Source organism: Kogia breviceps, chromosome 11, assembly GCF_026419965.1.
Source record: "Kogia breviceps isolate mKogBre1 chromosome 11, mKogBre1 haplotype 1, whole genome shotgun sequence".
Taxonomy (NCBI): Eukaryota; Metazoa; Chordata; class Mammalia; order Artiodactyla; family Physeteridae; genus Kogia; species Kogia breviceps.
In genome coordinates, this window is record NC_081320.1 from 93,273,081 (window position 1) to 93,345,169 (window position 72,089).

Genomic DNA, 72,089 nt, shown 5'->3' on the forward strand with positions numbered 1-72,089 from the left:
CTGTGGCAACAAAGCTGTACATGATTATCTTTTCTTCCTTTTTTTAGATCAGTTTTATTTTCCCCCTATGCCCAGTTCTTTGTTGTTTACAAAGAGAAATTTGAGAACCCTTTTGTTGCCCCATATTTAGGATTACCTTCCTTCAATACATAGAGAACTCTTCTTTCAAAGGAAGGGTTCTGTTTTCTGGCTACTCCTCCTTTTATTATTCCTTGTGGAATAATAAAATTCTATTAATAGATTGTCAGAGCCAGAGATTATCCTGAAGAATCAAACCCCCCCCTTCCTAGAGGTGAGGAGACCAAAGCCTAATTGCCCAAGATCATACAACCAGTTAGTGGTTGCATATCCTGCCTTTTTTCCTGTGTTGTACACATACTACAAGGGACCATTTCTCAGTATCATGAAGAATGTTATTAATCCATCTGTATATTTAATGTGAACTTGAGTTTTTTTATAAATATTTATCTGTGTCTCTGATAACACATTTTGACATTGATCCTGCTGTACTTTGTGGCCTTTCATCAAATCTTAAATGAGAGGACAACTTAAGTTCTATGCCTGAACATCTCACGTAATGCAGGAACTCCCTTTATAACATTTCTGATGAGTAAACATCTAGTTTTCTTTAACAGTTCCAGTGACAAAGAGCCCGTGCTGACTAAATCATTCTGCCTTTCATTAATCACATTTAACACAATACCCTCAGCTCAAGTCAGCCTAGCCCTTCTTCATATTTTTTATCTTATTTGAAAACTTAAATCCTTTATTCTTAGGCCAGAAACACTTTTCTCAAAAAAAAAAAAAATTCTGGGTTTCTCCTCATTTTTGACCCTGTTCTATTGTGTTTGTTTGTGCCATCAACTGTTCAAGTGTTCTAAAAATTGGAGCTTATTGAAGGGCTTGGCAAACAACTTGTAAAAATGAACACTCACCTATTTTGCCTTCATTTTGATGATTAGCAATTGCATATTCTCTTTGTTTCAGTGTCACAACAATGTCATGGAAGAGGCAGTGTGGAGATATTGCTATGGATGATGTTGAGTGAAGGTTGAAGGAGGCTACTTCATTCACAGACGTCCACTCACCTGGTAAGAGATTTCAGACTTGCACGTTGATCAGTATCACTCAAGGTCAGTTTTGTTTTCTACAGTACTATGTGTGCTGTCTTCATGAAAGCAATGTCTTGCACCTGTGATTACATTTGGGGATGGACATCTTGGGGGAATGTAGGATGGTTCCTTGCATCCCTAAAATCAACCCAAGACTATAATCTCCTCCCCCATGACTTGTTGATAACAGCAACCTTGAAGTGCATGATTTTTTATTTTATACATTGTATCTATCGTGAGTAGCTAACTCCCTTCCTCTCTCCTGGTTTCATATCTAGCCTAGATCTCTTAGGATGGGAACATAGTCTTTTCCAGTTTGTACATAGCTTCCCAAATTCATGACAGCCATTCATGTTTGATTTCCAAACTGGAATCTTGCCTATGAAATGTGTCCCACTGTTCCTAGGTAGTTTCTCAGTTTTAGGCTGATTCTAATCATATTGAAACAAAATAGACTTATGAGACATAAGCTCAGTTTTTCGATTCTGAGAACTGGCATGTTTTCCTTCAGTTATATTATGAGAAACGAGTTGGGAAGGGATGGATGAGAGTCAGCAGCTCTTGGCAGCTGGCACAGTGGAGGGCAGTGAATGGGGAGGAAGAGCAGGTACATCTCTCTACTCTCTGGCCCTCAGCATCATCATCAGTAAGATGGGCATCCTGACATTGACCTGCTAGTCCTTCTGCACATCCGTCAGGTAGCACATGTAAAGTGCCCCTCGTGGTGGTGGAAATATGGGAATCCCTCAGCAAATGGTGATTTCTTCTTTTACGAAAAATGAGATCAGGCATGAAATGTGCTGTATAAACTTCAAAGGTCTCACTATTATTGTTCATTAGTTCTTTCTTGGGTGCTTAGAGTTTCACTCCTTAATTAAAGGCCACTCTCTTAACTTTTTTGGAACAGTATTAAATCCCAAAGGCTGCCTTTGATCTGGGCTGACTAGGTCACACCCAGGTTTTTAAATACAGTTATAATCTCCAGCTAATCATAGTATACATGCTGACAGCTTACTGCCTAGCAGGGGGTGAGTATAAACCAATAGTCTTATCCACCACTTCAGTCTCTCCATTGTTGGATTAACCAGATAAGAAGTGTGAGAAAGAGCTCTGACTTTCCCCTTTTGGGAGACTTCCTGCAAAATAAGTCATTCTGGTCTAGGAAGGTCTGCTGTCCTACCTAATCCCTCGGGGGGCAGGCAGAGAACAGACAACAGGAATCACCACAAAAGCATAAGCCTTGGAATCAGACAGATGGGTTGATTCAAGTCTAAGATTATCCATTCCACTGCTGTAACATAAGTGGTAGTTTATTTCATCATTCTAAGTCCATTTCCCTGTCTATTAAAGGGAGACCATGTTGCCTACTCATTGCATTGCTGTGTGATGCACTTGTCACACAGTAAATGCGAAATTCATACTAGTGTTTCTTTCCAGACTTTCTGCATGTGGACTAATGTCTGCCTCATCAGAGTTCTTTTCCTTCCTGTGCAGAGGAGTCTGCTTCTTCCCAGTCCCCAAAAGGGACCATTTCCACTTAAATGGTTTCACAGCCTGCCTAAAAGGCCAAAAAGAACATATTCCTCATACACTTATTCATTCATTTATTCAACCTATTGACTCCCATCAAGGTCCTGTGCTATGAGATGCAGGTTAATTGGAAATTATATTTCATGTTAAAATACTAATGAATCTCTCATATTGTACTAGAAAATAATCATTTAAGGAATACATTAATTCAATAGTAGCACTTCTGAGATGTTTTGTATTTTAGAAACTATATAAATCCTTCAGATGCTTTGATGAGACATGTTTGAATAATTAATTTATATGCTCATATATCTAAGAAGCTTGCAAAACTATTTTATTTGAATGCAATATATATATATATATATGTATATGTGTCTATATCTAATCTCTCATTACCTTGTGAATTATATAGTCATGTCATGTTTCCATTATTTAGACAGATCTCTGGAAATAAAGGGTGGTCTGTTATTTACTAACAAAATAATTCCAGATTTATTTAAGGATTTCAGCTTTTCTCATCCAAAGCGAAACACAATTAACTCACTCTGGCATTCTTTTGTTTAACATTTATGAAATAACTACTGCAAGCCGAGACTGCCTTATTCCTCAAGTTTGCCTTCTTGTTCCCATTGAGCCTTTTCCAAAACAGTCTCCTCAGGCAAAGCCAGAGATTGAATATTGTTGGTATGCTGTAGAGGGAATGTCATCGTCAATATGCAGATATTAAATCCAAAAGTAGTTGTTGGCCTAAGGAGGCAGCAAAGCTCCTGATTGGAATTGTGAAGTCAAGTGGAGGATGAGAAAGGGAGAAGGGGGTGGGGGGTATGAAAGGCATGTTTCCTGCTTGTGTCTCTTCCACATTCCTGTGTTGAAACTCTAACCTCCCCTCCACCACCCCTGCCCCATGAGGGTAATTAGGTCATGAAGGTGGAGCCCTCATGATGACATTAGTGCCCTTATAAATAAGAGAAATTAGAAAACTTACTCTGCCCACCCCACACGCCCTGCCATGTGAAGACAGAGCAAGAAGGTGGCTGTCTGCAAACCCAGAAGGGAGCTCTCACCAGACCTGGCCATGCTAGCACCCTGATCTCAGACTTCCAGGCTGCAGAACTGTGAGAAGTTTCTGTATAAGTTAGTCAGTCCATGGTGTTTTGTCACAGCAGCCTGGACTGACTGAGATAAAGCAGAAGAAGCATTTTGGGGAGCAGTGTGTATGATTTAAGATGGTGTAGATTAAGTGGTACAGATGGATTCAAAGCATGGATGGCCAATGCCTAAGACATAGTTTTTCATTCCAACAATCAACCAGGTCTTACTGAGTATTACTGTATAGAAGACTGGAGATACAATGTGAAAATATTCCCCTCAAGCAAGTTTGTCCACTGGCTCTGCCTATCCCAGCACTTCCCAAGACACAGGTCAAGGGTTCATGTTGTCTGGCATGTCTCTAATGTAGCCTAAGATGTACCAGGCAGTCATAGTTTAATGCTATTTGATGCTTAGCTTTGACACTTACCTCCTCTCTCTCTGATTCTTCATGAGAAATAAATACCTGGCTAAAATTTGATTTACCATGTAATTCTTCTACAGGGACAAAAAGTATTTGTCATAAGACACAGAACAGCTGCTCTCCCTGCTGATTGCAGTTTTCATTGTAAATTAATTAAATGACATGCTGTGGGTTCCACCTTGACAGACTGACTTTCTTTGCATCCTGGGTTAAAAAAAAAAAAAAATCAGGGGCTGACCCTGGACTGGTGAAGTAAATGCATATTATGGGTATACAAGACCAAATATATACTTTTTAACCCCTTGGCTGTTCTTCTCTGAGTAATGGCAGACTTGAGCTTGAGTAGGAGAGAGTGGCAAGAAATATGGTGGGCACTGTGGAAAGGAGTGAAATGAGGTCTGGTCAGGACTCAGGAGGTGCCCTAGCTCCTGTTCTGACACAAACTCACAGTGTGATTCTTGGCAAATGGCTTAGAAACACTGTAACTTTTTCTGATCTACTGAAAAACAATAATGTCTAGTCAGTCCAGAGTCTTCTAAGGATAGAAGACTAACTCATAAAAAATAAGTAAAGAATAGTATGAATAATGTAAAAAAAGAATCACATGTGTGATGATTATCCCTGGCAGTGTGTGTCAGAATCACCTGTTTTGAATTTCAAAAATCACAAATAACCAGGTTCTAGCTCAGACTTATTAAGTTATCTCTCCCTCACCTTCACTACCACCCCTACCCCCCCCCCACACACACAGAAAATGGATAAAAGTGATATGAAAAAGAGGTAGAGTTGGAGGAGACCATCCTGGGTTTCACATGAAGCACATTTTCACATGGAGGCTGCTGAATTATGAGTCTCTGGAAGGCAGGAAGTGGGGTTGCTTTGTTTCTAGTTGTGTGCCCTTCAGCTTGAAACAGTGCGTTAGCCACAGTTAGCCCCTGAGCACAGTGACTGACTGGAGGTTGGAGGTGGGGTCGGGATATTAGGGTTTTAGTCTCTGACCTTCATAGCTGTGTGACCTTGGGCAAGTCAGTTTCTCTCTCTAATCTTTGCTTTCTTGACCTGCAAAATAAGGTGATATGATATGGTGACCCTTAGTGTTTTCCAAAGTACGGATTCTTGGGAGGCAGATTTGGGCTTGAATTCTGGCCCCAATATTATTTTTGGTCTCGTGCAAATTAACTGGCACCTAGTCTGTTAATTTCCTTCTGCTTTCTTCTCCTCTTCTCCAAATTGTAATGTTCAGTGCATCTAACAGGAACATTTACTTCTGGTCTACGTCCTGCTTGTTTTGTTTTCAATTAATTATATGGAGCGATGATGAGTAAATATGTAATGAAAGGGCAGAAAGCCTAAGCTGTGATCAGACACTTCTGGCTCTAAAAGGTCTGAAAAATTCAACTTCTTAAGACAGTGCCTCTGAGGAGATATTGGCACATTAACCACTCTGTCAAACTCATTATAGTTCGCAAAGTACTTTCTAAAACATTTGAGCTTTCCAGCCATCCTGAGAATCACGCAGGCACAGATTGTTTTTCACTTTTGCTGAGGGTGTATCTCAGGCTCAGAGATTTTAAATGACTAAGTCTACCTTCCTGCTTATTCATAACAGCACTGATCGTTATTAGTAGTACAAAGTATATGGTCTTCTTCAGTGTTCAAAATGCTCTCCGTATAATGTTATAGCGTCTATAAGTAGCACCGGGAAGTAAAATTCAACTTTGCCAGCCCATTTTACAGCTGAAGAGACCTCATCTCTGAGAGATTAAATTGTTTGTCCAAGTTCATAAAAATAGTAAGTAGCAGATTCAAGAATTTAATTCTCTCAAGTCTTTCTTTCAGCACTTTGGAAACTGTATGAATAGTTTCTTTAATTACTTCTGTATTTCGTCGATTCATCATCTTTTCTGAGTTAATTATTTCACAGAATTGATCGAAATTAGACAACAAAGCAGAGGGGTGATCCTATTTGTACTTATTTCATTCTTCTTGGAATTATCAAGACATACCAAGGGAAAGATCATCTCATCAACCCCAAAGATTCTTAAAATCAATGTCATTCAGTGACAGAGGATAGTTCCCAAAGCCAGATGTCACTCACTGAATTCTTTAGATACAGGTCATTTCTGAGCTGCATACCAGTATAGCCCCACATGGAGTGTCAAGTTACTTCAATCTGATATTTTGACTTGTATATGAATGCTATGCATTGAGAAAGTTATTGATCTGAATTATGTGATGGCTGCTAAATTCCGGTGAGAGTTACAAAAATAAACCAAACATGCTAATTAGAAATCTCCATCCCAGATTCAACCACATATTCCCCTTATCTCTAATGGAGGTAAGCTGGTTCATCTTAACATTTTCAGTTCTTGTTTTGTTGTATTTCCTTCCAACCTTTCCCAAAATATGTTATGAAATTTGAGTTTCTCTACTAATTTGGTAGGTAACACCAAAATGTGTTAATGATTGATCATATTTGTATTATACCTTGTCATAAAAATATCCATGTGCATCACTTTATTTAACTCCTCTATATCTTATGATATAGGAATAAAATATAGTATGTTTTTCCTGTTACACATGAGAAAAAGTAAATTTAAGATTGTTGCTAATAGTAATTTGAGAAATTGTGAATTCAGTTCTGCTAACTACAGCGTTTATCTTTTTTTTTTTTCCTCTACATATATGATAACTACTTTAAGATACCACTTTTGGGGCTGCTTTTTATAATCAGTGGACATATCTTATAACCATTTGAGAGTTATTAGGTATGTAGCATTCACCCAGAATGCTCAGTGACATAGAATAACTGTAGCTTTTGGTACGACTAAAAGATACAATAAGAGGGGCTTCCCTGGTGGCGCAGTGGTTGAGAGTCCGCCTGCCGATGCAGGGGACACAGGTTCGTGCCCCAGTCCAGGAGGATCCCACATGCCGCGGAGCGGCTGGGCCCGTAAGCCATGGCCGCTGAGCCTGTGCATCCGGAGCCTGCAGTCTGCAACGAGAAAGGCCACAACAGTGAGAGGCTGGTGTACCGCAAAACAAACAAACAAACAAAGATACAATAAGAAAGCTTTTTAAATGGTTTAGCAGCTCTGAAAAGAAAAAACATCTCAGTTCAACAGTGTTCCCTCATGTTTGTACATTTAATCCAGTTCCTTTTTATGAGTTTCTGCTCTTCCTCAGAGAATTTTCTTCTGCTCTTTGTTCTGTTTATAGATGTATTTTGTTGAGCCTCCAAATGAGAAAAAAAAATACGAAGAAGAAAAAACCATTTACATGTTATGATCTATTGTCGAAATGGTTATGGTGGTGAGTGGGGATTCACTCTAGTTTATGAATAATATATTTACACTATTATGTCTCCCAGTAAAATTATAAGACTGATGTTCAACAGAGAGACTCTAAGCATGATGAATTGCTACCACATAAAGGTAGTCAATCTTTATCAGCTTCCATTCAAAATGAGCTGGAATTGTTGCAGGAATGCTGTGAGAGCTTTCCAACTGGTGCTTTCTGCTGTATTCTTTCAGTTCTTTTGGAAAAGAGATATTGAGCATCAGACCCACATTTTGTGATAAGTTGGGCGGGCTCAGCAGCAGTGGATGCTGGGACTTAATACAGAAGGAGAGGCAAAATCTACAATTCAGTTAGAATTGGGGCTTTTGGAGTGACTGAAAGGTTGTAATGTCAGCAGTTGAACATGCATTGTATTCAAATAGGCAGTGAATTTCATCTAGATTCAAGCTGGTGTTAAGGAAATGGATGCAGGTGGAGCCAGGCAGCATCGATTTCCTATACAATGACTTTTTCAAGCTAGAAGTAGTATAGCATTCTGGTTTCTTCAATCAACTTATGTTCCTTTAGTGCCTACTGCAACCCAAGCATTGCCACAGGCATTTGGATACATCAGAGAACAAAATGAATAAGTCTTTGCCCTTAGGAAACTTACTTGCTACTCGGAGACAGAAATAAACAATAGTTAGGAAGTCAGATGATGAAAATAACAATGCTGAGAAGTAAAGCAGGGTAAGAGGGATGGAGGGGGTGAGGGTGGCTAGAGGAAGATTTGCTTTTTTCATTTTAATATTTGGGAAGACCTTGCTGACAAAGGGATATTTGAGGAAAAACATGAAGGAAGTGAAGGAGCAAGCCATGTGGATACCTGCTAGGAGCATTCCAGGTAATGGAGCAAGAACCACAAAGGTGCTGTGAAAAAAGTAAGCTCAGCATGTGTTTAGATGATTGGAATGGAAGCAGGATCAGTAAGGGATGCAAAGATGCACAGCAGTGCCTGCATCTGTGGGGGGCACAGGTGGAGTATGGAAGGAAGCACAGAGAGTAGGAAGGAACTGAGGATATCCATGTACTGAACGTACCAGAGCAAATGCTGAAGACCTTCTACATGATGGACTTTGTGGGGATTCAGAGCAAACAGATCCTTATGTATCTCTTAAATATCTGTCTTGCTCCTACTCTGTCTGAGCTAAGTATCTCAGAAACATCAAAGAAATACCACCAAATGTCCATTTTTTATATTCAGATCCTGGGCCATCTGGCCTTACCAACCACACAGCTCACTCCAGGTCAGTCTTTCTAGGTTCCTAGGACTGTCCTTCTGCTAAAAAGTGATGGTTAAACCTTTGAGCCTTCCTGCAGCTGAAACAAGATCTGCTCTTTTTCAGATTCTCACTTGGTTCCAACTTTTTTTTCTTTGCTCTGGATAGGAGAGAATTTTTTAAAAATTTTATTGGAGTAGAATTGCTTTACAATGTTGTATTAGTTTCTGCTGTACAGTGAACTGAATCAGCTCTATGTATACATATACTCCCTCCCTCCTGCACCTCCCTCCCTCCCCCATCCCACCCATCTAGGTCATCACAGAGGACTGAGCTGAGCTCCCTGTGCTGTACAGAAGGTTCCCACTAGCTGTCTGTTTTACACATGGTAGTATATTTATGTCAAATCTAATCTCCCAATTCATCCCACCCTCCCCTTCCCCCCACTCTATCCACACTCCCATTCTCTACATCTGCCTTTCTATTCCTGCCCTGAAGATAGGTTCATCTGTGCCATTTTTCTAGATTCCACATATATGCGTTAATATACAATAATTGTTTTCCTCTTTCTGACTGACTTCACTCTGTACGACAGACTCTAGGTCCATCCACATCTCTATATATGACCCAATTACATCTCTTTTTATGGCTGAATAATATTCCATTATATATATATATGTACCACATCTTCTTTATCCATTCATCTGTCAATGGACATTTAGGTTGTTTGCATGTCCTGGCTATTGTAAATAGTGCTGCAATGAACATTGGGGGACATGTATCTTTTTGAATTATGGTTTTCTCAGGATATATGCCCAGTAGTGGGATTGCTGGGTCATATGGTAGTTGTATGTTTAGTTTTCTAAGGAAACTCCATATTGTTCTCTACAGTGGCTATATCAATTTACATTCCCACCAACAGTGCAAGAGGGTTCCCTTTTCTCTGCACCCTCTCCAGCATTTATTGTTTGGAGATTTTTTGATGATGGCCATTCTGACCAATATGAGGTGACACCTCATTGTAGTTTTGATTTTCATTTCTCCAGTAATTAGTGCTTTTGAGCATCTTTTTGTGTACCTCTTGGCCATCTCTATGACTTCTTTGCTGAAATGACTATTAAGATCTTCCATCCATTTTTTGATTGGGTTGTTTGTTTTTTCGATATTGAGCTGCATGAGCTGTTTTTATATTTTGGAGATTAATCCTTTGTCTGTTGCTTCATTTGCAAATATTTTCTCCCATTCTGTGGGTTTTCTTTTCGTCTTGTTTATGGTTTCCTTTGCTGTGCAAAAGCTTTTAATTTTAATTAGGTCCCATTCGCTTATTTTTGTTTTTATTTTCATTACTCTAGGAGGTGGGCCATAAAAGATCTTGCTGTGATTTATGTCTAAGAGTGTTTTTCCTATGTTTTCCTCTAAGAGTTTTATAGTGTCCAGTCTTACATTTAGCTCTTTAATCCATTTTGAGTTTATTTTTGTGTATGGTGTTAGGGAGTGTTCTAATTTCATTCTTTTACATGTAGTTGTCCAGTTTTCCCAGCACCATTGATTGAAGAGGCTGTCTTGTCTCCATTGTATATTCTTGCTTCTTTTGTCATAGATTAGGTGACCATAGGTGCGTGGGTTTATCTCTGGAGTTTCTATCCTGTTCCATTGATCTATATTTCTGTTTTTGTGTCAGTACCCTATTATCTTGATTACTGTAGCTTTGTAGTATAGTCTGAAGTCAGGGAGCCTGATTCCTCCAGTTCCATTTTTCTTTCTCAGGTTGCTTTGGCTATTTGGGGTCTTTTGTGTTTGCATAATTTTTTGTTCTAATTCTGTAAAAAGTGCCATTGGTAATTTGATAGAGATTTCATTGAACCTGTGGATTGCATTGGGTAGTATGATCATTTTCACAATATTGATTCTTCCAGTTCAGGAACATGGTATATCTCTCCACCTGTTTGTGTCATCTTTGATTCCTTTCATCAGTGTTTTATAGTTTTCTGAGTACAGGTCTTTTGCCTCCTTATGTATGTTAATTCATAGTTATTTTATTCTTTTTGTTGTGATGGTAAATGGGATTGATTCCTTAATTTCTCTTTCCGATCTTTCGTGTTAGTTTGTAGGAACGCAAGAGATTTCTGTGCATTAATTTTGTATCCTGCAACCTTACCAAATTCAATGATTAGTTCTAGTAGTTTTCTAGTGACATCTTTAAGATCATCTATGTATAGTATCATGTCATCTGAAAACAGTGATAGTTTTACTTCTTCTTTTCCAATTCGTATTCCTTTTATTTCTTTTTATTCTCTGATTGCCATGGCTAGGACTTCCAAAACTATGTTGAATTTTCAAGAGTGGTGAGAGTGGACATCCTTGTCTTGTTCCTGATCTTAGAGAAAATGCTTTCAGTTTTTCTCCATTGAGAATGATGTTTGCTGTGGGTTTGTCGTATATGGCCTTTATTGCATTGAGGTAGGTTCCCTCTATGTGCACTTTCTGGAGAGTTTTTATCATAAATGGGTGTTAATTTTGTCAAAAGCTTTTTCTGCCTTATTGAGATGATCATATCATTTTTATTCTTTAATTTGTTAATATGGTGTATCACATTGATTGTTTTGTGTATATTGAAGAATCCTTGCATCCCTGGGATAAATCCCACTTGATCATGGTGTATGATCTTTTTAATGTGTTGTTGGATTCTGTTTGCTAGTATTTTGTTGAGGATTTTTGCATCTATATTCATGAGTGATATTGGTCTGTAATGTTCTTTTTTTGTGATATCTTTGTGTGGCTTTGGTATCAGGGTAATGATGACCTCATAGAACGAGTTTGGGAGTGTTCCTCCCTCTGAAATTTTTTGGAAGAGTTTGAGAAGGATAGGTATTAGCTCTTCTATAAATATTTGATAGAAATCACCTGTGAAGCCATCTGGTCTTGGGCTTTGGTTGGAAGATTTTTATTTACAGTTTCAATTCTATCCTCTTTCTTCAGCTTGGTCAGTTGATCAAAGATTTTCTTTTTAATACCCCTTCTGCTCCACCACATCTTCCGAGACTTCTCCTTTCCACCACCTCCAGGCTCATCTCTTATTCTGTCTCCTCCTGACCTTGCATTCTATCACAGGATATGAGTAACACAGAGTCTCTGTCCTTAAGAATTTTTCAGAAAGAGAACACCTGCCCAACTCATTGATAACAGTTGAGTGAGACCGAGATGCAAGTTCTTTTGTTGGAGCAAATAAAGTGTGTTTGGAGAAGAACTTCCTTCTGCCAAAGGAAGGTAATAGAGGCTCATGAAAAAAGTGACCTATGGTTTGGGACTTGAAGGATAAGTGATATTGTGGTAGGCAGAAGGGGTGAGGTTGGGAAAATACATTCCATGCAGAAGGAGTCACTTGTACAAGTATATTCTCATGTATTCCCATTCCTGCCATTCCCCTCTTATGACACTGTGCTATGGCCCAGTTTACCTACATGTCTAGCCCTGAATGATATTTATTGATGGTTTTATATGATAACTTAAACACATGCCATCTTCTACTTCTTTGTGTGTACTTCCATTTGCTTGCTTGGTTGATGCGCACTTGCTTCTGAGCCTGTTATTTTCAAGAATCCTTCCTGAACCTACCCCAGCCAGCTCGAACCACAGCTTTATACTGTGATTTCTTCAGTTTGGCCCTGGGTGATACAGTTGCTGTAACTCTCTGCAGACCTTTCCATCTGTGTATGCTGCTAAGGAAAGCAAAGGGAGGTCACAGAAACCTGGATTCTGGTTCTAGTTCACCATTCACTGACCTATGACAACTGCCAGGCTCCTCTTTGGTAAGGTTGCTCACCTGCCAAGATATGGGATATTGGATCAAATGTCCCTTCCAAATCTGAAAAGCAAGAGCCTATGGTTTTGAGAGATTGCAATCACCTTGAAGTAGAAGAATGAGTTCACTCTTTCTCTTGGAATCTGTGCCCTTCCACTAAATTAGAGGCAAATGGCACTCTTGTCAGGGGTTCCTGTACAGGTTTTGGATCTACTGTTAACTTTCTGCATGACCTTGGTTAAGTCTTTTCCACATGCTTAGCTTTGGTTTCCTCACCTACAAATTAGTTATAAGAATAGCTATGTCATATACAGTGGGGAGGATTAAATGAGATAAAGTATAAAGATGCAACACATGTGATAACTTTGAAAAATGTTTGAGTTACAACCACACAAAGGAGATGTTCAGCACTTGTTGTTACAATTGAGTTTTTATCTGGTTGGATTGGACATAATTGTAACTATCAGCTGACTCTCCATTTTCTGAAATGAGGGATTTTTTCTGTTGCAGAGATAAGTTATAACACATTTTAACTCAGTGGCAAGGCTGCTGCTGAGCTTGCAAGCTTAAGGACATCCTGGAGAATCCATAGTTAACTCAGTGTTTAGTAGAATATCATTCATACTTAGGAATATTTAGCACAAGTACATGAATAGCTAGACTTGAAGTTGCAACATTTAAAAAAATCAATGACTTCATACACTTATCTATAATCATTAGAAAATGTTTTCAATAAGCCTTAATGAAATTTATTGTTATTTCACCTATAAAACTAAATAGATTTGCAGATGGATAAGGATCAGCTCAGCTCAGCTCCTCCTGTGAAATTGCCCATTCAGATCTGCCTACTGCAATATATTCAGGAGTGATTTGCAGCAAATTAGGTCAAGTGACTTCACATTACAATCTTCTGCTAAAGACACTTTCCTAATGGATCCTATTTCTTCCTGGGTTTTCAAAGTCGTCTTTTTTTTTTTTTTTTTTTCCGAATTTCGAAAGCACTTAGGACAGTTTAATGTAGTCCGATAAAATGTAATACAATTGATTAAGGAATGTAAATAAAATGAATTTCAAGGCCAGAAAATTTAAAATTGAGTAGCTTATAGCCAGGCAGAAAAAAGCAGTGAAGAACGTGGTGAAAGACGTATTCATTCAACATACATTTACCTACATTTATTTACTGAGTATTTATTGTGTTTTAGGGATCAGAATATGAGTAAAATCTGGCACTTGCCTTTAAGATATTCCTGGTCCAGCCAGAGTGACAGGAGTTAGGTTTGTGCAGGGAATGTATATGAAGAATTTGAAACTTGGAAAGTGTATTAACTGCTGTAACAAATTACCACTATCTTAGTGACTTAAAACCATACAGATTTACTATCATGAAGGTATGTAAGTCAGAAGTCCAACACAGGTCTCACTGGGCTAAAATTAAGGTGCAGGGAGGGCTACATTGCTTTCTGGAGGCTCCAGGGGAGAATCCAGTGTCTAGAGGTGGTCCTCATTCCTTGACTCATGGCCCCTTTCCTCCATCTTCAAAGTTCAGCTTGTCTTTCTCCCTCTGTTTCACTCTTACCTCTTCCCCTCCCTCTCTCTCTCTTAAGAACCTGTATTCATTTGCTAGGGCTGCAGAAAGAAAGTGCAAAGCTAGAAGCAACAGAAATTTATTGTCTTCCAATTCTGGAGGCTAGAAGTCCAAGTTCAAGGTGTTGGCAGTGTTGGTTTCTCCTAAGGGCTATGAGGAAGAACCTGTTCCAGGTGTCTCACCTGGCTTCAGGTGATTTGTTGGCAATATTTGGCATTCCTTGCCTTGTAGAATCATGACTCCGATCTCTGCCTTCAATTTCTTATGGCCTTCTCTCTATATATGTTTGTGTCCAAATTTCCCCCTCTTATAAGAGTACCAGTAATACTGGGTTAGGGGGCTATCATACTCAAGTATGACCTCATCAATTACAGCTGCAATCACCCTATTTCCAAATAAGATCATAGGCTGAGGTCCTTGGGATTAGGATTTCAACATGTGAATTCTGAGGGACACAATTCAACCTCTTCCAGGACCCCTGTGATTACACAGGGCCCATCCAGGTAGTCCAGAATAATCTCCCTATCACAAGATCCTTAATTCAGGTAAGATATTTACAGGTTACATGGATTAGGATGCAGAACTCTTTGGGGGGGTGGGGTGGGCTGTTATTCTGTCTACTGCAGAAGCTTCTGGGGTCAGGTATTATTGAAGACCTAAAGATGAAAAAAATGGGCTATTATATGAAATCATGTGTGTGAAACTTTTGAAAATTGTAAAGCACTGTAGAATTTAAAGAATCATTCAATTTTTTAAAAAGTTAAAATAAAAAAGAGCGAAGGGGAATTCATCAAATGGAGATTCAGGGTGGAGGACACTGCAGGCAGAAGGAGCCGCATCCCGGGATACTGGGGGAAATAGCAGTGCGTTCAGCAAACCACATAGACTGTGCAGCTGAAAGCTTTCATGTTCAGCCTTCATGTTTCTCAATTTCACTTGACAGACTATTCTTTCCATCTTAAAGCATCTTCTCCAAGTTTCTGTGACACCACAGTTGGCTTGTTTTCCTTTAACCACTGTTTCTATTCCTTCTTATCAACTCCAGAGGGGGCAAATCACAGCTGCTGGCCAAATTCTGCTTGTTGCCTCCTTTTGTAAATAAAATTTTCTTGGAACACAGCCATGCCTGTTTGTGTTTGTCTGTGGCTGCTTCAGTGATATAATAGCAGAGTTGAGGAGGCACAGGCAAGACAGTATGGCCTTCAAAGGTGGAAGTTTCTATTGCCTGGCCTTTTACGAAAATAAGTTTCCCAATCCCTGATCTACTTGGCTGGATTCTTCTCTCCTCGCTTTAGAGGGCCCAGAATTCAATCTTATTCATCTTCCCTCTTCTACCTACATTCTTTAAGTGATCTCAGACAGTCTCCTATCTTTAACTACAACCTTACTGCTGATGACATTCAAATTTGTATGGCAAATTCTGACCCCTCCCCTGTGAGTTCCAGATACAAATATCAGCCTTCTCGGCATCTCCACTTGGATAATTAATAGGTATCCAAAAGTTAACCTTTCCAAAAAGAACTCTTGAAATTGTTATCAAACACAAGTCCATGTGCCTGATGCACAGTGAGGCCAAAATTTGGAGCAGAGAAAGGTTTATTGCAGGGCCAGGCAAGGAGAATGGGTGGCTCGTGCTCAAAAACCTCTAACTCCCCAATGGTTTGGGGGGGAAAGTTCTATAGGCAAAATTTGGAGTGAGGGCTGTGGGGTGAGTGACTTTCTTCTGATTGGTTGGTGGTAACAGGGTGGTGCTCCAGGAATCTTGTGCTCAGCCTGAAGTTGCCATCCTCTGCCTTGGTGGTGGCCTTGGTTCTGTAGAAGAGCTCAAAGATAATGTTTTGTATATTCTTTGAGGAACCAGGACCCTGCCCCAAGGCTGCACTATTGTTTCTTGACTGCTTCTCCCTTGTTTCTTCATCCCCTTCCTTCCCTGATCAGCAACTGTTTGAATCTGCCCTTTGGAACTCAGGGAAGGTTAAGGAAGCTGAATGAAGCCCATTTCCTACAAACAAGAAATGGGGAACACAAGAAGGATTTGTACCCGTGAGGGTCCCACAGGGTCCTGCTCAGTTTTAGATACTCCCAAACACCCTAACATGCTCCTCCCCTGGTCAGTGACATTATTGTTCACAGTTGTGCAAGTCAAATATCTAGCAGAAAACCTTGATATTTCTGATTCCTTCAACCCCACCTCCAATCCACCAGCTGTCTGGTGAGCACTACTTCTAAAATGCCCCCAAATCTGACCACTTCTCACTACCTGATCACATCTACAGCTGCCATCCCTGTGCATATCAGCATTCCTTGCCTGTGCCACTGCAATGACACCTGCTGTCCTCCTAGCTTCTACTCTGCAGTAAATTCACTGACCAGCAGCCTAGTAATCTTTTTTAAAGTAAACAATATTTTTTTTCTCTGCCATAGATTACCATCTCACTTAAAATAATAATCAAGTTTCTATGCCATGGCTGACAAAACCCACATGGGTCCATGTGATCTGGTCTCAATCTGCCTTTCCAGCCAGCTCTCCCTGGCTCATTGCCCCCCCTACTCCCCTGGCCTTATTCTGTGGCTTGAGCACACCAACCACACTTCTATCTCTGGATCTTTGTGTAGTTTATTGTTCATTCTGCAGGAACTCTTTGCTCCATATTTTTACAAACCTGGTTCGCTCTCATCACTGTGATCTCAGTTTAAATGTCACCTCCTCAGAGAGTTCTCCTCTGACCATCCTTGCTAAATATCACCCCCCACCCCAGTCCACCCAAAGCCCTTCCTCTCATATCTCACTTTTGTTTTATTCATCAAACTTTTCATTTTTCTGAATTTATCATATTTTATTATTGCTTACCGTTTCCCCAAACTCACTCTTCCTCCTCTTCCCAAAACATTGGGATACAAGCTACATGATGGCAGGGACTTGGACTTAATTAGCAAATACTTCATGGAAGAGGTGTCACTGGCACCTTCCAGGTGATATTTCTTTATTCGTGCACACAAGCGTATGTGAATGAATACTTTCACATTTTTGTAATTTTACTATCAATGTTAAGTAAGTTTTTTCATTCAAGATTGCAGAGACTTCTGCATGTTAACAGTGTATATTTTCAAATCATGTGTAATGGCCACAGGCTAGCGTATTTTCTAGATGTACCACAATTTTCGTAACCAGTCCCCTAAAGATGAGCACTATTCTTCTGATATTATAAACATCCCATGATGATGTCCACTGCATGCATTTTCAACACTTGTATTTTTATAGGGCCAACTTTTGGTAAGACAAGAGTAATTGTTGAAATATAGAAAATCTGTACCAAATTGTATACAACTAACCAGGATCACTATGTGCCTCAAGTCTCAGCCCCCTTGTCTGTCCCAGCCTCTGTCTCAAGACCCTTCACACCTTCCTCACAGCCTGGAACCAAAGGTCAATCCCTGCCTCAGCAGTGTCCCTTCTGGACAGATGCTGTTGGGAAGTCACTTCCATGCCAAGCACTGCAGGAACAGTTTTGAATGTTTGATTATAAAACCTGTGCTACTAAGGCCTTAAAATTAGATAAAAATTATGCACATTACTCACTTGGAAATGTATTACAAAAGTTCTTTCTACAAAATTTGTTTCAGTTGAGCATTTATGAGTCCTGAGGGTGGGAAGATTAATTATAACTTTACCAACACTGGTTATTGCCAATCTCTGATTTTTGTGAATCTTATTGGGAAAAATCGATCTCATTTTTGTTTTATTTGCATTAGTTTGACTATTGATAAATTGAGCATCATTTTATATGGTATTGGTTATTTATATTCCTTTCTAAGAGAAACTTGCTGCTTGTGTGTTTTGCCCTCTTTTCTTTCGACCTTGGAAGTTTAAATTTGTTTCTCTTTTGAGCCAGGTTTGTTGAGGTATAATTATTTTAACAGATTTATTGATTATATAAGTCATATACCATACAACTCACCATTTAAAGTGTGCAGTTGAATTGGCTTTAGGATCAGTACATTCACAGATTCATACAATTATCACCACAATCCAATTTTAGCACATTTTCATCACTCCAAAAAGAAACTCTGTACTGGCAATCACTCCGTATTAATTTTTCCGCACCCCATTCCCTGGCAAGCATTAATCTGCGTTCTGTCTCTATAAGTTTGCCAACTATGAATATTTTATATGAATGAATTATACAATATGTTGTCTTTCGTGGCTGGCTAATTTAACTTGGCCCTATGTTTTCAAGGTTTATCTATGTAGTAGCATGTAGGAGTAATTTCTTCTTAGTGTGGAGTAATATTCTATTGCATGGATATGACATATTTTATTTATCTATTTATCAGTTGATGAACATTTGGATTGTTCCCACTTTTGGCTAGTATGAATAACACTGCCATGAACACTCATGTACATGATCCAGTAATTCCACTGCTGAATATATACCCCAAAGAATTAACAGCAGGGTTCTATAGAGATATTTGTACACCCATGTTCTTAGCAAAATTATTCACAGTATCTAAAATGTGAAAGCAGCAACCCAAGTGCCCACTGAGGGATGAACGGCTAAGCAAAATGTGGCATACACACACAATGGAATATTATTTGGCCTTAAAAAAGGAGGAAATTCTGACATATGCTAAAACATGAATAAACACTAAGGACATTATGCTAAGTGAAATTAGTCACAAAAAGACAAATACCATATGATTCTATTTATATGAGCTAACCTACCAGAGTCAAAACCATAGACACAAAAAGTAGAATGGTGGTTGCCAGGGGCTAGGGAGAAGAGGAAATGGGGAAGTAGTATTTAATAGGTACAGAATTTTAGTGGTACAAGGTTACAAAGAGTTCTGGAAATGGATGGTGGTGATGGTCACACAACATTATGAATGTATTTTATACTACTGAACTGTACACTTACAAATGGTTAAGATAGTAAATTTTATGTTCTATTTATTTTACGTCAGTACAAAAAAGCTAGGAAAAATTCATGTACAGTTTTTGTGTATACATATACTTCTGCTTCTCTGTATATAACCTCGAGTGGGATTGCTGAGTCATATAAAAAATCTGTGTTTAACATTTTGAGGAATTGCCAAACTTTTTAAAAGTAGCATTTACACCATTTTATATTCCTACCAGCCATGTATGAAGGTTACAATTTCTCTGTATCCTCATCAACATGTTATTTTCTCTTTTTTTGAATGTAGGCATACTAGTGGGTATGAAGTGCTGTCTCATTGTGGTTTTGATACTAACGATGGTAGTCATCTTTTTACGTGCTTATTAGCCATTTGTGTATCTTTGGAGAAATGTCTGGTCATGTACTTTCTCTATTTCTTGGCTTTTTAATCTTATTAAGTTGTAAGTACCCTTTACATAATTCCAGGATACAGTCCGTTATCAGACAAATGATTTACAAATATTTTCTTCACTTTATGGAATGGTGTCATTTCCAATACAAAAGTTTTAATTTTTATAAAATCAATATTATATATTTTTTGCAAACAAAATTATATCATCTGAGTATAATTTACCTGCAATAAAATTCACCTTTTTTTCTTAAAGTTCTATACATTTTGACACATACACATTGTCATATACCAACAGCCATAAGCAAGATGGATAGAACAGTTTCATTACCCCAATAAATTCACCTGGGGTACTGCCAATCTATCTTTTGTCCCTAAATTTTTGCTTTCTCAAGAATATCATGTAAATAAAATCATAGCAAATAAAATGTCAGATGTGTTTTTGTTTTTTAGTGAAAAGGAATTCTATCGAGTGGTTCTTTATATTCAAACCTACATCTTTTTTTTTTTTTTTTAAACTCTGTTCATGGTTTTAATTTCAAGATTTCTCTATCACAATTTTTGGTGTGACTCTTTCATTGTACATATACAGCACATCAAAATCTTTGCATTCTAATCAGGTATGAAAATTTCCTGGCCTTAAAGTCTTGAGTCAAGTTTGCAAAAAGGTTATTCAAATTAGATATATTACAGATGGACTAGGGTGATGTTTTTCTAACTTTTTTAAAACAAATAGAACTTTCGTAAAATAAAACTTTGCATAGAAACTCAATATGTATACACATCAAAGCAGAGTTTCTCCTTTGAATTCTGAATAGACAACCTGCCCATGAACTCCCTCTTTTCTTCAGAGCATAGTTTGAATATCCGTGGTCTCACTCTTGAGTTATCCTGAGTTGACTGAATTTCTAGGAGCCGCATTAAGATATTGGTCATCAGGATCAGTCTCAGAATGAAGAAGAGGGAGAAACCTGAGAAACAATTAGCCTAATTACAGGGTTCTTATCTCAGGCAATGGCTTTCCTACTCTGCTGTTCATTGCGCTGAGCCCCCAAGAGGAAATGAGAATACTCAGGGACAATGACAACTGTCTTTACACATCGGAAGGGCTGCCATGTGGAGGCTGATGAGAATAGTTCAAAATCATTCCAGAAGATAGATCTAGAATGACAGTGATTAAACAAATAAGAAGGAAGAACATTTTAAAAACAAGGTCAATGCTGATTTTGAAAGTGAGATAGATTTCCTGCCCCATATATAAAAATTGGAGTAGAGAGCACAAAAGCCCTCCCAGCATTGAATTCTGTGTCTGTGGGCAACTGCACACACCTGGCCCTTCTGTGATAGATACATACCACTGACTAGCATTCATTTTCTATCTTGCCACTTTCTACTATCTGTCCTAGAGGCACAGAGGGGAGCATCACAGTGACCAGTGACAGGGATCCCTAAAGTAAATGTGTCGTTAAACTAAGTTTTTAATTACAACCTTAATAAAAATGAAGAGACCCCAAACTCAGAGTTTCTAATGTACCATATTTATTAAAGTACCATACATTTGCTTAATTTCAGTCCCCTTTCTGTGGTATGAGAGATCTTCGCAAAAGAATAGAAAGGAACTCTGTAGGTTCCTCTGTAGACATTGTGATCTGTGATTGTATTTTTCAGTGTGTGCAGAGGCAAAGAGGGCTTTTCAGTGATAGTTCTCCATTGTCTCTGCCTTTCTACAAGCATTCATTTCTTGATTCCACTTAGGAGTATAGGGCTGCCTGGCTCTCCTGATCACCACCATGGGATGGTGTCCATTTATCCTTTGTACTCTTATGAATCCTATTAGATTCTCACATGTCCACTGTTTTACATCCTGTCTGCTTGTCAATGCAGGGATGCTCTAACTTGTTTCTTTAATAAGACTGCACATAGTCATGCATTTTGAGAAGGAATTTGGGGACTAACTCAAAATAGTAAATGTGCCAAACCTCAAGTTAAATTTAGTATGATTTTATTGAACTGGCCATTCTACATTTGGTCTGGGTTTTTTCTTTTTTAATGTTGTCCCCCCTAAGGCTTATCACCCTGGTTGTTTCAACTTGGTGTAATTTTATAGTTTTTCTAAACAACTGTGATGTTGCTGATCAGCTGCTCTGACTGTGGCCTTTATTGTGGGTTGGGAGATCAGGCAGGACTTAGCTGAATCCTTGGCTCAGGTTGTCACAAGGCTTCAGTCAAGAATCAAGGTGTGGGCTGTGTTCTCATCTGAATGCTAAACTGGAGAAGAATACTTTTCCAAGTTCATTTAGGTTGTTGGCAGAACTAATTGCCTGTGGCTCTGTGAGGGCCCCAGCGTTGTGCTGGCTGAAGGCAGCCATCTTAGAGCTTAGAGGCCACCCACAGCTCCTTGCCATGTGGGCTTCTTCAAGCCAGGAAAGATAAGCTCTCCTTAAGGAGGACCCAGTCCTTCTTGTAAGGGCTTTCACCAAAGTCAGGCCACCCCAGGATATACTCCCTTTTGGCTAATTCAAAATCAACCCATTTGAGGTCTTTTTTACATCTGCAAAATCCCTTCACTTTCGCCATATTCTGTTGGCTAGAAGCAAATCACAGGTCCCTCCCATACTCGAGGGAAGTTTTTACACAAGGCATGACCACTAGGGTGTGGTGATCTTCGGGGGTCACGTTTGGTCTACCCACCACAGGTGTAAACAAAATTCACATTGTGGGAGCAAGAGGAGGATCTCAAGTTGAGATATTTGTGATGTGAGAAGTCAAAGAGGTATTGTAGAAGTGGGGATCTAAGGAAGCCAATGTCCAGTCTGAGAATGTTCCAAAATGGAGGCTGTTGAGTTGAAAGAGTCAGAAAAGCAAGAACTGAATCAGCAGTGGAGAAAGTTATAGACTTAAAGTTACCAGCAAGAGTACCATGGGCTAAAGGAATTAGCAAAAGTGCAAAAAGCGATAGCCAGTTTTTAATATGATGCTTGAACCTCATTTCGGGAGCATATCAGCTACTTTTAGAGGGTCCACATCTGGTAAAATTGTACTCAGTGCTATGTTAGTCATCCAAATATTCTGCTCTTTCATTGTTTCAGTGAGGACAAAATGAGAGAATCTAGTACTTTGTGAAATAATAAGCTCTGAAAAATGACAAAGGCGAATTGCTCCTTTGACAGTGTCTTTAGGCAGCTTTCTTAGCTTTCTCTTGTCTTTTGCTCCAGACCTTCACCTGTGATCTGTCTGTGCAGACCTGTCACTGTGTCCTTACTCCTAGGGGATTTCTTATAGGACAATGAGGGAATAGATGCCTTTAGGACCCAATGGGTTGGGCCTATAGCACCAGGTAAGGATGCATTCTCTTGTTGGAAAGCCCTAGTGTCTATACCTGAACAGGTGTCAAAATGAAGTTTGTTCAGGGGAGGTTCAGGCCAAGCTAGGGCCCTGCAGGGCTTAAAGACTATGAAATAGTAGCTAGGTATTATTTAAAGATGCACTTGATGGTATGGGGCCCTCAGGTAGGGAAGCATGTAGTTAACCAAAGGAAGTAGAAGAAAGTAGGTCAGAAAACCAGAATTCAGTGGCTGGTGAGGCATCCAGGATGGTAGGTTATCAGTACCAGGGCCATTCGGCATGAGTGTGGGCGTATGACAGACCTAAAAGAAGTACAGCCCTCATTTTTGAGTGCTTACTATGAGTCAGGCATTGTTCCAAATGCTTTATACAAATTAATTCATTTGTTCCTCATAACTAACTTATAAATTATTTTTAAGCTCATTTTACAGATGAAAACTCATAGCCATAGATGGTAAATAACTTGGCCAGGTCCAGACAGGTAGAAAGCAGCACATCTGTTATCTCCCTTCTTGAACAAGGCACCCCGTGTGTGTCTGCTCAGCCCAGAGTCTCAACCTCTGTATCTACCACCTCCTGCATAAGTGATGGCATCATCTAGCAGCAGAATGGGCAGAGGTAGAGGCGGGCAGGTGACTGACACCCAGAGGACCCCGGGGGCTAAATTCAGGGAAAGAACGCCAATCTCCAGAGAAACAGAAAGATCAGTTCAGGGCCCCTTTTCGTGAACTAGAGGCTCAGAATCAGGGAGACAAGTTACCACGAGCAGAGGATGGGATGTGCCTCTAGGCTGACTTGATGCTGAGCTACAGGATTTCTGTCTTGAGGTTGCTTCACTGGATCCTAAATATAGGGGCAGGGCTGTGGGAACATTCCAGCTATGAGTCCTGGAGGGCAGCATGCCAAGCAAGTCATGGCAATTAACTAGCAAGCACTTACCCGTCATATGTTAGGACTGTTTGGGGTGCGAGGAATTCACAGGGGAGCGAGATCATTCCTGCCCTGGGACTGTTCCCCAATGAGTGGTACTGTCTACTATTTTGCCTACATTTTGTCCACACCTTATATTGCCTCTTTTTTATCACAAGAATAGAAATGATCATTGATATCATTTCCTGAGACAAACTTTCCCATGGTAATTTCCACAGCAATTTAAATAAAGCCCCAGTGGAAATTCAATTTATTAAAAACACATCTTTTCATTTTCTCATTTTCTGTTTAAATGAACATTAACATGAGTCAGAGAATAGAAAAATTAGCAGCTTAAAACAAAATCTCTGGGCTTCCCTGGTGGTGCAGTGGTTGAGAATCCGCCTGCCGATGCAGGGGACGTGGGTTCGTGCCCCGGTCCGGGAAGATTCCCACATGCCGCGGAGCGGCTGGGCCCGTGAGCCATGGCCGCTGAGCCTGCGCGTCCGGAGCCTGTGCTCCGCAACGGGAGAGGCCACTGCAGTGAGAGGCCTGCGTACCGCAAAAAAAAAAAAAAAATCTCTTAAATGCCAATAAAATTGTGCAAAGTGTTACATGCTATGTATTTCCCATCCCTGGTCCATGGGGAGCTGATCCGAGCAGCGCATGGTACCTCTGGGGAACTCACCCAGAACCATGAGAGCTAAGCTTTCATGCTGGCCAGAATCAGACTCCATTGTATGTGGACCCTTTTAAAGGTAAATGTTTTCACAGACCCTGCAATATGGAACTAGACTATTTTATCCTCATGTTGTTTAAATATGCATACACACAAAACTAGGTCTAAACTCCTTATGCTTTTAATTCATACTACTTTGAAGTCAGAACAAATTAACAAGCTAAAACCAAGTTACAAAAGCAAAAATAATTCAAATCGCCGAGAGTAATTAATTGTGCTGAAACTAAACTGCCGTTTGCACTAGGGCTACGTTGTGGGCTATTCCTTTAATTTGCGTATGCCTTTCCCAGTCTGTCAGACTGCAGTCGATTGTTTTCACCACTTCTTGCACTGCTACAGAACCTTCATCCCCGCAGTTCACAGTGATGTCATTTAGAGTTCACATGGCAGGAGTTCATCATTTGCCTACTAAATCTGCCTTTGCTCTTTACTCATTAGCCTGGGACAGTTAAAGTAGCCCTATTTGGTGACAACTCATTTATAAATATAAGTGCAAACTTGGACACTGGAAATATGAGAAAGGATTTAGAAATGAAGCAATTGTGCCAAAAATTCAGAATATGGTATTTTATTTTATTTATTTATTTTTTATTTATTTATTTTTTTTGCGGTACACAGGCCTCTCACTGCTGTGGCCTCTCCCGTTGCGGGGCACAGGCTCCGGACACACAGGCTCAGCAGCCATGGCTCATGGGCCCAGCCGCTCCGCGGCATGTGGGATCCTCCTGGACCGGGGCACGAACCCGTGTCCCTTGCATCGGCAGGCGGACTCCCAACCACTGCGCCACCAGGGAAGCCCTGGAATATGGTATTTTAAATTGTTAAATGAGTCTTCTAGGGAATTTCAAGACCTCTGAAAACTTGTCCTTGGACTTCTGTTTATCAAAATCTATCCTAAAATAACTATAATAGAGAGCTATTTCTCACTCTACATTGTTTCCATCCTCTTTGTTTTACTTTGGAGGAGACCGCAGATAAATGCTGGGCTGGACATCAGGTACTCCTGTGAGAAGTTAGATTGGGATGACATGGATGGACATGTCCTATGAAATATTAGCATCTGGAGAGTCAGTCAACAGAATCAAGGGGAACCAACCCTGAAGCAAAACTATGTGTTATGGCCCCATATTTTCCTGAAAATAGCCCTTTGGGCTGCTACACAAAAGTCAGTGTTCTACGGGATCCCACATCTGGCATCATGCATAAGTTCAGGTTACTTGTGTGATTGATGGCAGATTCACACCTTAAGGTCAGCTGTCTTGATCTATAATGAATTTTTTGTTGAGTTATGAGTAGAGATTAAGAAATAGTCAGTGGACAAACCTTGGTGACTCCTCCCTCAGCCAAAGAAGGGCTGCCTGTCAGGTTAGAGACGGAGTGTAGCCTAGTCTGTAAGAACTCCGGGTTTTAGTTTGGACTTTGCCTCTTGAGAACTACTTGGCTTTGAGCAAGGTGTTTCTCTTGGATAGGAATCGGGTTGCTCTGCTGTAAGATGGGAATAATAGCAGAACTTACTTTAGAAGGTTGCAGCAAGGACCTGGGTGGAATAAAGCAGGAAAGCGCTTGATGCAATAGCCTGAACAGAGAACGTACTCCATCAACTGAGCCATTATTATTTACATGAATACAAAACTCAATATTGTCCTCTAGAACATGAGTTCTCAAACTTTTCTGCTGAGTAGTTACAAGAAGTAGTAATGCCTGGGTCCCACCCCCAGAGATTCTGATTCACTTGGTATGCAGTGTAGCTGGGGCACTGGAATTTTTAAAAGTCCCCAGGTGCTTCTAATATACAGCCAAAATGGAGAATCAGCTTCTGTTCTAGAGGAGCTCACATTAGGTGAAGTCTGGCGTCATGAATACTGGAGACTGGAATCCTTGTCCCAATCTGATAGTCGATCATCGTCTCCCTGGGCAAGTCCCCTTCCCACTCAGTTCCCCGTTTATGTAAAATGAAGGCCAGCTTTCAGATGCTACGGTCTCCAGGCTCAGCACAGAGGGAAAAACCAATCTCAGGTTATAGCTCTATCTCCAAGCTGCTTTGAAAAAAAAAAAAAAAAAAAATTAAATCCATGCAAAAGATTTCAAACTGTTCATTTAACATAAAAATACATAAAGAAATTCATTCTTTATTTTTTTACTTTTTTTACTGGTTGGTATTTATAAACATACCAAGAAGGCTGGTATTTGGAGACACAAAATCTAGAAGTTGAACTACGTAGCAGAGAAAAGGTAGAAGGGCAGGGCATGTTTTACTATAATTTACTATCAGTCACTTTCCTTCTACCACTTTACTAAGAAAACCAAGGATTTGACAATATCTTCTACAGCACCCCTGGCTCTTGTTACACCCCTGGTAGGAAGGTTTGGGACAGGACAGGTTGAAGGTCACACCTGTGCTGGCATTTAACCCCACGGCCGGCCTCAGATTTGTGAGGATTCACCCCAGTTTCTTAGCTGTCCATTCACAACCAACTCTTAATAACTGTGCTTTAGAAAGAAGTAGACTGAAGGAAAACATCACTGCATGTTATGTGATCTGCAAGTAGTGTGATAGTGGTCACGTGCAAAACAAGGTATGGCTCACAAAGGGTGTTCATGTACATTTCTTAGTGTTCATAGTAAGACTGTGAATGCATCTTTTATTTGAATTTTGTGGTAGAGAAAACTGATGCATAGAGAAGGTGATTCACTCAACGGTATTCCTCCAGTAAGTGGCTGAGCAAGGACTCCCTCTCCCGTGACAAATTCCACATATCCCCACTGTACCGGGCTCACATCTGGGGCGCGAAGTATGAGTCCCATAGGACTGAGTGACTCATAATCTTGTAGTGTCTGCTGTGAGAGTATTTGAATTTCGAAGATCTGTTCGGTCCCCTCCCTAACATCTTCCTTTCCTTCCTTCATCCACTTTCTTGTGTTCTTTCTTTGGCTTTCTTTATAGCCTACTCTCTTTCCCGCTTTCTGTAACCAATCTGACATTTCACACAGGTAGAGCCTCTCTTGTCCCTGGTGCACCTGTCATTCTCCTTGAGCACTACTCTGTTTTTCCCAAGGGAAGCCTCTTCTTGTCCTGACTGAGATGAGTTTGACTCTGGTCCCAGTGCTGCTTGATTAGAGGCCAAACACCCTTCTGAGTTCAAGCTGACTTCCTCTCGCAAAGCACCGGATCCAAATCTCCAGCTGCCACTGGACCTGAGGAAAAGGAAATAATTCACAACCTCGAGACTCTACCCATTTCCTCCAGTTGCCCTTTGGCACTTAGGTTCTCGTATGGAATATTGACCTTGATCATCATCTGAATTTATGCTTGAAGTCTTCATGTGGTTTGCACACCCGGCTTTGGACGTGGTGCCAACCAAAGGCTGCCCTTCCTCCGGCTCCATCCTCCCATGCATCCAGCTCCCCATAACTGAGGCACAGACCCTTCTTAAGGTGGGATATACTTTCCCTCTCCTTCAGGAGTTGTCTGTCCTACTCAAGAAAGCTTTCATGAGGAAGAGAAAACAGCCAACTTCTTGTATGGATCAGTCATAAAATCTGGCATATTTTAACTCATGCCACGAGGTCACTTATTTTAAGACTGATTATTTCTTCATCAGAATGTTATGAAATATTATGCTGTTGATCTCAACTTTCAGACTAAGAAAGTAACTACTGGGTTTTCTATAGAACTGCCAATTTCATGATAAAATTTTTTTTAGAGAACGTGGGTTTCCAGATGGTAAGATTGTGATAATAATCATTTGAATTAGACCAGAATTTAATTTTGATATTTTTCATGTAGAGGATTATTTTAGCTTCTGAATAATTTAAACAAGTTTTTGGTTTGCTGTATTCAGTGAAGAAAACCAGCTGAGTTTAGATTTCTTCCCCTTTCTTAGTCACTGTGTATTTTTTTTCTCATTTAAATCAGTGGATTATGTATTAGAAGATGTGCTTCATAGAAAATGCCTATCTTATATGGAAATTGAAGGTTACAATTTTATAATTTGAGCTTGATAATATCAGACCTGCATTTGAAATTACATCTATTCCCTGTTCCTGAGTTCTGGCATATTTTCTATCAGCTACTGCTGCATAGCTTAAAGACTTAAAGAGAGTCACTCCTTTACCTGGCCTCATTTTTCTCATCTGTAACAAACTGGATTTGAAGTAGTTCACGGCCAGTGGCCTTTTCAGGTCTAACAGTCTCTTTTATATTAGCTCCAAATTGCCAATCTAAAAATGTCGGGTATTAAACTTGCAAGAACACAACGATTTAGTGTAAATATCTTGTATAGCTCCTCTTTTTTGTGGTTACCAAAAAGAACCACAATTTAAAGTTATTTCCCTGGGACGTCACTGGTGGCACAGTGGTTAAGAATCCACCTGCCAATGCAGGGGACACGGGTTTGAGCCCTGGTCCGGGAAGATCCTATATGCCCCAGAGCAACTACGCCCATGCGCCACAACTACTGAAGCCCACGCACCTAGAGCCCGTGCTCTGCAACAAGAGAAGCCACTGCAATGAGACGCCCGCACACTGCAACGAAGAGTAGCTCCTACTCGCCGCAGCTAGAGAAAGGCTGCGCACAGCAACCAAGACCCAATGCAGCCAAAAATAAAATAAATTTTAAAAAAGAAAAACGAAAAAAAAAATAAATAAAGCTATTTCCCTAACTAGGTAAATAATGGTTTCTTAGTCCAGACAAAACCATGGTTTTTCACTTTATTTTTAAAATTAAATTAAGTTTGTTTAATAATGGCTCATATGATTAAAATATATACATTGGCACAGGCCACATGTGATTTTAGATTAACTCCTTTTAAAGCTTAGCTGTGTTTTTAAGGTAGATTCTCAGTCATCCCAATATATAAGAATGTTGCCCTACCGAATATGAGCCCAAGAAACTTTGAAACGGGATCCAAACCCATTCACATTTGAAAGGTTCTCCAGAAACTGTTACTTTATTTTTACCAGATAGCTCTGTGATTCTTCAAAGCCTGTAATTGCATTAAGTGGAGGGCAGCTCAGTGGGAAATGCTTGCTATCTCTGGTTGTCTCTCTCTCACCACATGTTACCTTGACTGTGGATACCTGCATTTCATTAAACCAATCAGCCATGCCCTTATGTATTCCTTGTGTTTGAACGTACAGGGGGTTAGATGCCTGATCACTCAGCAAGAACATACAATCTTTTGAGTAATGGGGGTTACTCAGAACCTTTAATAATTCTCAAAAGTCCTTAATTTGAAGAGACAGTTCACTAAGGCTTTAAACAAGTTCCCATGACCTCACCATCTGCTTGCATTAAAACAAGGTAAATCGCTCACTCTGATTCTACTTTCCTTTTTATATTGAATTTTATTTATTTTTTTATACAGCAGGTTCTTATTCGTCATCAATTTTATACACATCAGTGTATACATGTCAATCCCAATCTCCCAGTTCATCCCACCCCCACCCCACCGCCACTTTACTCCCTTGGTGTCCATACGCTTGTTCTCTACAACTGTGTCTCAATTTCTGCCCTGCAAACCAGTTCATCTGTACCATGTTTCTAGGTTCCACATATATACATTAATATACGATATTTGTTTTTCTCTTTCTGACTTACTTCACTCTGTATGACAGTCTCCAGATTCATCCACGTCTCTACAAGTGACCCAATTTCATTCCTTTTTATGGCTGAGTAATATTCCATTGTATATATGTACCATTTCTTCTCTATCCATTTGTCTGTCGATGGGCATTTAGGTTGATTCCATGTACTGGCTATTGTAAATAGTGCTACAATGAACACTGAGGTGCATGTGTCTTTTTGAATTATGGTTTTCTCTGGGTATATGCCCAGGAGTGGGATTGCTGGGTCATATGGAAGTTCTATTTTTAGTTTTTTAAGGAACTTCCATACTCTTCTCCATAGTGGCTGTATCAATTTACATTCCCACCAACAGTGCAAGAGGTTTCCCTTTTCTCCACACCCTCTCCAGCATTTGCTGTTTGTAGATTTTCTGATGATGCCCATTCTAACTGGTGTGAGCTGATACCTCATTGTAGTTTTGATTTGCATTTCTCTGATGTTGAGCAGCTTTTCATTTGCTTCTTGGCCATCTGTATGTCTTCTTTGGAGAAATGTCTACTTAGGGCTTCTGCCCATTTTTGTATTGAGTTGTTTGTTTTTTAATATTGAGCTGCATGAGCTGTTTATATATTTTGGAGATTAATCCTTTGTCCGTTGATTTGTTTGCAAATATTTTCTCCCATTCTGAGTGTTGTCTTTTCATCTTGTTTGTAGTTTTGTTTGCTGTGCAAAAGCTTTTAAGTTTCATTAGGTCCCATTTGTTTATTTTTGTTTTTATTTCCATTTCTCTAGGAGGTGGACCAAAAAGATCTTGCTGTGATTTATGTCAGAGTGTTCTTCCTATGTTTTCCTCTAAGAGTTTTATAGTGTCCGGTCTTACATTTAGGTCTCTAATCCATTTTGAGTTATTTTTGTGTATGGTGTTAGGGAGTGTTCTAATTTCATTCTTTTACACGTAGCTGTCCAGTTTTCCCAGCACCACTTATTGAAGAGACTGTCCTTTCTCCATTGTATATCCTTGCCTCCTTTGTCATAGATTACTCGACCATAGGTGCGTGGGTTTATCTCTGGGCTTTCTATCCTGTTCCATTGATCTATATCTATATTTCTGTTTCTGTGCCAATACCATATTGTCTTGATTACTGTAGCTTTGTAGTATAGTCTGAAGTCAGGGAGTCTGATTCCTCCAGCTCTGTTTTTTCCCCTCAAGGCTCCTTTGGCTACTCGGGGTCTTTTGTGTCTCCATACAAATTTTAAGATTTTTTTTACTCTAGTTCTGTAAAAGAATGCCATTGGTAATTTGATAGGGATTGCACTAAATCTGTAAATTGCTTTGGGTAGTATAGTCATTTTCACAATATTGATTCTTCCAATCCAGCAACATGGTATATCTCTCCATTTGTTGGTATCACCTTTAATTTATTTCATCAGTGTCTTATAGTTTTCTTCATACAGGTCTTTTGTCTCCCTAGGTAGGTTTATTCCTAGGTATTTTATTCTTTTTGTTGCAGTGGTAAATGGGACTGTTTCCTTAATTTCTCTTTCAGATTTTTCATCATTAGTGTACAGGAATACAAGAGATTTCTGTGCATTAATTTTGTATCTTGCAACTTTACCAAATTCATTGATTGATTAGCTCTAGAAGTTTTCTGGTGGCATCTTTAGGATTCTCTATGTATAGTATCATGTCATCTGCAAACAGTGACAGTTTTACTTCTTTTCCAATTTGGATTTCTTTTATTTCTTTTTCTTTTCTGATTGCTATAGCTAGGACTTCCAAAACTATGTTGAATAATAGTGGTGAGAGTGGACATCCTTGTCTTGTTCCTGATCTTCGTGAAAAACTGAAAGCATTTCCTCTATTGAGAATGATGTTTGCTGTGGGTTTGTCATATATGGCCTTTATTACATTGAGGTAGGTTCCCTCTATGCCTACTTTCTGGTGAGTTTTTATCATACCTGGGTGTTGAATTTTGTTGAAAGCTTTTTCTGCATCTATTGAGATGATCATATGGTTTTTATTCTTCACTTTGTTAATATGGTGTATCGTATTGATTGATTTGCATATATTGAAGAATGCTTGCATCCCTGGGATAAATCCCACTTGATCATGGGGTATGATCCTTTTAATGTGTTGTTGGATTCTGTTTGCTAGTATTTTGTTGGGGATTTTTGCATCTATATTCATCAGTGATATTGGTCTGTAATTTTCTTTTTTTGTAGTATCTTTGTCTGATTTTGGTATCAGAGTGATGGTGGCCTTGTAGAAAGAGTTTGGGAGTGTTCCTTCCTCTGCAGTTTTTTGGAAGAGTTTCAGAAGGATGGGTGTTAGCCCTTCTCTAAATGTTTGATAGAATTCGCCTGTGAAGCTGTTTTGGTCCTGGACTTCTGTTTCTTGGAAGATTTTTAATCACAGTTTCAATTTCATTACTTGTGATTGGTCTGTTCATATTTTCTCTTTCTTCCTGGTTCAGTCATGGAAGGTTATAAAGAATTTGTCCATTTCTTCCAAGTTGTCCACTTTTTTTGGCATAGAGTTGGATGTTAGGATGCTTTGTATTTCTGTGGTGTCTGTTGTAGCTTCTCCTTTTCAATTTCTAATTTTACTGATTTGAGTCCTCTCCCTCTTTTTCTTGATGAGTCTGGTTAATGGTTTATCAAATTTTGTTTATCTTCTCAAAGAACAAGCTTTTAGTTTTACTGATCTTTGCTACTGTTTTCTTTGTTTCTATTTCATTATTTTCTGCTCTGATCTTCATGATTTCTTTCCTGCTACTAACTTTGGGTTTTGCTTGTTCTTTCTCTAGTTCCTTTAGGTGTAAGGTTAGATTGTTTATTTGAGATTTTTCTTGTTTCTTGAGGTAGGCTTGTATTGCTATAAACTTCCCTCTTAGAACTGCTTTTGCTGCATCCCACAGGTTTTGGATCAATGTGTTTTCATTGTCATTTGTCTCTAGGTGTTTGTTGATTTCCTCTTTGATTTCTTCAGTGATCTCTTGGTTATTTAGTAGTGTATTGTTTAGCCTCCATGTGTTTTTTACGTTTTTTTCCTTGTAACTGATTTCTAATCTCTTAGCGTTGTGGTCAGAAAAGATGCTTGATATGATTTCAATTTTCCTAAATTTACTGAGGCTTGATATGTGACCCAAGATGTGATCTATCCTGGAGAATGTTCTGTGTGCACTTGAGAAGAAAGTGTAATCTGCTCTGTTTGGATGGAATGTCCTATAAATATCAATTAAATCTATCTGGTCTATTGTGTCATTTAAAGCTGTGTTTCCTTAGTAATTTTCTGTTTGGATGATCTGTCCATTGGTGTGAGGTGTTAAAGTCCCCCACTATTATTGTGTTACTGTATATTTCCTCTTTTATAGCTGCTAGCAGCTGCCTTATGTATTGAGGTGCTCCTATGTTGGGAGCATATATGTTTATAATTGTTATATCTTCTTCTTGGATTGATCCCATGATCTTTATGTAGTGTCCTTCCTTGTCTCTTGTAACATTCTTTATTTTAAAGTTTATTTCATCTGATATGAGTATTGCTACTCCAGCTTTCTTTTGATTTCCATTTGCATGGACTATCTTTTTCCATCCCCTCACTTTCAGTCTGTATGTGTCCCTAGGTCTGAAGTGGGTCTCTTGTAGACAGCATATATAAGGGTCTTGTTTTTGTATCCATTCAGCCAGTCTATGTCTTATGCTTGGAGCATTTAATCCATTCACGTTTAAGGTAATTATCAATATGTATGTTCCATTACCATTTTCTTAATTGTTTTGGGTTTGTTTTTGTCGGTCCTTTTCTTCTCTTGTAGTTCCCACTTAGAGAAGTTCCTTTAGCATTTGTTGTAGAGCTGGTTGGGTGGTGCTGAATTCTCTTAGCTTTTGCTTGTCTGTAAAGCTTTTGATTTCTCCATTGAATCTGTATGAGATCCTTGCTGGGTAGAGCAATCTTGGTTGTAGTTTCTTCCCTATCATCACTTTAAATATGTCATTCCACTCCCTTCTGGCTTGTAGAGTTTCTGCTGAGAAATCAGCTGTTAACCTTATGGGAGTTCCCTTGTATGTTATTTGTCATTTTTCCCTGGCTGCTTTCAATAATTTTTCTTTGTCTGTTATTTTTGCCAGTTTGATCACTATGTGTCTTGGCATGTTTCTCCTTGAGTTTATCCTGTATGGGACTTGCTGCACTTCCTGGACTTCGGTGGCTATTTCCTTTCCCATGTTAGGGAAGTTTTCCACTATAATCACTTCAAATTATTTTCTCGGGTCCTTTCTCTCTCTTCTCTTTCTGGGACCCCTATAATGTGAATGTTGTTATGTTTAATGTTGTCCCAGAGGTCTCTTAGGCTGTCTTCATTTCTTTTCATTCCTTTTTTCATTATTCTGTTCCACAGCAGTGAATCCCACCATTCTGTCTTTCAGGTCACTTATCTATTCTTCTGCCTCAGTTATTCTGCTATTGATTCCTTCTAGTGTATTTTTTCATGTCAGTAATTGTATTGTTCATCTCTGTTTGTTTGTTCTTTAATTATTCTAGGTCTTTGTTAAACATTTCTTGCATCTTCTCAATCTTTGCCTCCATTCTTTTTCCAAGGTCCTGGATCATCTTCACTATCATCTTTCTGAATTCTTTTTCTGGAAGGTTGCCTATCTCCACTTCATTTAGTTTATCTGGGATTTTATCTTGTTCCTTCACCTGGTACATAGCCCTCTGCCTTTTCATCTTGTCTGTCTTTCTGTGAATGTGGTTTTTGTTCCATAGGCTGCAGGATTGTAGTTCTTCTTGCTTCTGCTGTCTCTCCACTTTCTCCAAATGGGAAGTGAACCTGATTTCTGTCTCCACCTCTTCCTTCAGAATCCACAGCACACCACCTTCTAGGAATGATGCAGGGCCAGTGGGGCCATGCTGACTTGCTACAGTGAGGTGAAAGAGTTTTTCCTGCATGTTTGTCTTTGTCTTTCTCCTACTGCAGGCATTCAGTCTATGGCAAGTGAACTCAGACTTTCCATGTCTATCCAAACATTCCTTACTAGCAGGTGTGTGGATCTGTCTTATTAGTAAGATAAATATTATTGCTGAAAATAACTGCAGTGTATTTTGTACTCCCAGAGTATGGTGTACCCAGGACTCAATGGTATTACTGTTAGTTTAATTGTCTCTCCTAGGAGACTGATCTTTCTGAGAACAGTAGCTTTGTCACATTCATTTTTATGTCCTGCAGCTCCTTGTATATTTCCTAAGGTTGACTGACTCATTGACTGGTGGTGATGAGACTCATTAAGAGATAGTCTTTAGCCCCATTTTATATGAGGGAGGCCAAGTGTTCTGACCAAGGACTCTAAACTAGTAAATTGCCCAAATGGAATGAAATCCCAGATATTCTGGTAACCCAGTTATTCATACCACAACATTTATTTATACTATACCATACAATCCATGAAAGAACAGCATATGTGGGAGAAAATGAACTTGAAACTGGGACTTAAGAAATTGATAAAATTTCTATCAGTACAGGGAAGATGGAAGAAAATATCAGAGAGTAGAAAGTGAAGTGACGGGGTACAGGGGCAGGACTTGGATATGGAATTGGTCCATGTAGGCTTTAATGACTCATTTTGCTTACGTGGAGTTAAAGTCTAAGCTGGAGAAGAGTGGAAACAAAAATAGTTGGGTAGATTTGGGTCTGATTTTGAAGGGTCTTGAATGTGAGCTGGTGGTACCTAAAACTGCTATAGGACAACTATAAATTAGAATATTTTGTGAAAGTCTTTTACATTTGGCTTGTCCTCACATTTAAAATGCTCTTGTAGATATTATGTTTTCATCTTTTTAAACTACCTTATGAGGTAGGAAAATGCTAGATGACTTTAAGAGCCTGAAGCTGGAGCCTCAAGGTGGTATCAAGTTGCACAATGCTGCAGGGCACTTCTCCTTTACCTGGTTGTAGAAAGAACTAGAATCTCCTGGAACAGGTTGTGTGGTTCTGAATGTTTTTCCCCTAAATTTTATATAACTTTTCCAAGGTGTCCATGGCAGAAAAAGAATCTACAGTACACATTCATACACTATAATATTGTGTTCGTGTTTACTTTTTCATCCCAAAGCTAACTGTTAAGCAAAGCTTTGTGCCATTATAACTCATCAGGAACCCATGCCTGGATTTTGCAATCTTTGTCCTTTTATTGGATGCCAAGTGCAGCTTTGCTGGGCTCTCCTTCACTCATGTAGTGTCTGCTAGTCACTCAGCAGGCATGGAGACTCTACTCAGGTCATAGTGAAGTGTCAGACACAATTTTTGCATTCAAGAAACTGACAATTGATGAAAGAAGACAACATTTTTGTGTAATTTCTAGTAAAAGGTAATAAGTTATTCAAATAAATAGTCTTGGGCAGAGAAATTTTAAACAAACAATACGAGAGTTTGTTACTTTAGGTTTTCTGCTCAAATATGTATGCTGTGTATATATTTCTTAGATATATATTATTTCTTAAATATATATTAGATTTGTACACACAACTTACAAATACCACACCACACAAATATGTGTTTCAAAACGTAGAATAGCTGTGCAGAACATTCTTGAACTCAATGAACTCCACTCTTGCCAAAGAGCAAAATGTTTGCCTTGACAACTAATATACATAATGCACACCCATACATACATATATTAATACTTAGGCTATAGAAATTCCCATCTTACATAATAATAAAACACTGAAATAGTTAGAACCTTCTATCAACTGGGTAGATATGAGAACTATAAATAAAAATTTATACTTTTAGGAAAGAGGAAAAATAACCAGATACTTTTTATGAATAGCTACTCAAAAAACTATTAAAATAATTGACATTTCTTTGTCTGACCTGAATTTGCTTTTTGAGAGGAGTAATATATATTCCACTCTTCCTGATCATTAGGGTTAATAAAACATGCATCTTTTACTTTTCCCCCTCTTCTGGAGAAGCAACTGACTGATAGCTGAGATTAGATAAGAGAAGTATGTAGTACTTCTGGTACCAATATTAGTACCAGTCAACATTAATGGAACTCAGCAGTCATTAATTCATCCATTTGTATTTACTGAGCTCAAGTCCAGGCAAATAGAACCAATGGGAATAAGGATACAAAATATGCAGAATACAGATTGCACATTCTAAACATAGCCACAGCAATATTTCCTATCCCACATGCTCTTCAAGAACTTTCCCTCTCCCCCTCAAGAGGTAGAATGTGTACCTTCCTCCCTTGAATTAGACTTTTGTGACTGAATTAACTAATAGAATGCAGCAGCCCTGACTTCTGAGACTAAGGTCATAAAAGCAATACAGCTTCTGGTTGTCTCAGGACACTTGCCTTGCCTTGCTACTTGTTGACCTGCCAGTTAAGAAGTCGGAGGCTGCTATCTTGTGAGGAAGCCCAAACTAATTCATGTGGAGAAAACACATCGAGAACTGAGAGTACATGAAGAGAAGAGATGCCCAGTTAGCCCTCAGCCGTTTTAGCCCTCCACTATTATAGCTCCAGCCACTGTCTGCCTATGACTGCATAAGAAATGCCAATCCAACACTGCCCAACTAAGCAATTCCCAAATTCCTGACCCCCAGCAATCATAGAGATAAATGATTTTTGTTGTTTTAAGCAATTTTGGGGGTTGTTACACAGTAATAGATATCCAGAACAGAGCACACAGAATACTGCCCTTGGTAAGTTCTAATTTAGTGAGAAATATCACTTTTAATAATTTACATAAATTACAGAATAAATTACAATAACAATTACATTATGAAAGGAGATCGGTATAAGTGCTACAAGAGAAAAGCTATTAAAGTACAGGAACTCAGAGAAAGGTGAGATAAGGTCTTCCAGAAACTACCATCAAAAACCTCAAAGAGGAGCTGCTGGGTGAGCTTAAATTAAGAATGAAATTTGGATATGTAGAGGTGAGAAAATTCCAGGTAAAAGGAACAAGTTACCCACAAATGTACAACTGTTCAATACATAAATTTGCACGTTTCTCAATTATAGTGGCCAGTTCAAACCCTATGGCCAGTGCAAATGCTTCAGGATTAGCATTTCTGTGACATCTTTTGTCAGTCCGTCTTACAGCAAAATTAACACTATATTTTCGCATCCAATTTGGAATTCATATGTTATATTTGATATATATTATTTTGAGAGTTGCTGGGATTTCTGGCATCCCCTGTAGTCAAAAAGCACATTGCCAAGAGCCTGCACCTCTGGCAGACTTCGGTAAAAAAGGGAAGAATGAGACATAGTCCTGGTCCTAACCTCACAATGGCAGTGCAGGGTACCGGGCATTATAAGAAAGGTGAATTAGGAGATGCTGAAGGCAGAAAGGAGGGAGTTAGCAACCATGCCTGAGGGGATCTGAGAAAGCAGCCTTTTAACTGAATCATTAAGGACTCAGTTGTGCCAGGCAGAAAAAGACTTCTGTGCACAGGAGACAGAAAGAAAAATGGCCCCCAAACATAAAACATAGTGTGTTTTGGGAACAGCAAATAGTTCAGTAGATCCACAGAGCAATGTTTAAGGGGGGAAGATAAGACTGGAGAAGGAAGCAGGAACCAGCTTGCTGAGGAGTTTGGACTCCATCCCAAAGGTTACAGGGAGAATCTTTGAAAGGTCACCAATTATTCAGTCTACACGTTCAAATTGTAATTATTTCCGCCACAGCCATTTTCTCTATGTATGGTTTCTGGGACTAGAATGCAATCTTTGATGAAAAGCCATCTCACTTTTGCCTACTTTAAAATTCTGTCATCCATCTCCCCAATGGATAGTATTCACCCTAATGATTGGACCTAATGTAGCTGAAAGAAATGCCACCTTACAGAAGCAATCTATTCCAAAGTGTTTTCCACTGACTGTTCTTTCTGGAAATGTGGTTTCTCATGCCATGAAACTTGCATGACGCCATAAAGACACTAATTGTAGTAATTTATGGACTGTGGCTCTGTCAGACCCATTTGAGTTCCTAGAGGTGGATTAATTACAATTTGAGGACCCCCAAGCCCTATACAAAAAACACCTTATTAGCCTGTTCCCACCGTTAGGAAATCTGGTGGTAAATAATTCAAGATAAATATGATCCCAGTGGGGAATTGCAAGTGCCTACATTTCATGACCCGTGACATCCCTTGTGACATATGATGCTGTGCTGAGGGGACCATGGGCTCCTTAATGAGCCCTCACATATTGGCACTGCTTCCTTTGGTTCAGCTTATCTGATCTGCCTGAAGCCTTTTCATTCATCATCCTCGGCAATGAAGGACAATTCTTCCAGAAAACCCATTCCCATATTCTTTTCTGTAAGGCTGATGGTGCTCTAAATGCTTTATGATTTCTTTTTTTCCATTCAGGTCTTTTAGAGTGCCAGGAGGATAAGTTAAATTCAGCCACCATTGTTAAGATCTTTGGTTTTTAGTTTTATTCAATTAGAAAAAAAAATCCTTCCAGGATAGTTAAAAAATTCTGGCTGTCTATTGAACGGTGAACAGTGCAGATATGGGTCTAGTCTCAAGGAGTTTACTGTATAGCTCTGTATTTGGGGGAAAAGAGCAACGTTAAAAATTACAGTATTGTATAACATGACATTGTAAAGAAACTATACTCCAATAAAGAAGAAAATTAAAGTATTGTAGAGCTGACAAAACACTTTCACACACATGTCCTTTGAACACTTTTGGATGTTAGTGTTACTTGGGCACACCAGCTGGCCTGGGGTATAATCTGTTCTGAGGGTAGATAATTAGGTTTTCTCAGATTTCTGTACCAGACTTTGCCCTGTGTCCTTCTCTAGGGTGAGTACCTTCAATATATATGACTCTGAAGTAAGTAATTTACATCTTATGTCATCTAACTCCTAAAATAACCCTGGAGAGAAGAACTGGTAACCTAATTTTAACCAATGAGGAAATCAAAGTTTCAAGATGTTCCGTGACTTGCCTCAGTTACAGGGCTAGTCCATGGAATTGATTAGTTCGCAGTCCTGGGCTGTCTGACTTGAAAGGTCTTTGTCTTATTCACTGCTCTAAGTTACCTTAGATACCTGTGTAAAATAATTTCTGGAAGTTTCCTTCTAATTAGGATTTTAAGAATATGACAAAGGGATTGCTGGATGCTTAAGACAATTACAACATGTAATTCAGTTATTTTAGTGAACGTAATATAGAGGACAGACCTTAGCTATGGTCATCTGTCCTTTGAGATTTGGATAAAATTGATCCAATTTTCTGCTTGCACTAAACTCTTATGTCCCGTGTGTGCTTTCTCCTTACCCATCCAGGAGTGGCATGCAATTTATGCTCTGTAAGTTCTCTTAGAAATGGATGTGTGTAAAACATAGACTTCGTTAAAAATTTGGGGGGCAGTGATTGGGTTTTAATTTGTAGCAGTGAAAACAAAATTAAATATTAAGCATACCATAAAATTAAATATTAATTTTATTACAGGAAGAATAGAGTAGCTAGAGTTCACAGTGTAGAAACAATAAAAATCAAAGTTGTCTTTCACTTCATATCATATATTTTATCTTTAATATATCATACGTGAGATTCCCGTCTTTCTGACATCTCACCACTTGGAAATCCTTCCTCTTGCTGCCTTTCTCAAGGCACCAGGACCCAGCCATGCTCAGGCTCACCACTCCTCTTCAAAAGCCTCCTTGTAGCTCAGTCCCCCTCATTTTTTTTTACATGGAGAATTTGGTTTTCTATCTTCTCTAAGTGGCTTATGAACATGCTCTCCAAAGAAAAAAGCCATTTACCTCTTTACTCATCTTTTAGTAGCCTGGCAAACCTGTAAGTTTCATCATTTCTTCTTCCACTCAAAGTCCTCATCATTGTAAAGATAAGAAATTGACCATTTTCTCTCCTTACTATCCATATGCTAACCCCCAATATATTCAAAGGGAGAAGCTTCTACCATCAGATCTGGTTTCATGTATCTAGTTTAAATTTTTTTTTCCTGCTGCATATTCACCTACTACACAGATACACGAAGTCTATTATGAAGTAATATTCTCTTATTTTTCAAGTAGTTCCTCACTAAGAAGTAGAAGGAAACTCTAAGAAGATGCTTTTTCACTTCATTTTGGGCATTGTCCAATTCTACCAACTCTCTTGCGTATGTTCCATATTTGCCCCTACTTCACATTGGCCTGTGTATCCTTACTTTCACTTGTATGGATCATTTGAAGAAAATGTGTTGTCTTTTTAGCTTAGTCAAGGAGATGGCTGAGGTTCTGCATTATAGGATCGGGGGAGCACTGGACGACTCTAGGTAGGCTGAATAGCTGAGTGCCAACTTGACTCATGTTAATATACTAGCTGTGCAACATGGACAAGCATGCTACCTCTCTAAGCTTTATTCTTCTTATGGTAAAATAAGGGACAAGTAATAAGTATTGTGAAGATTAAAATTGAAATCATTCTAGGAGGAGCATTTAACATGGTGCTTGGCATATAGAAAGCACTCAACAAATGCAAGTTGCTAATCTCATTATTATTTCTATTCTTTCCAAAAAGAATTGTGAATGCTTGTCTCTAATTATTTATTACTTTAGGAATAAACTCACACCTTTGCAAAACCCACAGCTCCCTGTTTCTTCTTTCAATGTTCTATGCTCCAACCTGTTGCTTATGTGTTCTGTGCCTAAAGGGGGATTTTTCTTCTTTTACACAAAAATGAACTACTGTTCGGGCAGAAAATGGATGCCTTGACCCTCTTTGTACAATACTATTTAAATCATTCTCTTCCAAACTTTACCTGCCCAGTGTTGTAACTTTAGGTGTATCTCTGGTGAATCATTTCTTCCTGACATTGTATTTGCTACATTAGTTCATATTATCCTGTTTTATAGAGGATGAACTGGAGAGCAGAGGTTGAGTCACATGTATGGTGTAGCCATGTAACTTAGTCAATCCCTCCCCAGAGTTTGATTCATAGAAGGGTCCAAAACATGTTTGTTCCTTGAAGAAGTCATTCAGCAAATACTTCTTGTGCAACAAGATAGTGATGCATGTTCAGAGAAATTCTAAAATGGTAGGTCTGCACCATTATTAGGCTGAAGGATAAACTGTCCTTTTCAGTAAAATCTTTATACATCTGTGAAGCACTGTCAAGCCATTAGCAAGGAAATGTGAAAATGTACTTAGGTTGATCTGTGTGTGTCTTCCCCACCCGTCTCTATAACACAGAAGTCCAATGATGTTTTTCTCCCTGAACAGACAGACAAAAACACCATGAACTGTGTGCAAGCCAGTAAGAACATTACCTAGAGTTTCCATCCTGGGCTTGATGTAAAAAACGTAACAATTCTTACTGACTTCAGTTGGAAGATAAAATCTTCTTCCAGAGAGGCTGAGGGGACAGCTGTAAAGGCTAAGACAGGCTCTAAATTGTTCCTCTTCAGAGGAGGTTTGGCACTTTAGAGCAATTCAATTACAGTCTTAGAGAAAAGGGGACCTCTGAGGTCACCTCAATGTACCTCACCACAGGTATCAAGCTGCTCAGAGAAGTTGCCACTTATCCAGAGAACACAGCATCCCAACTGTCTCAGGATGGGCTGAGATTCTAAAATTTCCTGGATGATTCTCACTTTGGTCCCTTCTCTGGCTCACTACTAATTAACCTTAGCTCAAGTCTTAAGATTTCTTCTCTAGGCTCTGGCATCAGGCTAACAAGTCTCTGTCTGGTGTCTAGCCGCCATTCCACTCAATCGCAATTGCCCAACATTCTTTTTAACTATAAATCTGCCCATGTTAATTCTCTGCTCAGAATGTTTCAACTCTGCATGGCCTTCAAAGACCGAAATGTTTTGGTCTCTGTCTACCTATTCCATTTCATTTTCTTTCTCACATCTTATGTTCCACTAGTATTGACATCTCTGTGCCTTTACACATGCCATTTTCTTTTTGGTACCCTTGTCCTTCCTCTGCCTCACTGTTCAGTCATCATCTCTTCCCAAATGTATGCCTCTTCCCCTCTGCTGGCCAAAGGGTCCTGTTTTTCCCTTTGAACATCCTCTGCTTACCATTCCAAAGGAGTGTTTTGTCCATCAGTGAAATCACCATCAGAGGCTAAACACTGATCCTGGTATGGCTTAAATATGTTGTTTTAAATTTGAATTCAAATCCTTTCAAGCTTTAGTCTTCAATAGATGCTCTGTGACCGAACACATTGGAGAGTGTTTATATAATGGTTTAACACATACTTTTTCTTTTTTTAAATTGAGGTATAGTGGACTTAACAACATTATATTACTTACAATATTATATTAGTTTCAGGTATACAATGTAGTGATTCAGTATTATTGTAGATTACAAACCATACAAAGTTATTATAAAATATTGACTACATTCCCTGTGCTGTACAGCACATCACTGTGACTTATTTATTTTATAGCTGGCAGTTTGTACCTCTTAGTCTCCTTCATCTATTGATATTTTGCCTCTCTTCCTACCCCTCTCCCTTCTGGTAAGCCCTAGTTTGTTCTCTGTAAGTTTGCTTCTATTTTGTTATATTTGTTCATTTGTTTTGTTTTTTAGATTCCATATATAAGTGAAAACATACAGTGTTTGCCTTTCTGATTTTTCTCACTAAGCATAAAACCCTCCAGGTCTATACTTGTTGCAAATGGCAAGATTTCATTCTTTTATATAGCATAATATTCGAGTGTGTGTGTATCTCACTTCTTCTTTATCCATCCATTTGCTGATAGGCACTTAGGTTGCTTCTGTATCTTGGCTACTGTATAATAAGTAATGCTGCAATTAACACTGGGGTGAATATCTTTACAAATTAGTGTTTTCATTTTCTTCAGATATATACCTAGGAGTAGAACTGCTAGATCACATGGTAGTTCTATTTTTGAGGAACCTCCATGCTATTTTCCATAGCAGCTGCACCCATTTACATTCCCCTTGGCAGTGTACTATGGTACTCTTTTCTTCACATTCCCTCCAACAGTTATTTCTGTCTTTTTGACTGCTGTCATTCTGACAAGTGTGTTGGTGATATCTCACTGTGGTTTGGATTTTCATTTCCTTGATGATTAGTGATGTTGAGCATCTTTTCAGATGCCTGTTGGCCACCTACATGTCTTTTTTGAAAAATGACTATTCAGTTTCTCTGCCCATTTTTTTCTTCTTTTTTCAGTACACGGGCCTCTCACCACTGTGACCTCTCCCATTGCGGAGCACAGGTTCTGGACGCACAGGCTCAGCAGCCATGGCTCACGGGCCCAGCCGCTCCGCGGCATGTGGGATCTTCCTAGACCAGGGCATGAACCCGTGTCCCCTGCATCAGCAGGTGGACTCGTAACCACTGCACCGCCAGGGAAGCCCCCTCTGCCCATTTTTTAATCAGCTTTTAAAATATTAAGTTGTATGAGTTCCTTATGTATCTTGAATATTAAACCCTTATCATACACATCATTTGCTTACTACTCAGTGGGTTGCCTTTTTGTTTTGTTGATTTCCTGCACTGTGAAACAGCTTTTTAGTTTTATTAGGTCTCATTTGGTTTTTTTTTTTTTTTTTTTTTTTTTGCTATTGCTGCCCTTACTTGAGGAGAGAGATTCAAAACATATTGCTAAAACTGATTTCAAAGAGTGTATTGCTTGTGTTTTCCTCTAGAATTTTTATGGTTTCAGATCTTATGTTTAAGTCTAATCCATTTGAGTTTCTTCTTGGATGTGGTGTGAGAAAATGCTCTAGTTTCTTTTATGTATGGCTGCCCAGTTTTCCCAACACTGCTTATTGAAGAGACTGTCTTTTCCCCATTGTATGTTCTTGCCTCCTTTGTTGTAGATTAATTGTATGGTTTTATTCCTGGGCTCTCTATTCTGTTCCATTGATCTATGTGGCTTTTTTGGTGCCAGTACTGTACCGTTTTGATTACCATAGCTTTGTAGTATAGTTTGAAATCAGGACATGTGATACCTCCAACTTTGTCTTCTCAAGATTGCTTTGGCTATTTGGGGTCTACTGTGGTCACATACAGTTTTTAGGATTATTTATTCTAGTTTTGTCAAAAATGCCATGGGTATTTTCATAGGGAGTGCAAGGAATTTGTAGACTGCTTTGGGTAGTATGGACATTGTAGCACTATTAATTCATGTGATCCATGAGCATGGTATATCTTTCCATTTATTTGTGCTGTCTTCAATTTCTTTCATCAATGTCTTATTTTTCAGCATATAGGTCTTTCCCTTCCTTGGTTAAGTTTATTTCTAAGTGTTTTATCCTTTTTGATTTGATTTTAAATGGGACTGTTTTCTTGATTTTGCATTCTGATAGTTCATTTTTAGTGTATAAAAATGCAACAAGTTTCTGTATATTAATTTTTTATCTTTAGGTAGACTCTTTCTATATATAGTATCATATCATCTTCAAATAGTGGCAGTTTTACTTCTACCGTTCCAGTTTGGATGCCTTTTATTCCTTTTTGTTGTGGCTACAACTTCCAATACATATTAGCTAGGGTGTGTCATAAATGGCCTTTATTATGTGGAGATATTTTCCATCTCTGCTAACTTTTGTTGAGAACTTGTATCATGAGATGATGTTGAATTTTGTCAGATGCTTTTTCTACGTCTATTGAAATGATCACGTAATTTTTATCCTTTGTTAACGTAGTGTAGCATATTGACCCATCCTTGCATCCCTGAGATAAATTCCACTTGATCATAATGTATGATCTTTTTAATGTATTGTTGAATTCAGTTTGCTAATATTTTGTTGAGGATTTTTGCATCTATGTTCGTCAGGGATATTTGCCTGTAATTGTTATTTTTTGTGGTGTCTTTGTCTGGTTTTAGTATCAGGATAATGCTGGTCTTGTAGAATGAGTTTGAAAGTGTTCCCTCGTCTTCATTTTTTTTTTTTTTAAAGAAGATGTTGGGAGTAGGAGTTTATTAATTAATTAATTTATTTTTGCTGTGTTGAGTCTTTGTTTCTGGGCTTTGTTTCAAGGGCTTTCTCTAGTTGTGGCAAGCGGGTGCCACTCTTCATTGCAGTGCGCGGGCCTCTCACTATCGCGGCCTCTTGTTGCGGAGCACAGGCTCAGTAGTGTGGCTCACGGGCCTTGCAGCATGTGGGATCCTCCCAGCCCAGGGCCCAAACCCGTGTCCCCCACATCAGCAGGCACTCTCAACTACTGCGCCACCAGGGAAGCCCCTCTTCATTTTTTTGACATAGTTTGAGAAGGATAGGTATTGACTCTTCTTTAAGTGTTTGTTTGGAAGAATTCTTCTGTGAAGCTGTCCTGAACTTTGCTTGGTGGCAGTTTTTTGATTAGTGATTCAGTTTCATTACTAGTGATTAGTCTGTTCAGATTTACTACTTCTTCCTAATTCAGTCTTTGATGATTATTTCTATTTCTAGTTATTTATCCATTTCATCTAGGTTTTCCAATTTGTTGACATATCTATTCATAGTATTCTCTTATCATTGTTTGTATTTATGTCATATTGATTGTAACTTTTCCTCTTTCTTTTTAATTGTATTTATTTGGGCCCCCTCTCTTTTTTTTTCTTGGTGAGTCTGGCTAAAGATTTATCAATTTTGTTTATATTTTCAACAAACCAGCTCTTAGTTTCATTGATCTTTTCTATTGTTTTTCGGTCTCTATTTCTGCTCTGATCTTTATTATTTCCTTCCTTCTGCTAATTTTTGCCTCTGTTCTTCTTTTTCTAATTCCTTTAGGTGGAAAGTTAGGCTTTTCATTTGAGACTTCTCTTGCTTCATTAGGTAGGCCTGTATTGCTATAAACTTCCTTCTTAGAACTAATTTTGCTGTGTCCCACAGATTTTGGAAAGTTGTATTTCTATTTTCATTCATCTCAAGGTATTTTTCTTCATTGACCCATTACTTTTGTAGTAGCATGGTTTTTAGTCTCCGTGTGTTTGTGTCTTACCCAGTTTTCTTCCTAGAGTTGATTTCTAGTTTCTTACTGTTGTGGTCAGTAAAGTTGCTTCATATGATTTCAGTCTTATTAAATTTACTGAGACTTGTTTTCTGGCCTAGCATGGTGATCTATCTTGGAGAAAGTTCCATGTGTGCTTGAAAAGAATGTGTATTCTGTTGGTTTTGGATGGATGTTCTATAGATATCTATTAAGTCCATCTGCTCTAATGTGTCATTTAAGGCCACTGTTTCCTTATTGATTTTATGTCTGGATATCTATCCATTGATGTAAGTGGAGTATTACAGTCAATTTCTCCCTTTTTGTCTGTTAATATTTGCTTTATATATTTAGGTGCTCCTGTATTAGGTTATATGTTTGAGAATGTTATATTCTCTTCTTGGATTGACTCTTATCATTATATATCATGATTAATGATATATAATGCCCTTCTTTGTCTTTTGTTATAGACTCGGTTTTAAAGTCTACTCTGATATGAATATTGCTACCCCCCAACTTTTTTTACTTCCATTTGCATGGAAATCTTTTTTTATCACTCACCTTTATTCTGGGGGTATCTTTAGCTCTGAAGTGAGGCTCCTGTAGACAGAATTTGTATGGGCCTTTTGTAATTTTTAACCATTCAACCACCCTTTCTTTTGACTGGAGCATTTAGTCCACTTACCTTTAAAGTGATTATTGATAGGTATGTACTTGTTGCTATTTTGTTACATGTTTCTTGGTGCTTTGCAGTTGTTTCTTTTCTTGGAAAAAGATCTGTTTCTTTTCTTGGAAAAAGATCTAAAGCCAAACTGAGTTAGGCAGAATAATGTCTAGCCCCAAAATGCCCATGTCCTAATATTTAGAACCTGTGAATATGTTAGGTTACATGGCAAAGGGAAATTAAGGTAGCAAATACAATGAAGTTGTTAATTAGCTGACCTTAAAACAGAGTGGTTATCCTGGATCATCCAGGTGGCCTCAACATACTCACAAGCATTCTTAAGAGTGGAAGAGGAAGGGAAGGAGGGGGTCAGAGAGATGCAGTGTTGCTGGTTTTGAAGGTGGAGGAAGGGAGCCATGAGCCAAGGGAGGTGGGTGACTTCTAGAGAATTTAAAATGCAAGAAAATGGATTTAACCCTAGAAACTCTAGAAGGAATGTAGCCCTACAAACACTTTGTGAGACCCATGTCAGATGTCTGATTGACAGAACTAGTTGATAAATTTGTGTTACCACTAAGTCAGCAGTAATTTGTTACAGCAGTGATATAAAATTAATATACAAAGATTGAAAGGGGGGGGTGCGAGAAGATGGCGGAAGAGTAAGACGCAGAGATCACCTTCCTCCTCACAGATACATCAGAAATATATCTACACGTGGAACTTCTCCTATAGAACACCCACTGAACGCTGGCAGAAGACCTCAGACCTCCCAAAAGGCAAGAAACTCCCCCACCTACCTGGGTAGGGCAGAAGAAAAAAGAATAAACAGAGACAAAGAATAGGGACGGTACCTGCACCAGTGGGAGGGAGCTGTGAAGGAGGAAAGGTTCCCACACACTAGAAGCCCCTTCACGGGTGAAGACTGCACGTGGTGGAGGGGGGAAACTTCAGAGCTGCAGAGGAGAGCACAGCAACAGGGTGCGGAGGGAAAAGTGGAGAGATTCCTGCACAGAGGATCGGTGCCAACTGACGCTCACCCGCTGGGGCGGGCGGGGGCTGGGAGCTGAGCCTTGGGCTTTGGTCAGATCCCAGGGAGAGGCCTGGAGTTGGCAAAGTGAAAACAGCCTGAAGGGGTTAGTGCACCACGGCTAGCCGGGAGGGAGTCCAGGAGAAGTCTGGAGCTGCTGAAGAGGCAAGAGACCTTTTCTTCCCTCTTTGCTTACTGGTGTGCGAGGGGAGGGGTTTAAGCGCAACGCTTAAAGGAGGTCCAGAGATGGGCGTGGAGCTGCCGAAGAGACAGGAGACTTTTTCTTTGCTTCCTGGGGCACGAGGAGAGGGGATTAAGGGCACCTCGTAAAGGAGCTCCAGAAACAGGCGCGAGCTGCGGCTGTTGGCACGTCCCCCCTAGTGTGGGACACTAGGGTTGCTGCTGCTGCCACCAAGAGGCCTGTCTGCGAGCACAGGTCACTCTCCACACCGGCCCTCCCGGGAGCCCATGAAGCCTGCCACTGCTGGGGTCCCGGGATTCAGGGACAGCTTCCCCGGGAGAACGTGCACCTTGGGCCTGTGCAGCGTCATGTCGGCCTCTGCTGCCACGGACTCACCCCGCACCCGTGCCCCTCCCGCCCCCCGGCCCGTGCCAGAGCCCCTGAATCAGCTAACCCCCGTCCTGTCTGAGAGAAGAACAGATGCCCTCGGACGACCTACACGCAGAGGCGGGTCCAAATCCAAAGCTGAACCCTAGGAGCTATGCGAACAAAGAAGAGAAAGGGAAATCTCTCCCAGCAGCCTCAGGAGTAGCGGATTAAATCTCCACAATCAACTTGATGTACCCTGCATCTGTGGAAAACCTGAATAGACAACGAATCATCCCAAGTTGAGGAGATGGACTTTGGGAGCAAGATATATTATTAACTTCCCCATTTTTTCTTTTTGTGAGTGTGCACTGCTGTGTGAGATTTTGTCTGTATAGCTTTGCTTTCACCATTTGTCCTAGGGTTAGACCAACCCTTTTTTTTTAATAAAAATTTTTCTTAATTATTTTTTAATTTAAATAACTATATTTTAATCCTACTTTATTTTGCCTTCTTCCTTTCTTTCTTCCCTCCTTCCTTCCTATATTTTCTCCCTTTTATTTTGAGCCATGTGGATTAAAGGCTCTTGGCACTCCAGCCAGGTGTCAGGGCTATGTCTCTGAGGTGGAAGAACCAACCTCAGGACACTGGGCCACAAGAGACCTCCCAGCTCCACACAATATCAAACAGCAAAAATCTCCCAGAGATCTCCATCTCAACACCAAGACCCAGCTTCACTCAAGGATGAGCAACGAACAGTGCTGGACACCCTATGCCCAACAAATAGCAAGACAGGACTACAGCCCCATCCATTAGCAGAGAGGCTGCCTAAAATCATAATAAGGCTACCAACATCCCCAAACCCACCACGAGATGTGGACCTGCCCACCAGAAAGACAAGATCCAGCCTCATCCAACAGAACACAGGTACTAGTCCCCCCCAACCAGGAAGCCTGCTCAACCCACTGAACCAAGCTCAGCCACCAAAAACATGGGAACTACAAACCTGCAGCCTGCAAAAAGGAGACCCCAAACACAGTAAGATAAGCAAAATGAGAAGACAGAAAAACACACAGCAGATGAAGGAGCAAGGCAAACACCCACCAGACCTAACAAATGAAGAGGAAATAGGCAGTCTACCTGAAAAAGAATTCAGAATAATGATAGTAAAGATGATCCAAAAATCTTGGAAACAGAATAGACAAATTGCAAGAAACAGTTAACAAGGACATAGAAGAAATAAAGAGGAAGTGAGCAACACAATAAATGAAATTAAAAATACTCTAGATGGGATCAGCAGCAGAATAACTGAGGAAGAAGAACGGATAAGTGACCTGGAAGATAAAATAGTGGAAATAACTACTGCAGAGCAGAATAAAGAAAAAAGAATTAAAAGAACTGAGGACAGTCTCAGAGACCTCTGGGACAACATTAAACACACCAACATTCGAATTATACGGGTCCCAGAAGAAGAAGAGAAAAAGAAAGGGACTGAGAAAATATTTGAAGAGATTATAGTGGAAAACTTCCCTAATATAGGAAAGGAAATAGTCAATCAAGTCCAGGAAGCACAGAGAGTCCCATACAGGATAAACCCAAAGAGAAACACGCCAAGACACATAATAATCAAACTGTCAAAAATTAAAGACAAAGAAAACATATTAAAATCAGCAAGGGAAAAACAACAAATAACACACAAGGGAATCCCCATGAGGTTAATATCTCATCTTTCAGCAGAAACTCCAAGCCAGAAGGGAGTGGCAGGACATATTTAAAGTGATGAAGGAAAAATTACTCTACCCAGCAAGGATCTCTTTCAGATTTGATGGAGAAATTAAAACCACTACAGACAAGCAAAAGCTGAGAGAGTTCAGCACCACCAAACCAGCTTTACAACAAATGCTAAAGGAACTTCCCTAGGCAAGGAACACAAGAGAAGGAAAAGACCTACGAGAACAAACCCGAAACAATTAAGAAAATGGTCATAGGAACATACATATCGATAATTACCTTAAATGTAAATGGATTAAATGCTCCCACCAAAACACACAGACTGGCTGAATGGATACAAAAACAAGACCCATATATATGCTGTCTACAAGAGACCCACTTCAGACCTAGGGACACATACAGACTGAAGGTGAAGGGATGGAAAAAGATATTCCATGCAAATGGAAATCAGAAGAAAGCTGGAGTAGCAATTCTTATATCAGACAAAATAGACTTTAAAATAAAAACTATTACAAGAGACAAAGAAGGACACTACATAATGATCAAGGGATTGATCCATGAAGAAGATATAACAATTGTAAATATTTATGCACCCAACATAGGAGCACCTCAATACATAAGGCAAATACTAACAGCCATAAAACGGGAAATCGACAGTAACACAATCATAGTAGGGGACTTTAACACCCCACTGTCACCAATGGACAGATCATCCAAAATGAAAATAAATAAGGAAACACAGGCTTTAAATGATACATTACACAAGATGGACTTCATTGATATTTATAGGACATTCCATCCAAAAACAACAGAATACACATTTTTCTCAAGTGCTCATGGAACATTCTCCAGGATAGATCATATATTGGGTCACAAATCTAGCCTTGGTAAATTTAAGAAAATTGAAATCGTATCAAGTATCTTTTCTGACCACAATGCTATGAGACTAGATATCAATTATAGGAAAAGATCTGTAAAAAATACAAACACATGGAGGCTAAACAATACACTACTTAATAACAAAGTGATCACTGAAGAAATCAAAGAGGAAATCAAAAAATACATAGAAACAAATGACAATAAAAACACGACTACCCCAAACCTATGGGACACAGCAAAAGCAGTTCTAAGAGGGAAGTTTATAGCAAAACAATCCTACCTTAAGAAACAAGAAACATCTCAAATAAACAATCTAACCTTATACCTAAAGCAATTAGAGAAAGAAGAACCAAAAAAACCCAAAGTTAGCTGAAGGAAAGAATTCATAAAGATCAGATCAGAAATAAATGAAAGGGAAATGGAGGAAATGATAGCAAAGATCAATAAAACTAAAAGCTGGTTCTTTGAGAAGATAAATAAAATTGATAAACCATTAGCCAGACTCATCAAGAAAAAAAGAGAGAAGACTCAAATCAATAGAATTAGAAATGAAAAAGGAGATGTAACAACTGACACTGCAGAAATACAAAAAATTATTAGAGACTACTACAAGCAACTGTATGCCAATAAAATGGACAACCTGGATGAAATGGACAAATTCTTAGAAATGCACAACCTGATGAGACTGAACCAGGAAGAAATAGAAAATATGAACAGACCAATCACAAGCACTGAAATTGAAACTCTGATTAAAAATCTTCCAACAAACAAAAGCCCAGGACCAGATGGCTTCACAGGCGAGTTCTATCAAACATTTAAAGAAGAGCTAACACCTATCCTTCTCAAACTCTTCCAAAAGATAGCAGAGGGAGGAACACTCCCAAACTCATTCTGAGATCACCATCACCCTGATGCCAAAACCAGGCAAAGATGTCACAAAGAAAGAAAACTGCAGGCCAATATCACTGATGAACATAGATGCAAAAATCCTCAACAAAATACTAGCAAACAGAATCCAACAGCACATTAAAAGGATCATACACCATGATCAAGTGGGGTTTATCCCAGGAATGCAAGGATTCTTCAATATACACAAATCAATCAGCGTGATACACCATATCAACAAACTGAAGGAGAAAAACCATATGATCATCTCAATAGATGCAGAGAAAGCTTTTGACAAAATTCAACACCCATTTATGATAAAAACCCTCCAGAAAGTAGGCATAAAGGGAACTTTCCTCAACATAATAAAGGCCATATATGACAAACCCACAGACAGCATTGTTCTCAATGGTGAAAAACTGAAACCATTTCCACTAAGATCAGGAACAAGACAAGGTTGCCCACTCTCACCACTATTATTCAACATAGTTTTGAAAGTTTTAGCCACAGCAATCAGAGAAGAAAAAGCAATAAAAGAATCCAAATTTGAAAAGAAGAAATAAAGCTGTCACTGTTTGCAGATGACATGATACTATACATAGAGAATCCTAAGGATGCTACCAGAAAACTAGTAGAGGTAATCAATGAATTTGGTAAAGTAGCAGGATACAAAATTAATGCACAGAAATCTCTGGCATTCTTATACACTAATGATGAAAAATCTGAAAGTGAACTTAAGAAAACACTCCCATTTACCATTGCAACAAAAAGAATAAAATATCTAGGAATAAACCCACCTAAGGAGACAAAAGACTTGTATGCAGAAAACTATAAGACACTGATGAAAGAAATTAAAGATGATACAAATAGGTGGAGAAATATACCATATTCTTGGATTGGAAGAACCAACATTGTGAAAATGACTCTACTACCCAAAGCAATCTACAGATTCAATGCTATCCCTATCAAATTACCACTGGCATTTTTTACAGAACTAGAACACTTGAGAACAAAAAATGGAGCTGGAAGAATCAGGCTCCCTGACTTCAGACTATACTACAAGGCTACAGTCAGTCATCAAGACAGTATGGTACTGGCACAGAAACAGAAATATAGATCAATGGAACAGGATAGAAAGCCCAGAGATAAACCCACACACATATGGTCACCTTATCTTTGATAAAGGAGGGAAGGATATACAGTGGAGAAAAGACAGCCTCTTCAATAAGTGGTGCTAGGAAAACTGGACAGCTACATGTAAAAGTAGGAAATTAGAACACTCCCTAACACCATACACAAAAATAAACTCAAAATGGGTTAAAAGACCTAAATGTACGGCCAGACACTATCAAACTCTTAGAGGAAAACATAGGCAGAACACTCTATGACATAAATCACAGCAGGATCCTTTTTGACTGACCTCCTAGAGAAATGGAAATAAAAACAAAAATAAACAAATGGGACTTAATGAAACTGAAAGGCTTTTGCACAGCAAAGGACACCATAAACAAGACCAAAAGACAACCCTCAGAATGGGAGAAAATATTTGCAAATGAAGCAACTGACAAAGGATGAATATCCAAATTTTATAAGCAACTCATGCAGCTTAATTACAAAAAAACAAACAACCCAATCCAAAAATGGGCAGAAAAACTAAATAGACATTTCTCCAAAGAAGATATACAGATTGCCAACAAACACATGAAAGGATGCTCAACATCATTAATCATTAGAGAAATGCAAATCAAAACTACAATGAGATATCATCTCACACTGTTCAGAATGGCCATCATCAAAAACTCTAGAAACAATAAATGCTGGAGAGGGTGTGGAGAAAAGGGAACACTCTTGCACTGCTGGTGGGACTGTAAATTGATATAGCCACTATGGAGAACAGTATGGAGTTTCCTTATAAAACTACAAATAGAACTACCATACGACCCTGCAATCCCACTACTGGGCATATACCCTGAGAAAACCATAATTCAAAAAGAGTTATGTACCAAAATATTCATTGCAGCTCTATTTATGATAGCCAGGACATGGAAGCAACCTAAGTGTCCATCAACAGATGAATGGATAAAGAAGATGTGGCACATATATACAATGGAATATTACTCAGCCATAAAAAGAAATGAAACTGAGTTATTTGTAATGAGGTGGATAGACCTGGAGTCTGTTATACAGAGTGAAGTAAGTCAGACGGAGAGAAACAAATATCATATGCTAACACATATATAAGGAATCTAAGAAAAAAAATGTCATGAAGAGATTAGTGGTACAACAGGAATAAAACACAGACCTACTAGAGCATGGACTTGAGGATATGGGGAGGGGGAAGGGTAAGCTGTGACGAAGTGAGAAAGTGGCATGGACATATATACACTACCAAATGTAAAATAGATACTAGTGGGAAGCAGCTGCATAGCACAGGGAGATCAGGTCTGTGCTTTGTGACCACCTAGAGGGGTGGGATAGGGAGGGTGGGAGGGAGGGTGACGCAAGAGGGAAGAGATATGGGAACAAATGTATATGTATAACTGATTCACTTCGTTGTAAAGCAGAAACTAACACACCATTGTAAAGCAATTATACTCCAATAAAGATGTTAAAACAAAATAAAAAAATTAAAAACTTTAAGAAAAAGATTGAAGGAAAAAATTTTTGAATTTCTGATGGATAGGAGTCTAAAGTTTTGGTTATGGGGCACTCTGTTGGTATTTAAAACTGCCTATAAAGTAAAGAAATGGATTTCTTGAGGAGATCATGAATGCTCATAGCCCATAAATCCTAACAGCTTATATGTTTCCCATTCTTCACATTTTTCTTATCAGCAGACTTCAGGGAAAGTCAGAGTGCCTTCAGCAGTCATGAGAATGCTAGGGGCCTGTCCTGGTCTTGCTGTCCCTGTGTGTAAGGGTAGATGATTTGATGCTAGTGAGAAAGATGTTGGGGCAGCAGTTCTGTCAGATGCTGCACATCTGTTGATCCTTCATCATGATAATGACAAGAACCATAATGACCTTAATTGCTTAGCATGTTTCAGGAGCTGGACATTATTATATTGACCATAAAAAGTAAGAGAAAAATCATATGAAGGCATTAGTTATTACACCTATGTGTAAAATCAGGAAACTAAACTACAAAGCTAAGTGACTCACCCAAAGGTGTAGAATACATAAATCATGGTGCCTTTACCACTGTTCAGGTCTTTGTGACCCAAGACTGTGCTTTGTACACTGTCTTGTACTGTCTCCCCAGCAAGCTGCACCTCTATTTTTCATTTTGGAATAAAAAAGCAGCTGGCATTGTGCTAAAATTTGTATCACACCTTCGTTTATGAAATCTTCCTCCCCTCCCTGAAACCAATCCTGCACACAGAGCTGTTTGATACATTAGATATTCAATGCTCACTATTTCTAATAGGTGTTGCACATCAGTCTGCTGCTTATGGTACTGAAGAGCTAGTATTTCACTACAATATCATCATACAAAATATCATTGCATTTTCCCAGGCAGTGCTATGATATGCAGTAACACTGAACTCAGAGTCTATTAGGACATTTTCCCAGAACAAAATGTGTCCCAGAAGAAACAACGTGATGTGGTTTATCCTGGTGTGTTATTTTCTCCAGAGCACTTGTCTCCTCCCCCTGAAAGCTTGTATATTTTAAGCTTCACAAATAACACTTTCAAGAGGACTGTGAAATGAAAGGCCCACACAGTGATGGAGGACTCTAGGGGACATGCGTGTGTGTTTGCTTTCCTTAGCCGGATTCTGAAAAGGCACAGAATGTGGGAGGTGTTATGATAGGTTTCATGAGGCCTGGGGAACATGAAAGAAACGCTTCATCAGCCTTATTTTTGCAGAACTTCAAAGGGAGGCCGAGAAAGAATAGGTTTAGGAGCAGTCAGGCTAGAAATTCACCATCTACTCTTGTTTGTTTCAATTGTGTTTCAAGTCCATTGCTCAGGTGACCTCATGCTGTGCTGGGAACAGACAAGGGTGGAGAGCACACCTGCTTGTGGAAACTTTACTAAATTGCCACCTGGGTTTTTTTCTTTCCATCTCAGGCTATGCACATTCATCTGGAATGGAAGGTGGTGACTAAGGAACCAACAGATAAGAGATCTTTTAGGGTTGACCTATATATTTTATCCCCAAGAAGTTGGAGGTGAGAAAATTCATGCTTTTATTTATTTATATTAATCATTTTAATTAAATATAACCAGTGTACTCAAAACCTAAGTGCTTCCTGTTTCAAAGAAAATACTGTTTTTTCTTTTCTCTAGACCACACCGCTTCATACATCCTGTGGATAATATTAAACATATGTGATAACTGGCATTATCCTGCCCTTGAGAAACTTGTCATCCAGTTGGGGAGAAGAGACCTCACATGTGGAACAATCTAGAAGTACTTAAAGCACCTACTACAAAGGCTTAACACATTAAAGAACTGAGAATTATTTGGCTATAAAAGAGAATCTGCTAAATTAATGGCATGGCCACTACATGCCCTATCTCCAAAGAGGGTGCTACAACTATGAGCCAAAATTACCTGGGAATGTTCGAGAAGGCAGTGAGTGTATAAGCTGAACTTTAAGGAAATATGTAGGAATTGAAGGGGTAGAGGAGAAAAACAAGGGCATTCTAAGTGGCAAGGCTGCTGCATGCCCGTCTCCAGGTAGGTCCGGGAGGAACTGGAGAGGTTGGAAAAAGGGGTTGGGGAGGCAGGTTAGGCAAGGTCTTGAGTGCTTTCATAAAAGTTTACACCGGGTTCTCCAGGTAAAGGCAGCATTTGACAAGTTGCCTTTTCTTTTTTTTTTAAATCATAGTGGTGGCAGGTACGAAAGCATAGGCTGAGGGGCACTGGCTGTGGTGAACAGGATGTTCTGGGTGATACAAGGACAGGGAATAGGGTGTCCAGCTGGGGAGGTCCTTTAATGGACCCAGCAGTGAGAGAAGAGAGCAGGAGAATGATGAGTGGCCCCCTTAAATGCCAAATGCCTTTTATATATGATCCCGTTTGTTTTTATCCTCTGGAAATCCTGCACAGTGGCTATGGCTTTTCTTACTTTAAAGAAGAAACTGAAGCTTGGGCAAGTATGATAATGAGCTTCACGTCAAAAGACTACTATTTTAGTAGAACTTTTCTTGGCTCTAAATCCCCTGTTCTTTCCACTTTGTCAGGCTGCTGGGAGCTCATGAGCACAAAGATACTGCATGTCCTGATTCAACCTCCACATTACAAGTGCCAACAACAGAGCTCAGATCCCCCTCACAGACGCGGTCACTCTGCCCCTCTTCCCAAAAGGCTGGGAAAGCGAATCAGAACGTTAATTGAAGTCATCTCCTTCCTGAATTCCACAGCAGTGATCACATGATATGATACACCTGTGAGCCTTTTCTACCTTTCCGGGTGCTCTGGGGAAGAGACACTTCATAGTATTTACATTTTGGAATCCTGAAAGGCAGGTTGTAATTAAATTCCTTTTTCTTTTTTTCCCACCTTGATGTCATCTGTTCTCACATGCACAACCAGAGCTGTTCATGTTCTATGTCCTATATACAACACCCTCCCAGGAATGATGGCCTTATCCTGGAATGATCTGTTTAGTGTCTTTCCCACACCTGACTGATAGCTGTTTGAGACCAGGATGATTGCTTTAAAAAAAAAAAAAAAAAAATATATATATATATATATATGTATGTATATATATATATGCTTTCCTAAGTTCTAGATCTTCATGTAACATCTTGATATACCTAACTGAAGTATATGTTAAGAACTCTGACTACATCTATAGCACAATAAACTAGGCATTTCAAAAAATATTCACAAGAAAAGGAAATCGTGGATTCAGTTATTCACAATGATTAAACAATTGGACATGTAGATTTAATGTGGATGGTCTCCTGTTGTGAAGGCTTAGTATTTGTAGGTGCTCATCTTATACTGTAAGTAAACACAAACAGGAAATCAACATTTCTTACTAGATAGTCTCAGCCCTAGGTATTTTATTTATTTATCTTTGCAATGAATGTTATTTTTTAGTAAATTTACTGTTTATATATTATTTTATGTACAATCTGCATTTTATGTGATATACATCTATATTTTTTTAAATAATATTTATCATTCTTTAATTATTAAGTAAATTCATTTTGGTTTCTTCCCTGGCAGTATTTTTTAAATTTCTGTTTCACCCCATTATCATGTTGTGTAACAGAAACAAGTGAGATAACGTTCCTCTCCTGACTCTGTGACATTGAACAAGTCATTCCTCCTCATGCATCAAATTCCTCATCTGTAAAGTGACTGAGTTACTTTAAATAAGTGTTACAGTTTCTAAATAAGTGTTACAGTTTCACCAACGAACTCTCAAATTTACAGGCAAGGAAAATTGGAGGTTTCCAGAAGTCATAAACCAGCCGGGTGGGTTTGACCTGATTGATATCTTTCCTGGCCTAGCATCTCAGCTTGGCTGCCTGCTTGGCTCCCGCCCAAACTTCCTGGCAGCCCTTCTAATGTTCAAGCATTCTGTGTAGGGGGTCTTGGAAGAAGTAAATATGCTGCAATTGAAGTTTCTGGTTTCCAACTTTTCATCACTAGGAACCTTTTTTGTTAAATTGTTCCTCTAAGAATCTCTTTGTTTTTAAAGTTTTGCCAAGCAAACTTCGTTATTTATGTAATGATTCTATTCCTTTGTGTTGACAAAGAGATATTGAATTGTATAATCTGAGCTTTTTGGTAAAACAGTGATAATCATCAGTGTGACTCTCCAGTTAAAAGCAAACAACTTCAATTGTTATTTCATGTGATCTGTGTGGAGGTAAATGTATGATTTCCAATTATGACAGGGCTTCATATATAGATGAAAAGATCTGGAGCAACAGGGGATGAGAGAAGGATCCTGACTAGTGGTCTTTTGTTAGAGATACACGGGAAGGGGAATTCTCAGGGCCAAGCCAAGTTGTGGTTAGATCAGAGGAAATGCACAGCCAAGTATTTCCATGTGTAGGCAAGCATGTTCACCAGAAAAAAATGCAGATTTGAATGAAACAGCAGAAAGAACCCAAGAAGGGGGTTTAGGGAAGTACAGAACAACGTGAAGAGAAAGTATTTAGGAATCAACAGTATGTGGAGTAACCTAAGATGACAATCATGGGGTAGAGTAACTAATCCTAAGGTTTGAAACAATATTTTGATGTAAAGTTACTGATACAATGCTAATTCAGTGTGAGGTGAGAGACTTCCACCTGGTGCAGTGTGCCTGGTTGGCTAGGGCAGTAAATTGAGATGGGTTCTCACGATCTTGGATGGGAAGAATTAATATTGTTAAAATGGCCATACTACACAAAGCAATCTACAGATTTAATGTGATCCCTATCAAATTACCCATGACATTTTTCATAGAACTAGAAATAACCTTGAAATGCATATGGAACCATAAAAGACCCAGAAAGCAATCCTAAAGAAAAAGAACAAAGCAGGAGGCATAACCCTCCTAGGCTTCAGACAGTACAACAAAGCTATAAGTAATCAAACTGGCAAAATAGACATATGGATCAATGGAACAGAAGAGAGAGCCCAGAAATAAACCCAACACCTATGGTCAATTAATCTTCAACAAAGGAGGCAAGAATATACAGTGGGACAAACTCTCTTTAGTAAGTGGTGTTAGGAAAGTTGGACAGCCACGTGTGAATCAGCAACGTTAGAACACACCCTTCTCACCATACACAAGAATAAACTCAAAACGGCTTAAAGACTTAAACATAAGACACGACACCATAAAGCTCCTAGAAGAGATCATAGGCAATATATTCTCTGTCATAAATCATACCAATGTTTTCTTAGGTCAGTCTCCCAAAGCAATAGAAATAAAAACAAAAATAAACAAATGGGACCTAAATAAACTTAAAAGCTTTTGCACAACAAAGAACATACCATAAACAAAACAAAAAGACAACCTATAGAATGGGAGAAAATATTTGCAAATGATGCAACCGACAAGGGCTTAATTTCCAAAATATACAAACAGTTCATGCAACTAAACAACAAAAAACAACCCAACTGAAAAATGGGCAAAAGACCTAAATAGATATTTTTTCCAAAGAAGAAATATGATGGCCAATGGGCACATGAAAAGATGCTCAACATCTCTAATCATTAGAGAAATGCAAATCAAAACTACAGTGAGGTTATCACCTCACACTGGTCAGAATGGCGGTCATTAAAAAGCCAACAAATAACAAACACTGGAGAGGGTGTGGAGGAAAGGGAACCCTCCTACACTGTTGGTGGGAATGTAAGTTGGTACAGCCACTGTGGAAAACAATATGGAAGTTCCTCAGAAAACTAAAAATAGAATTACCATATAATCCAGTGATCCTACTCCTGGGCATATATCCAGACAAAAACTCTAATTCAAAGAGATACGTGCACCTGTACGTTCATACCAGCACTACTCACAATAGCCAAGACGTGGAAATGACCTCAATGTCCACTGACAGATGAATGCATAAGAAAGATGTGGTATATTACACAATGGAATACTATTCAGCCATAAGAAGAATAAAATAATGCCATTTGCAGCAGCACAGATAAAACTAGAGATCATACTAAATGAAGTAAATCAGAAAGAGAAAGACAAATACCATATATCACTTATATGAGGAATCTAAAATATGACACAAATGAACCTATCTATGAAACAGAAACACAATCACAGACATAGAGAACAGACTTGTGGTTGCCAAGGGGGAGGGGGCTGGGGAAGGGATGGAGTGGGAGGCTGGGGCTAGCAGATGTAAGCTATTATATATAGAATGGATAAACAACAAGGTCCTATTATATAGCACAGGGAACTATATTCAATATCCTATGATAAACCATAATGGAAAAGAATATTTTAAAAAGGATATATACATATGTATAACTGAATCACTGTTGTACAGCAGAAATAAACAATATTGTAAATCAACTATACTTCAATTAAAAAAATAAGAAAAAAATAGTTGATATGGGTTCTGTTATTCCTGAGGCCAGCATGAGGATGGACCTCAAGTCTTCAGAAGCCTGGTACATAGCTACTGAGACAAAAATGAATGTTGGTTAAATAGTTCTGATTATTTGGAATTTTAAAAATATTAAATTGAATAAATGAATGATCGATCCTATGTTTAACATCTGTAGAATTCAGGAAAAGTCTAAATAGAGAATGCATGTGGGCTGGAGTGGAGTGAAGTGGAGAGAGATCATGGAGTAGAGCCATATACAACATTCTCTAGGGTTGGTGTGGGGAAGGCCAGCCTGTTGAAGAAATACCACAGCACTGATGTGTAGGTGGAATCCTTGATTCCTAGTGACCAATAGGTAGAGCTCAGACCTGGTCTGGAGCCAGCAAAAAACAGAATTCAGGGCCTGGATTACTATGAGATCCAAGGATGGTCTCAGAACAGTGCCATAACCTTGCAACAGGAACCTAGGGGTAGAGATCATGTTAAGTCACTTAGCCCCACCCAACACACCTCTCAATTTATGTTTAAGGAAACTGAAGCCCAAGGAAATAAAGTGATTCACTCAAGTTCACACAAATAGAGAGCTGAGTATCGGTCTTCTGATCTTTCCACTGCTTCATGCTGGCTCACCCATAAATCGACAAAGACCCCAGAAAAACCCTTGGTTTGTGGAAGTCTCAAAGATTTCCACAGTGCTCTGCTAGACTGCCTTCTCCTAAAATACCCTCCAAATTGTACCATCAAATGATGTTCGTTTCCCTCCTGAAACTGTTAGGAATCTTCTGGTCACATCTGACAAGTGGAGCAGAACTCATACGCTTTGCAAAGGCCTTTCATTAGCCAAATACAGGAAGGCCTCATTAATTTGAGTGAATCAGTGAAGGCCTATCAAATAAGATATGTGAGCCAAACTAAACCCTGACCCCAAAACCAGGACAGGCCTCTTTAGTGTAAAGAAGCACGAATAGCAATCTATGGAACTAGAATGCCAAAGTACTTCCAGTTATTTTATGAGGCTCAAATCCCTTGCTAAGTCCTAAATTAGTCTGCATTATGCAATACTTAAATATAAATAAAATTTTTAATTTTTTCAAATATACATAATCGCTAGCCATCAACATTCTTGCCTAATGAAGGTTCTAGTAGATCTACACCAAAGACTCAGTTTGGTTTTACATAGATTCCTATTTGTGTAAAGAATGAATACTCTTTATTATCTCCCTTTTGTTTTCTGATCTAAGATTCAATGAACTTAATGTTGGGAAAATTCAACTTCAGACAATTCAATTCAGTAGTCTTTAACGCCATTCACCAATCACTCAACTATTTCAAATGATTTTGAGAAAAATTATGTTAAACTTCACTTTCTGTGGGAAACTGAAGGACAGATTTGCGATTGTCTATTGAAATTCTTCTGCAACTTAGCAGTGTTCTAATTACAGAGGTTGGCAAACTGTAAGGGATCAGAATAAATATTTAAGTTTTGCAGGCCCCATGTGACCTCTGTCTCATACCTTTCTTCCTTATCCCTACCCCCAACCCCTGCTAACTCTTTAAAAATATTTTTTAAAGTTCTAGCTATGAGCCATACAAAAATAAACATGGCCAGGTTTGGCCCATGGGCAATAGTTTGCCCATCCCTATGAGTCTTTGAGTGACATGCCTATAGATTTGATATCAGATATATTATGTCATCTCTTGGTTCATGGGTCTATAGCTAATCTACTCACAGTACATCAGTCTGGACTTAGAAGTTCTCCCAAACACCAGTGCTTACCTTGTGGAGCAGTCATGGACATGCACATAAAATTTGCTATATACCACAGACCCTATCCATACAAACAGAATTTTGCATAAAATTCAGAAGGCTCATTGACTGTCTAGATCTGTTCATAGACCCTAGGTTAAGCAAAACATGTTCTAGATATGCGTTTTTTTCTTATTCTCTCCCCACACCCACCCCCAAATGGCCAATCATTCCTACATACTGATACAAATATCTTCTTCTAAGAGAACTTTGGGTAAAGTGAACATTCTGAGCATATGAAAATTTAAAAGTCTGGCTAATATGCTTTTCATGGAATGTTTGCCAATTTGTTTATTCATTTTTCTATACTTAGATGTTTAACTAATTGAAGATTTTGTTTGCTATTATAAATAATATGGTGAACATCTTTGTGCATAAAACTTTTTGTTTTGTGACTATGTATTTTCTCTTGTAAGTGGAATAACTGGATCAAAGGATCAAAAGAAGAAAGCTGTTTAAGAATTTTGTTAAACACAACACCAAAGATAGTTATCCAAAGAGAAGAGAACAAAAGAGGAAGGGAAGAAAAAACACCTACAAAAACAAATCCAAAACAATTAAGAAAATGTCAATAGGAACATACATATCAATAATTACCTTAAATGTAAATGGATTAAATGCTCCAACCAAAACATGCACTTGCTGAGTGGATACAAAAACAAGGCCTGGGGCTTCCCTGGTGGCGCAGTGGTTGAGAATCCACCTGCCGATGCAGGGGACATGGGTTTGTGCCCCGGTCTGGGAAGATCCCACATGCCACGGAGCGGCTGGGCCCATGAGCCATGGCCACTGAGCCTCTGCGTCCGGAGCCTGTGCTCCGCAATGGGAGAGGCCATAACAGTGAGAGGCCCACGTACCACTAAAAAAAAAAAAAAAACAAGGCCTGTATATACACTGTCTACAAGAGATCCACTTCAGATCTAGGGACACATACAGACTGAAAGTGAGGGGATGGAAAAAGGTATTCCATGCAAACAAAAACCAAAAGAAAGCTGGAATAGCAATACTCATATTAGACAAAATAGACTTTAAAATAAAGACTGTTACAAGAGAAAAGGAAGGACACTACAAAATAATCAAGGGATCAATCCAATAAGAAGATATAACAATTGTAAATATATATGCACCCAACATAGGAGCACCTCAATATGTAAGGCAAATGTTAACAGCCATAAAAGGGGAAATCAACAGTAACATAATAATAGTGGGGGACTTTTAACACCCCACTTACACCAATGGACAGATCATCCAGACAGAAAATCAATAAGGAAACACAAGCCTTAAATGACACATTAGACCACATATACTTAATTGACACTTATAGGACATTCCATCTGAAAGTGTATTCTGCTGAATACACTTTCTTATCAAGTGCACATGGAACATTCTCCAGGATAGATCACTTCGTGGGCCACAAATCAAGCCTTGGTAAATTTAAGGAAATTGAAATCATATCAAGCACCTTTTCTGACCTCAAAACTAAGATAAGAAATCAATTACAGAAAAAAGATGTAAAAAGCACAAACACATGGAGCCTAAACAATATGTTACTAAACAACCAATGGATCACTGGAGAAATCAAAGAGGAAATCAAAAAGTACCTAGAGATAAATAAAAATGAAAGCACAACGATCCAAAACCTATGGGATGCAGTAAAAGCAGTTCTAAGAGGGAAGTTTATAGCAATACAATCTTACCTCAGGAAACAAGAAAAATCTCAAACAACCTAGCTTTACACCTTAAGCAAACAGCAAAAGAACAAACAAAACCCAAAGTTAGTCAAAGGAAATGCCAATAAAATGGACAACCTAGAAGAAATGAACAAATTCTTAGAAAGGTACAATCTTCCAAGACTGAACAAGGAAGAAATAGAAAATATGAACAGACCAATCACAACTACTGAAATTGAAACTGTGATTTAAAAACTTCCAACAAACAAAAGTCCAGAACCAGATGGCTTCACAGGCAAATTCCATCAAACTTTTAAAGAAGGGTTAACACCTATCCTTCTGAAACTCCTCCAAAAAACTTCAGAGGAAGGAACACTCCCAGTCTCATTCTACAAGGCCACCATTACCTTGATAACCAAAATCAGACAAAGATACCACAAAAAAAGAAAATTACAGGACAACATCACTGATGAACATAAACGCAAAAATCCTCAACAAAAATACTAGCAAACTGAATTCAACAACACATTAAAAGGATCAAATACCATGATCAAGTGGGATTTATCCCAGGGATGCAAGGATTCTTCAATATACGCAAATCAATCATTGTGATAAACCATATTAACAAATTGAAGGATAAAAACCATATGATCATCTCAATAGATGCAGAAAAAGCTTTTGACAAAATTCAACACCTACTTATGATCAAAACTCTACAGAAAGAGGGCACAGAGGGAACCTACAACATAATAAAGGTCATATATGACAAACCCACAGCAAACATCATTCTCAATGGTGAAAAACTGAAAGCATTTCCTCTAAGATCATGAACAAGACAAGGATGTCCACTCTCACCATGCTTATTCAACATAGTTTTGGAAGTTCTAGCCACAGCAATCAGAGAATAAAAAGAAATAAAAGGAATCCAAATTGGAAAAGAAGTAAAGCTGTCACTGTTTGCAGATGACATGATGCTATACATAGAAAATCCTAAAGATGCTGCCAGAAAACTACTAGATCTTATCAATGAATTTGTTAAAGTTGCAGGATACAAAATTAATGCACCTAAATCTCTTGCATGCCTAAAGACTAACAATAAAAGGTCAGAAAAAATTAAGGAAACAATCCCATTTACCATCACATCAAAAAGAATAAAATACCTAGGAATAAACCTACCTTAGGAGGCAGGAGACCTCTACTCAGAAAATTGTAAGATACTGATGAAAGAAATCAAAGATGACATAAAGAGATGGAGAGATATACCATGTTCTTGAATTGAAAGAATCAGTATTATCAAGATGACTATACTACCCAAAGCAATCTACAGATTCAATGCAATCCCTATGAAATTACCAATGGCATTTTTCACAGAATTAGAACAAAAATTTTTACAATTTGTATGGAAACACAAAAGTCCCTGAATAGCCAAAGCAATCTTGAGAAAGAAAATTGGAGCTGGAGGAATCAGGGTCCCTGACTTCAGACTATACTATTGCTACAAAGCTACAGTACTCAAAACAGTATGATACTGGCACAAAAACAGAAATATAGCTCAATGGAACAGGATAGAAAGTCCAGAGATAAACCCATGTACCCATGGTCAACTAATCTATGACAAAGAAGGCAAGAATACAAAGTGGAGAAAAGACAGTGTATTCAATAAATGGTGCTCAGAAAACTGAATAGCTACCTGTAAAAGGATGAAACTAGAACACTCCCTAACACCAAAAATAGAGAATGGACTTGAGGACACGGGGAGGGGGAAGGGTAAGCTGAGACACAGTGAGAGAGTGGCACTGACATATATTCATCTCCAAATGTAAAATAGATAGCTAGTGGGAAGCAGCCTCATAGCACAGAGAGATCAGCTCAGTGCTTTGTGATCACCTAGAGGGATGGGATAGGGAGGGTGGGAGGAAGATGCAAGAGGGAGGGGATATGGGGATATATGTATACATATAGCTGATTCACTTTGTTATACAGCAGAAACTAACATAACAATGTAAAGCAATTATACTCCAATAAAGATATTTTAAAAAAATGAAATTCGAAATGGATTAAAGACCTAAATATAAGGCCAGATACTATAAAACTCTTAGAGGAAAACATAGGCAGAACACTCTCTCTCTGACATAAATTGTAGCAAGATCTTTTTTGACCCACCTCCTAGAGTAATGGAAATAAAAATAAACAAATGGGACCTAATGAAACTTAAAAGCTTCTGCACTACAAAGGAGACCATAAACAAAATGAAAATACAATCCACAGAATGGGAGAAAATATTTACAAACAATGTGACTGACAAGGGATTAATCTCCAAAATATACAAACAGTTCATGCAGCTCAATAATAAAATAAAATAAACAACCCAATCAAAAAATGGGTGGACAATCTAAATAGACTTTTCTCCAAAGAAGACATACAGATGGCCAAAAAGATGCTCAGCATTGCTAACTATTAGAGAAATGCAAATCAAAAGTACAATGAGGTATCACCTCACACTGGTCAGAATGGCCATTATCAAAAAATCTATAAACAATAAATGCTGGAGAGGGTGTGGAGAAAAGGGAACCCTTCTACACTGCTGGTGGGAATGTAAATTGGTACAGCCACTATGGAGAAGAGTACGAAGGTTCCTCAAAAAACTAAAAATGAGAGCTACCATATGATCCAGCAATCCCACTCCTGGGCATATACCCAAGAAAACCATAATTCAAAAAGATACATGCACCCCAATATTCACCGCAACACTGTTTACAATAGCCAGGGCACAGAAGCAACCTAAATGTCCATCAACATAGGAATGGATAAAGAAGATGTGGTACATATATGCAATGGAATATTACTCAGCCATAAAAAAGAACAAAATAATACCATTTACAGCAACATGGATGGACCTAGAGATTGTCATACTGGGTGAAGTAAGTCAGACAGAGAAGGACAAATATCATATGATATTGCTTATATACGGAATCTAAAAAATGGTACAAATGAACTTATTTACAAAATAGAAATAGAGTTAAAGATGTAGAAAACAATCTTATGGTTACTGGGGGAAAGCAGGGGGCAGGGATAAATTGGGTGATTGGGATTGATATATACACACTACTCTATATAAAACAGATAACTAATAAGGATATACTGTATAGCACAGGGAACTCTACTCAATACTCTGTAATGACCTATATGGGAAAAGAACCTAAAAAAGTGTGAATATGTGTATATGTATAACTGATTCACTTTGCTGTACAGCAGCACAAAGTAACACAACATTGTAAATCAACTATACTACAATAAAAAAATAAATAAAATTTTGCACCATAAAGAATTTTGTTGCTAACAGTGCTAAATCAGTTATATATATATTTATATATATATATCATATATATTTTTTAATATGGGTATATATATATATATATATATATATTTTGGGGGTCATCATAGGAAATCTTCAGGTGTTGTACAGAATGCAACATTATTTGTGGTGTTTACCCCAAACATCACTTTTTATTTAGGCCCTCTATACTTAAAGGTCTAAAGAATATGAATCCCTCATCACCTGTACCAAGAATCCTAACATACTGAATGCTTATCTTTGCCTCAGTGAACAGTCAATCCTGAGATCTTTGTGGCTTGATATTATTTTGATAATAATTAATTACATTTCTGGTAGAAATTACTTTGGTAGAATTTTCATTACTCCATTTATTCACTCAACAAGTATCATTTAGTATCTATTTTGTACAGTAGTGTTCTAGGCAGGAGAATATATCAGCATTATCATAACACGATTAGTGGCAATAATATTAAAACAATAGCAAAGTTTTTAATATGTAGTGCATACTATGTGCCCGCCATTGTTTTAAGTGCTTTTACATGTATTAACTGATTCTACTCTATGAGGTAAACAGTTTTAGCATTCCATTTCACAGATGAGGAAACTGAGGACTAAAGAAGTTTATGAATAAGCCCCAAATCATCTAACAAGTATGAGAACCAACATTTGAACTCAGGCGATCAAAATAAATAGCTCCTGGTCTCATGACTATCCCATGCTAATATAGTGAGAGTATTCTATATGGGGTGAAGAATTTTCCATTTCAGTGTTTCGAGTCATCTTATACAGATGAAATTTTGTTTTCAAGAGAGGTGAATAAGATGAGGAAGAAGCAACAATGGCTCATGATCTTGTATGTTTCTCTTTTCCTGGACGTAAGTCCAAGCGCACTTCCTCCTTGCACATGGGTGAACTCTTCCCTGAACAGACGCATTCAGACCATGTCAGCAGAAGACCCTGTGGCCCAGACTCAAGTAACAGCAAATGTTTTTTCAAAGCGCTCACCAGTTAGGGTGCTAGTCTTCAGGCATGCCATTTCCCAGAAGGTTCTTTTGTCTTTTTCCCCAAGCCTCCCCTGATTTTAGCTCCATTTATTTTGCTTGTTATCCTCAGGGCCTTGCACAAGTTCCCAGGTCTTAATGCAACCTCACAACAGGATTTGAAGGGAGTGAATCTTCAGTGACTAATGCTGTTGGGAATTCTGTTAAAGAAACACTTTCCTTATGAAGAGAAAATCTGTGCCCTGCCTCTAGGTCACTCTTAGCTTCCAGACACTGCTTGAGGCAGCTGTGATTCTGTTCTAGAGACTCAGAGAGAGCAGCAGCACACATTTTAGAGTCTACAGACCTGAGTCAGGCTCTCACCTTTATCCCTTATTCACTGTGTGACTTGGACAAGGTATTTCATTACTAGTTTCCTTGTGTGGACACCAGGGGTGTAAGTCCCACATTGAGAGATCACAGATATGAAGAATGAATAACATTTATTAGGTAGGAAGTACTCAATAAATAGTAGTGTATTTCTCTTCTCCCCAGACTTTAAAAAAAAATACATCCTTAGTGATTAGGTGGAAGAGAGAACAGGAAGTATGAACTGCTGAGAATTTAACTCCTTAGGATAGATGCATTAAAATAACAGTCATCAAAATTATTTTTAGGTTGTTAAATGCAGATTTTGCTCCAAATTAGCATCAGAACCATCTTCCTGAAACACAGCTCCAAATATTTCCTTCAAATCCTCACAATCTCTCAATGGCTCTTCACTGCCTGCAGGATCAAGTCCAAGCCTCTTGGCTGGGCATTCAAGACCCTACATAATATTGAACAAAATTAAAATCAAATTCTTAGGCCTCGCCACTTCCCCTTGTGTAATTATGGTCCAGCAAACTAGAAACATTCATTATTCCTAGAAGATGCTTTCCTGATTCTATGCCTTTGTGCCTCCTCTATCTTTCTCTTGGCACGTTCTCTCTGTATTTCTGCCTGGTGATTATTCCATTCGTTAGAGGCTCTCTTTAGAAGCAATTACTCTTGGCCTCCACAACTTCATGGGTCAACAATCACAAATCACTCCCCTTTTCACTTCTCTATGGTATTTTGTGCTCCCTCTATCAGAATGTCTTGGATTCCACCTTGAATTTATTTGAGGGTGTGGTCAACTACTTCCCTTTTAGTTCATGGGCTCAAGAGCAGGCCTGAGACTTTATTACATTTAACTATTGTAAAACATGGCACAGTACTTCGCGCAATGGTCTGTCCTTAATAAATGTTTATTCATTGAATGAAATAGGTAAGCCGAACATGAAAACTTTGGCCCAGAGTTGCCCACCTAGATTCTAACCCTAGCTGGTGATCTTGGGAAAGTCTTTTGTGTACAATCAACCATGTGGTTAGAAGCTTTCAAATTAGACTTCATGGAGTCAAAGAAGTTCACTGAAGACCTTCTGGCTCAAATCTGAGGGGAGACGGAATTCCAGGCTTTCTCTCCTGTTACAACTAGCAAAGTTCCTCTTTCATCTATTCATATCAGTGATACCAAATGAGCTTTTACTTAAAGAAAATATTTTGTACGTTAAACAAATTAAACCATGAGACTGGCTAATCTGTGAGGATCCTTCCATTTCTCACTGCCTGATGTGTCATAAATACACACACATTCCAAGACATATTTAAATGCTGCTCCATGATAACTGGGACTGATTCGAAGCTTCCTCAAATTCAGAAATGAAGGGGCAGAACACTACTCCTTACTGGATACTTAATATATGTTTTGAGTATCTACTAAGTGCCAATTCAGTGCTAGTAATTTTACTAGTTTATATGTCTACATATATGTCTATGTTGTAGATTTTAACTTTAAAATCTACAACATAGACATAAGTTTTCTCACTTTACACATGACAAAGAAGATGGAGTAAAAATGCCTCCTATCAAACAGCCAGGAGGAGTTGGATCCTTGATAGAAAGCAGGTATGACCAGCCTAAAAGCTTGTGCTCTTTCCCTGGGATGACACCTAAGTCAATATAAACGGATTCTGGGAACTGAAACACACACACTCTCATACACAAAACAATGGGGTGGTTTTGGACACACCTCTCTCTTCTCTTCATGTGTAAGATGTATCTGTTATTTGGAGAGTAGCAGTGACTCAGACAGCCTCATTACAATTTCCCATGATTATAAAGCCTGTTCCCATGCTACGCAACTCACGTTTGCTCAACCAGGAGCTGGTTTGCCTATACTGGAATTGTATTCACTGCCCAGAAAACATGCAGGGAGGCTTTAGCTAAAGTACCCAGCAGGAAACAAAGGCCCAGCTTGGTCCTGGAGAGAAGGAAGTGGTACAGGCTTAAGGGGGAGTCTAAGAAGTTCAGTTGCTGGCATAGGGCCACGTGATGGCTATGCTGAATTAATTAAACTTATGGAGGGAACTTTGGATACAAATTAGTAGATTTAGGCATGTAGTAAAGCAGGATTTTGTGGGGTTTAGTTTGAGACCATTGAAAGAATGATGTTTTAGTATCTTACCCAAAACAGAGTGCCCTGAGCAATATCCCTGAAGAAGGGAACCACAGGAACGTGGACATCATTTAGTGCTGAAGTGTCAAACTCTTTTGA

The 72,089-nt window shown here is 38.8% G+C and overlaps 1 long non-coding RNA gene across 2 annotated transcripts; it reads left to right on the forward strand.

Annotated features, from left to right (window-relative positions):
- The first annotated feature begins 991 nt into the window (after nucleotides 1-991).
- LOC136792183 (uncharacterized) lies at nucleotides 992-58,689 on the forward strand. 2 transcript variants are annotated; one of them, XR_010835635.1, is made up of 4 exons: nucleotides 992-1,091; nucleotides 56,705-56,805; nucleotides 56,924-57,212; nucleotides 57,824-58,283. It is a non-coding gene; the product is annotated as an uncharacterized lncRNA (long non-coding RNA). The 2 variants fall into 2 exon arrangements; XR_010835634.1 differs by having other exon boundaries at nucleotides 56,924-58,689.
- Nucleotides 58,690-72,089: the final 13,400 nt, after the last annotated feature.